This window comes from Silurus meridionalis, chromosome 23 (genome assembly GCF_014805685.1).
Source record: "Silurus meridionalis isolate SWU-2019-XX chromosome 23, ASM1480568v1, whole genome shotgun sequence".
NCBI lineage: Eukaryota > Metazoa > Chordata > Actinopteri > Siluriformes > Siluridae > Silurus > Silurus meridionalis.
Genome location: NC_060906.1, coordinates 7379001 through 7451089, shown reverse-complemented (window position 1 = coordinate 7451089; position 72089 = coordinate 7379001). Strand labels below are relative to the sequence as shown.

Genomic DNA, 72089 nt, shown 5'->3' with positions numbered 1-72089 from the left:
CAAATATGTTTTGCGGCTCCAGGCAGTGGTGGGATAGGGGCCAAAATGGCTTTTTTGGATGTAAATTTGCAGACCCCTGGATTAGGGCTTAGTTTTGCACAGGGTCCTATTTAAGTAAAGCTAAGCTTGCTGAATTGTTCCCTGGGGCAGGTGTAATAGATGCTCTTTTTCTTCAGCTCACCTAGCACATATGTTTTGGTCCTGCCTCATTTTGCATCAATACTGGGCTTTGTTTCTCTGAACTATTGCTAATGTTATTGGGGTTTTGTTCAGACCAAGCCTTTTAATAGTTATTTTTGGAACATGAGGTGTCACTTTAACTACAAGACAGAGAAGCATTATTGCTTTCACATAATTTTTTGGCCCACAGGAAAATTTTAAAGCTGGAAATCCTCGACCCCTGCATTAGTAACAGCCTGGCTGGAAACGATCAGATTTACACTGACTGGATAAAATGTTAATTAACATGGAAACCATTTTTTGTCATATTTTGGGAATCCAAGAGTTTTTTCTTTCTCTTCTCTCTGCTTTTCTTTTCCTCTCAGTTCAGCATCTCTTCTGATCGTTTTATCCATGATGTAATCTGTCTTGCAGTTTGGCTGTTTTGTCGTTCTTTTTTTCTGTGAGATGTGCACATCATTGCATTCTGGTTTTTAAGGCATGTTTCAGCCATCAGACAAAAAAATACCATATTTTTCTTTATAATGGTTAATTTTCTCAGTTTATGAATTTGGCCGGTTGGTTTTTATGTTTTATTGTGAATAAAATATGGGGCCATGAGATTTGCACATCAGAATTTCAATCATTTTAACTGAAGGTGACAAAAGCTAATTAATTTACTCATTTCATGATTGTAATTTTCTTTCAACAGCAACATTAATATTTTTAGCGGTACATGAATGAAATGACAGTGAAAAGGTCATATAGTATGACTTTCCTGTTTTGGGTTTTCCAGGTGTGTGAGGATCAGAGGTGTGAGCATGAGGTGTTTTTGCTGGCAGCTCAGTTTGTGGACAGGTACATGGCTCAGTATCCCATGGACGTATCCAATCTGCAGCTGCTCGGTGCCGTCTGCATTTTCCTCGCCTCCAAAATCAGAGACACGTCTCCTCTGAGTGCCACGAAGCTCTGCCTCTACTCCGACAACACCTTCTCCATTATGGAACTCCTGGTAAATTTCGCCATCACAGTGTCTTTGGGTTATAAAGAGCAGGTCTTTTCTGATTACAAATTATGTTTTGAAATTATTAAAAATAAATTTTATATTATTACATACTTATCAATATTATAAAATGATAATAATGGCTTCTGAGGGGAAAAAATCATTTAGATGTATATTGCTATGACATTACCAGTCTTGCATTTTGTGTGTGTGTGTGTGTGTGTGTGTGTGTGTGTGTGTGTGTGTGTGTGTGTGTGTAGGAGTGGGAGATCGAGATTGTGTCTAGGCTGAACTGGGATTTGGCCTCAGTGCTGCCCTCAGACTACCTGGATCCCCTACATCACAGCCTTCCCATAATTCCTCATGACATCTCAGCTCTCCTCAGACACACACACTCATACATTGCTTTAAGTGCTACAGGTAAACACACACATGTACAAATTCACATAGACATTTATATCCAGATTGGTCTTGTAATGTAGAATTTAAAATATATCAATACGGATATTATTGTGTGTGTGTGTGTGACAGTGATAACCTGAGCTACAGTATGAGTGGTGTAAAACCCTTCTTTCCCTACATGTCTTTCCTCATTCAGTAACTCAGGCTGCCAAGGGTAAGATATTTTATTGGATGCAGTAGCATCCGGTGAATTTCACACCACAGCCTTGAGTGGTGTCCTTCCTGAATCAGTCCACCTCTCAATACCATCACCACAGTGATAGAAACATCAATGTTATACAGCAGTGGAACAGAGCGCTGCATCACAGACAGGAATTTTATACAGTGAGAATGAATGGCATTTCTAAAGCAAGAAAATTAATGAACACAATTCAACACATCTCCTTTCACTGTAGCCACAACTGCACCCCCTGCACACATCATCTCTAGCACAAGCAACGATATTAACCAAATTGTGTGTTTGTGCAAATTTGACAGGAAAGAAAACCCAAAAGTATAAATGTCTTTTGAAATAGCTTAATAACTATTTTGAACTGTTTTGGCTGCCCTTTCCTCGTGATGTCCAGCTTTTCTTGAAAAATCCGTTTTAAAAATAGCCTAATAAGTGTATCTGCAACCTAATTAATTTATTCTCTTCTGCCAGCTGTTGCCGAATGAAAAAACAGCTATGAAGTCTACACGAATACATTTGGGTTTGTGCTGTTTGCTACAGACGCGGCTCGTGAGCTCACACTAGTGCGCTCTTTGACAATCCAGTCAAAGGACGTAATAATGCTGACGTTATGGTACGTCTGCTAGATGGCCCCAATGTCGCCATCTTGACATCTGATAGCTTAAAACAGCAGTTTTACTGTCAAGGATTTGAAGCTATAGACCCTCTCACTGTAGACCCTGGCAATAAGTGACATCTGATTAGATAGGAACTCCTACATAACATGCAGTACTGGAAGCAGAGCAACCATGAAAAATGTTAGAAAAAAATTAAGAGAATGAATGACTAGGAATAATGGTATAATTTAATACATATTCATGGAAAAATATATTAAAACACAAGGCAGTGGTTTAGAGTCAGCAGAAAAGGTCTTCCTGAACCTGACGGCCCACCGCTGATGTGTTATGCCATTCATTGTGCTTTCCACATCATATAGTGTATTATAGATAATTTATTCTGTTCATCACCTTGCCTTGGGTTCAGCATTAACACTGCTGGTGTGTGTATGTTGCAGAGTTTACATTTTCTACATACCGTCCCTCCGTTATTGCCTGTAGCTGTATAGCTGCTGCTATTCAGCATCTGAACCTGCTGGATGGCGGCCTGTCATGCGAAACTCTCCTGCAGCTCATGGCTAGCACCCTAGACAGCGACCTGGTGAGATTTTATGTTGCACCCTAATCCAATGGCACTGACCCACACTCTGTATGCGTCCAATACTGACACTGACCTGTTTCACGTCTCACCTGCCGTGTGTTTGAGTCATGCTCTCGGACATCATAATGCAGCATGTCACGTGAAGCGTGTCTGTGTCAACACAGACATGTCTTGTGTTAGAAGGCAGAGCCGTGCTCACGATCATGAATATCAGTAACGGAGCATTGTGATGTCCGATAGGTAAAGGTCACTTTTGGGTCATTTCAGTTCCCATGTCTGATTGTTTTTCTTCCTGTTTCTTTCAGGTGTCCCTGTGTAACTGTTATACCGCCTTAGAGGAGATTCTGACTACAAACTTGCCCCTAGACTTGTGTGTTTCATCTGCTCGTGAGGTCAGCAAATCACCTGTTGATTTCGAGGGAGTCCGAGTGTCACCTCAGACCTTTACTCACCTCTAAACCAAAACCTCTGTATAAAATGTGTTGTTTTAAAAAGTTTTTTGTGTATGTTAAAGTGCATGTTTTTTTGCATGGTGTTCAGATATTACATTTTTACCTAAATAATAAAGAATCGATCTGTTCAGTTCAGTTGATTGTTTTATCTATCTATCTATCTATCTATCTATCTATCTATCTATCTATCTATCTATCTATCTATCTAGTTGATAATTAAAACATATTTATACATGTGTGTGTGTGTGTGTGTGTGTGTGTGTGTGTGTGTGTGTATTTTACACTCACCGGCCACTTTATTAGGTACAACTGTTTGTTAACACAAATTTCTAATCAGCCAATCATATGGCAGAAACTCAATGCATTTAGGCATGTAGACATGGTCAGGACAATCTGCTGCAGTTCAAACCGAGCGTCAGAATGGGGAAGAAAGGTGATTTAAGTGACTTTGAACGTGGCATTGTTGTTGGTGCCAGACGGGCTGGTCTGAGCATTTCAATAACTGCTGATCCACTGGGATTTTCACGCACAACCATCTCTAGGGTTTACAGAGAATGGTCCGAAAAAGAGAAAATATCCAGTGAGCGGCAGTTTTGTGGGCGCAAATGCCTTGTTGATGCCAGAGGTCAGAGGAGAATGGCCAGACTGGTTCGAGCTGATAGAAAGGCAACAGTAACTCAAATAACCACTCGTTACAACCGAGGTATGCAGAAGAGCATCTCTGAACGCACAACACATCGAACCTTGAGCTGGATGGGCTACAGCAACAGAAGACCACACCGGGTGCCACTCCTGACAGCTAAGAGCAGGAAACTGAGGCTACAATTCGCACAGGCTCAACAAAATTGGACAATAGAAGATTGGAAAAACGTTCCCTGGTCTGATGAGTCTTAATTTTTGCTGCGACAATCGGATGGTAGGGTCAGAATTTGGCATCAACAACATAAAAGCATGGATTCATCCTGCCTTGTATCAAGGGTTCAGGCTGGTGGTGGTGGTGTAATGGTGGGGGGGATATTTTCTTGGCACACTTGGTACTAATTGTCACTTAGTACCAATTGAGCATCGTGTCAATGCCACAGCCTACCTTAGTATTGTTGCTGACCATGTCCATCCCTTTATGACCACAGTGTACCCATCTTCTGATGGCTACTTCCAGCAGGATAACGTGCCATGTCATAAAGCGCGAATCATCTCAGACTGGTTTCTTGAACATGACCATGAGTTCACTGTACTCAAATGGCCTCCACAGTAACCAGATCTAAATCCAATAGAGCACATTTGGGATGTGGTGGAACGGCAGATTCGCATCATGGATCTGCAGCCGACAAATCTGCAGCAACTGCGTGATGCTATCATGTCAAAATGGGCCAAAATCTCTGAGGAATGTTTCCAGTACATTTACAGAATGTTTTTGAATCTATGCCACGAAGGATTAAAGCAGTTCTGAAGACAAAAGGGGGTCCAACCCGGTACTAGTAAGGTGTACCTAATAAAGTGGCCGGTGTGTGTGTGTGTGTGTGTGTGTATATATATATATATATATATATATATATATATATATATATATATATATATATATATATATATATATATATAATATATACAGTACAGACCAATATATACAGTACACACCTTCTCATTCAAAGAGTTTTCTTTATTTTCATGACTATGAAAATTGTAGATTTACACTGAAGGCATTAAAACTATGAATTAACACGTGGAATTATATATGGAATTATATACATTCAAAAAATTGTGAAACAACTGAATTATGTCATATTCTAGGTTCTTCAAAGTAGCCATCTTTTGCTTTGATTACAAAAGTGAGTACACCCCACACATTTCAGCAACTATTTTATTAATATTTTCTCAATGTACAATATTATAGAAATAAAACTTGGATATATTTTAGAGTAGTCAATGTGCAGCTTGTGTAGCAGTACAGATTTATTATCCTATAAAAATAACTCCACATATAGCAATTATTGTCGAAATAACCTGCAACAAAAGTGAGTACTGTGTCCAAAGTGTCAACATTTAGTGTGAGCACTATTTTTATGTAGCACTGCCTTAACCCTCCAGGGCTTGGAATTTACCAGATCTGCACAGGTTGTTGCTGGTATCCTCTTCCACTCATCCATAAGGACATCACAGAGTGGCTGGATGTTAGACACATGGCGTTCCTCCACCTTCTGCTTGAGGATCCCCACAGGTGCACAATAGGATTCAGGTCTGGAGACATACTTGGCCACTCCATCACATTCACCTTCAGCAAGGCAGTTTCATCTTGCCGGTGTGTTTAGGGTCGTTATAATGTTAGAAAACTGCTGTTTGTCCCAGTTTCTGAAGGGAGGGCGTGATGTTTTGCTTCAGAATGTCACAGTACAAGTTGGAAACCATGTTTCCCTTAACAAACCGCAGCTCCCCAGAACCAGCAGCACTTATGCAGCCCCAGACCATGCACCAAGACACAATTTAATTTGTACTCGCAAGGACAACACCACACATGCGGGATACCATTTGAGCCAAACAAGTTTATCTTAGTCTCATCAGACCACAGGACAGGGTTACAGTAATTCTTGGACAGGTTGTCTTCAGCAAACTGTTTGCAGGCTTTCTTGTGAGCCAGCTTTAGAAAAGGCTTTCTACTGGGACGGTGCCATGCAAACCGACTTGTTGTAGTGTGCGTATGGTCTGGCCACTGACAAGTGGACCTTCCGCTTCTGCAACCTCTAAAGCACTGCTGCAGCACTTATGCATCTGTTTTTTGAAAGCAGCCTCTACATCGGACTCAACTTCGAGTGGAACCCGTCTTGAAAAACCTCAGTGTGATCCTGACCACTGTACTGTAACTCAGTTTCAGGGTGTTACTGATTTTTTTTTATAGTCTAGGCCATCTTTGTGGAGAGCAAAAATTCTAATACTCAAATCCTCAGAGAGTCTTTACCATGAGGTACTATGTTCAACATCCAGTGGTCAGTATGAGAGAATTGTACTCACAGCATGTACTGCACCTACATCATCTGGAGTAGTTCAGAATCAATATTTGTTTAATAACATTACAAAAACATTAAAATGTAAATAAAATACAACCTACTCACCAGAGATGCATACTCATAATTTGCACCGCTCCTCAGAGGCTGTAAGCCAGTGGTACTGCTCATATTCAGTGGTCTGGAAGTGGAGAACAAACCCTTTCCTGGGCTAAGACAAGCTAGCTAGCTTCAGGGTTGGCCAACCTCTCCTCATGATGTCTAACTTTTCTTGAAAATGGATTTATAAGTAGGTTCGAGACAAAATCAATTTCTCTTCTGCTTGCTATTTGTCTTTTTCAAATCAAGATTTTCTATGGGGGTTTTCACAGCCTCTATTTTTTTTTGGTCTAAATTGAATCATCATATTCTTTCGGCTTCTTCTATTAGGGGTCACTACAGCAGCTCATCCGTCCTCTACATCTGCCTCTTTTAAACCAACTACCTGCATGTCTTCACTCACCACATCCATAAACCACCTACTTGGTCTTCCTATTTTCCTCCTTCATGGTGGCTCCATCCTCAGCATTCTCCTACTGATATACCCCATGTCCCTCCTCTGCACATGTCCAAACCATCTCAATCACACCTCCCTCACCTTGTCACTGTCTCTAAACTATACAACATAGCAGGTCTCACCACAGTCCTATAAACTTTCCCTGTCATACGCTTTCTCAAAATCCACAACCCACAATGTAACTTCTTCTGACCTTTTCTATACTTCTCTATCAACATTGTCAAAGCAAATAATGCATCGGAAGTAGTGCTCTTCCTCGGCACAAAACCATACTGCTGCTTACAGATGGTCACCTCTTCCCTCAGCCTGGCTTCCACTATTCTTTCTCATAACTTCATGGTGTGACTGATCAACTTTATTCCACTGTAGTTACTGCAGGTCTGCACATCTCCCTTATTCTTAAAAACTGGTACCAGCACACTCCTTCTCCATTCCTTGTTAAACACTCTTGTTAAAAACTTTACTGCCATCTCTCCTAAATATCTCCATGCCAACTGGTCCTACCATGTTTTTACTCTTCATCCTCTTCATTGCTGCTCTCACTTCCTCCTTACTAATTCTATCCAATTCCTGCTTCACCATCTCCACACCATCCAACCTTCTCTTTCTCTTATTTTCCTTATTCAGCAGCTGTTTAAAATACTCCCTCCATCTTCTCAACACACTCTACTCACTAGTCTACACATTTCCATCTACATCGTTTATTGATCTAACTTGCAGCACATCCTTCCCAGCTCGGTTCCTCTGCCTGCCTCTGTATAAATCCTTTTCTCCTTACTTAATGTCCAACCTCTCATACAGCTTCTCATATGCCTTTTAGTTCACTTTTGCCACATTTCTCTTTACCTGCTGCCACATCTCCTTGTACTCCTGCCTACGTTTTTCATCTCTCTGCTGATCCCAAGTATTCACCACTGCCATTTCCATCCTTTTAGCAAAATCTACCATCTGCCCTTCCACATTTCTCTCCTTAATGCCATAACTACTAACGTTTCCCATCACCTACATGCCTATTAAAGTTTTCCCCAATTAGCAATCATTCATTCCTATGTACACTCTCCACCAACTTCATCGAACTCACTCCAGAATTTTTCCTTCTCCATCTCACAACCCACTTGTTGAGCATAAGCACTGATGACATTTATCATCAGCCCTTCCACTTCCATTTTAACACTCATAACCAGAAACTCTCTTCACCTCCACTACAATAAACTCTTCCTTCAAAATCACATCTACACCATACAGAAGCACTGACCTACATTTACAACCTAAATTCTAAAATTTATTAATTTATTGCCAACAGTCTATTCTCTTCATTTCGTAGCATTTCTCTTGGCTTGGCTTGTACAGTACAGTTCCACTACATAGTCTGTGGTGCTGGCCTTTTTTACCATTGTCTCCTTAAGAAATAGCTCTGTTTCTTTAACCAATCAGATTTCATATTCGCCTCACAGGGCCAGATTATGAGTATGCCTCTCTGGTGAGTAGGTTGTATTTTATTTACATTAGTAAGGTTTTTGTCATGTTATTAGACAAATATTAAGTCTGAACTGCTCCAGATGATGTAGGTGGCACAGTTGCGGTTGTAGTCTAGGGGTTTGGAGCCTTAACTGGGTTTCTTGCTTTAGTAAAATAAATATATGTGAAATGCCTCTGTCTCTGTAATGCCATGCGTTGTTATATTGCATTTTTGTATTGTATTGATGGTTTCTATAATTGCGGCGTGATAGTGGTGGTATTTTAGTCTCCACTGGAGGGGGGGAAGTCTCCACTGAAGGCCAAGGTACCAAATGCACAGCCCGCCTCTGCTGTATATACAAGTGAACCTGTCCACAAATACAGCAGTTAACTCTCACCTCTAACTAAAGTGTGCCTATACAGAGGAACACTACAGGAAGGAATGTGGAGGCCCAGAATGGAGGAACTAGTGCAATATGCGTAATAATAACAATGCTATGTTCAGTCAGTTGTGTGACCTCTGTGGAAACAGTTGAAAGCAAAGGGCAGAACAAATCAGATCAGATGGTTCAGAGGAAACGGACACTGTAGACCAGGGGTGTCAAACTCAATTGCACAGAGGGCCAAAACTCAAAGCACACTTTAGGTCACGGGCCGAACAAGATAAACATTTATTGAACACACTAAAACTAAATGTTTTTTAAACATAAATATGGATAAAAAAAGACAGGAATATTATTCCAGAATAAATCAACTTAAACTTTAAATAATATATGTATAAATATATTATCCTATCAAAATTATACAAGTTAGAAATATGAATATGCGGCAAAAGAACCCTAAAAATATAAATAAAAATTGTGCTTTTAGGTTAACGTTAAAATAACAAATCAAAACGATCAGATATTTATGTCAGATTCTTCTTTAACTCTTCTGCTTTCTGTATCTTCTGCTCTGCATTCAGAACAGAAAATAGCTTATCCTGATGTTTTGTCTCATTGTGCCGTTTTAGATTCAATTCCTAAATTATAGCCACATTAACTCCACAAATAAGACACACGGGTTTACCGGCAATGTCAGTAAACATATACTCAGCCTCCTATCGGTTTTGAAACGCTCTGTTTTCAGAATCAAGTTTTCTCTTCGCCATTGTGAGGGGCTTCGCAAAAACTTTACAGTAGGGTTATATACATCAATTGAAGCTTGACTTGATTGACACAGGAATGTTCCCAGGTAGCCTAGAGTTTGACAAGGCAGCTGAAGCGCTGCATTATGGGATCTGTAGTTTGTGTTAACAGCGCTTTATATCGCCAGGCCATTAATAACAAAAAATAATAGATCTATATAAAATAATCTTGCCGGCATCAGGCCAGATGTGGCCTTGAGTTTGACACATATGCTGTAGACGATCCCTTGTTAACGTCTCAAGGTCAAAAGGGTGTAATGTTTTGTCTGATTGTATATGGAAGGAAGAGACATAAATGAGACCCAGTCGTGGGTTAATTTTAACTGAGGGTATTCACCAAGATTCAGTCCGTCGTCTGTATATGTGAACGATGGCAAGCTGTTTAAATTCAATTTATTTTTATTTGTATAACGCTTTTAACAATGAACAATGTCTCAAAGCAGCTTTACACAGATAATGTGGTGATAAAAAAACTATTATGTTCTTTATAAGTTTGTCCCTGATGCGCAAGCTGGTGGTGACTCTGGCAAGGAAAAACTTCCTGAGATGGCATAAGGAAGAAACCTTGAGAGAAACCAGACTTAAGAGGGAACCCATCCTCATCTGGGTTGCACCGAATGTCCATTTATTGCAGATAAATGATGTTGCGGGGTACAGTGATGGTGATCAGAAGCAAACTGTAGTCCTGAGTCAATGTAGCAGACTGTTGACATTAACTACAGTTAATGGAATTTCATGGAACCACCCAAGGTGTTGATGAGAAACCATCCCCAGCTACACAGAGTGGCCTAGAATCGAAGTGAACACTATCCAAAGGCAGGCCTGGACAAAGTGGGAAGATCCACGGAGGGAAGAGGGACAGGAACAGTGCAGGAACATACAAATATCCCAGTTCACCAAACACTCTATTTCCATGCTCCCTCCAGATCTGCTCCTTTACCTTAAAAAAATCTACTGATAAAAGACTTGACTAAATAAACACATTTTTAGCCTTGACTTGAACACTGAGACTGTGTCTGAGTCCCGAACACTGATTGGAAGGTTGTTCCATAACTGTGGGGCTTTATAAGAGAAAGATCTGCCCCCTGCTGTAGTCTTTATTATTTGAAGTACCAACAAATAGCCTGCACCTGAAACGGAAACACCACCCAGAGATGCTATGTAATCAGAAAGTTTGCTTTTAGCTGCATGCGGTCCTAGAAAAAGTACTTCCGTCTTATCCGAGTTGAGCAGAAGAAAGTTATCAAGCATCCACTGTCTAATGTCCTTTAAACAATACTCAACATTGTTAAGCTGATATCTCTCATCTGGCTTTGCTGAAATATACAGCTGTGTATCATCAGCATAGCAATGGAAACGAATACCATGTTTATGTATAATTTCACCCAGAGGCAGCATATATAAAGAGAAAACCAGTGGGCCTAAGATAGATCCTTGCGGAACACCAAACTTTACCTCAGTGTGTGGAGAATTTACCATTTCAAAAAAAAAAAACTGATAGCGATCAGTCAAATAAAACCTGAGCCGGGAGAGAGCTGTTCCCTTTATTCCAACAACGTTCTCAAGTCCAGCAAGCAGTATAGTATGACCAGTATGTGAAAAGCTGCACTAAGGTCGAGCAAAACAAGTAAAGAGACAAAACCCTGATCAGATGCCAATACTTGAAATGATGGCAAGCTGATAATGGCTATATGGAGTTAATTATTGGAAGAGAAAGATATTGTAGTGTGTATATATATATATATATATATATATATATATATATATATATATATATATATATATATATATACATTACAGACCAAAAGTTTGGACACAACTTCTCATTCAAAGAGTTTTCTTTATTATCATGACGATGAAAATTGTAGATTCACACTGAAGGCATCAAAACTATGAATTAACATGTGGAATTATATATGTAATTATATACATAACAAAAAAGTGTGAAACAACTGAAAAATGTCATATTCTAGGTTCTTTAAAGTAGCCACCTTTTGCTTTGATTACTGCTTTGCACACTCTTAGCATTCTCTTGATGAGCTTCAAGAGGTAGTCACCTGAAATGGTCTTCCAACAGTCTTGAAGGAGTTCCCCGAGAGATGCTTGGCACTTGTTGGCCCTTTTGCCTTCACTCTGCGGTCCAGCTCACCCCTAAACCATCTCGATTGGGTTCAGGTCCGGTGACTGTGGAGGCCAGGTCATCTGGCGCAGCACCCCATCACTCCCCTTCTTGGTCAAATAGCCCTTGATGCTTTCAGTGTGACTCTACAATTTTCATAGTCATGAAAATAAAGAAAACTCTTTCAATGAGAAACTTTTGGTCTGTACTGTATATGTGTATATATATATATATATATATATATATATATATATATATATATATATATATATATAGTACATGTATATGTTTATTTATGGCTAAACTTAACCAATAGATCCCTTAAGTACATACCTTTTTCTGTGGTTTATCATTCATGATCTTGCAGTCTCTGTAAAGCACACAATAAAAAAAAAACATAAAAACAAAACAACATAAAAACACAGATATCTTCTTCTTCTTCTTCTTCTTCTTCTTATTTCGGCTGCTCCCATTAGGGGTCGCCACAGCGGATCATCCGTCTCCATACCACCCTGTCCTCTACATCTGCCTCTTTTACACCAACTACCTGCATGTCTTCCCTCACCACATCCATGAACCTCCTCCTTGGCCTTCCTCTTTTCCTCCTACCTGGTGGCTCCATCCTCAGCATTCTTCTACCAATATAATTCATGTCCCTCCTCTGCACATGTCCAAACCATCTCAATCTCGCCTCCCTCACCTTGTCACCAAAACATCCTACATGCGCTGTCCCTCTAATAAACTAATTTCTAATCTTATCCATCCTCGTCACTCCCAACGAAAACCTTAACATCTTCAGCTCTGCTACCTCCAGCTCCACCTGTCTTTTACTCAATGCCACTGTCTCTAATCCATACAACATCGCAGGTCTCACCACAGTCCTATAAATTTTCCCTTTCATTTTTGCAGATACCCTACTATCACAAATCACTCCTGTCACTGTTCTCCACCCACTCCACCCTGCCTGCACTCTTTTCTTCACTTCTCTAACACACTCTCCATTACTTTGCACTGTTGACCCCAGGTACCTGAACTCCTCCACCTTCTCCAGCTCTTCTTCCTGCAACCGCACCACTCCACTGCCCTCCCTCTCATTCACACACATGTATTCTGTCTTACTCCTACTGAGTTTCAGTCCCCTTCTCTCTAGCGCATACCTCCACCTCTCCAGGCTCTTCTCAACCTGCTCCCTACTCCCTACTCACCACAAATCACAATATCATCCGCAAACATCATAGTCCAGGGAGACTCCTGTCTGACCTAGTCCGTCAACCTGTCCATCACCACTGCAAACAGGAAAGGGCTCAGGGCCGATCCTTGATGCAGTCCAACCTTCACCCTGAACCAGTCTGTCGTACCTACTGCACACTTCACTGCCGTCACACTGTCCTCATACATGTCCTGCACCACCCTCACATACTTCTCCGACACACCTGACTTCCACATACAATACCACAACTCCTCTCTTGGCACCCTGTCGTACGCCTTCTCTAAATCCACAAATACACAGTGCAATTCCTTCTGTCCTTCTCTATACTTCTCCATCAACATTCTCAAAGCAAATAAGGCATCTGTGGTGCTCTTCCTCGGCATGAAACCATACTGTTGCTCACAGATGGTCACCTCCTCAGGCATCTTCCCACCTTCCAAAATCCTGTTAAACAATCTGGTCAAAAACTCCACTGCCATCTCTCCTAAACATCTCCACGCTTCTACCGGTATGTCATCTGGTCCAACCGACTTTCCACTCTTCATCCTCTTAATCGCTGCTCTCATTACTAATCCTATCCACTTCCTGCTTCACCAACTCCACATCATCCAACCTTCTCTCTCTCTGATTTTCCTCATTCATCAGCTGCTCAAAATACTCCCTTCACCTTCTCAACACACTCTCCTCACTAGTCAACACATTTCCCTCTCCATCCTTTACTGCTCTAACTTGCAGTACATCCTTCCCAGCTCGGTCCCTCTGTCTGGCCAATCGGTATAAATCCTTTTCTCCTTCCCTCTGTCTGGCCAATCGGTATAAATCTTTTTCTCCCTCCTTAGTGTCCAACCTCTCATACAGCTCCTCATACGCCTTTTCCTTGGCTTTCGCCACATCCCTCTTAACCTGCTGCCGCATCTCCTTGTACTCCTCCCTATTTTTCTCATCACTCTGTCTATCCCACTTCTGTTTTGCCAACCTCTTTCTCCTTATGCTCTCCTGCACTTCCTCATTCCACCACCACGTTTTCTTGTCTGCCTTCTATTACCAGATGTCCCACCAAGTACTTTTCTAGCTGCCTCCCTCATCACTCCTGCAGTAGTTGCCCAATCATCCAACACCTCCTTAACACCACTGAGCCTCTGTCTGACCTCTTCCCTGAACCTCACACTACACTCTTCCTCCTTCAGTTTCCACCATCTTATTTTTCTTTTAGTCCTCACTCTCCTCCTCTTCTTCTTCGCCTCCAAAACCATCCTACAGACCACCATTCGATGCTGTCTAGCTACACTGTCCCCTGCCAACACCTTACAGTCTCCAATCTCCTTCAGGTTGCATCTCCTGCATAGCACATAGTCCACCTGTGTGCACTTTCTTCCACTCTTATACGTCACCCTATGATCCTCCTTCTTCTTAAAATAAGTGTTCACCACTGCCATTTCCATCCTTTTAGCAAAATCTACCACCATCTGCCCTTCCACATTCCTCTCCTTAAAACCATACCTACCCATCACCTCCTCATCACCTCTGTTCCCTTCACCTACATGCCCATTAAAGTCTGCCCCAATCATCAATCGTTCTTTCCTAGGTACACCATCCACCACTTCATCTAATTCACTCCAGAATCTTTCCTTCTCCTCCATCTCTTGTGGAGCATAGGCACTGATGACATTTATCATCATCCCTTCAACTTCCACCTTCACGATCATCACCCTATCAGAAACTCTCTTCACCTCCACTACACTCTTACTGTACTCTTCCTTCAGAATCACCCCTACACCATTTCTCTTTACATCCACACCATGATAAAACAGTTTAAATCCACCTCCAATGTTCCTGGCCTTACTCCCTTTCCACTTGGTCTCCTGAACACACAGCATATCTACCTTTCTCCTCTCCATCATATCAGCTACCTCTCTCCCTTTACCCGTCATAGTACCAACATTTAAAGTACCAACCCGAACCTCCACTTTCCTGCACTGCTCCTTTCCCTGCCGTCTCTGTAGACGTCTTCCTCCTCTCCTTCTCCTCCTTCTGCCAACAGTAGCCCAATTTCCACCGGTACCCTGTCGGCTAACGATACCTGTGGCGGTCGTTGTTAACCCGGGCCTCGACCGATCCGGTATGAAAAGCTCATTTGTGATCCGCATATTTGATTTGGCACATGTTTTACGCTGGATGCCCTTCCTAATGCAACCCTCCCCATTTACCCGGGCTTGGGACCGGCACTAAGAGTGCACTGGCTTGTGCATCCATAATGGCTGGGTTATAAAAACACAGATATAATACATTTAATATAATTAAATGATTTTCATTGATAATCTGACAAAAAGCAACTTGATTACGTTTGCAAGTTGAATTGTATTTTCGGACAGTCTGTAGTGCTCGTGGCACACTTGTATGTCATTTGTGTCTCATGGGAACAGTAACAACTTACAACAGGGTCTTACAACACTTACAACAGGGTCACCAAATGACTTAAGGATTTATATGCAAACTTTTTTCGCAGTTCGTAAATTTTTTGTTTGTTTTTCCTATGATGCTTTTTTTTGCAATTTGTTCTGCACTTTGTTTAAGCTTTTTTTTTCCTTAAAGATCTTTTTTGGTTACTTTATTAAATTTTTTATTTTTATTTTTATTTTTTTTAAGAAGTTTGCTCTTAGGTTTCAGCGATCTTAATTCAACGGCCTTGTAAAATTTCAGTTTTATTTTTTTCACTGACAGGCCTGTTTAATTGTTTATTTACCTACAGAAGGTTCAATTTAATCCTTGAAGTGTTTTAAATTCTTTAAGTTGTATAACTTAAAAAATATACAGGCATAACAAAAAAAATTATTAATGTTTTGGAAATAAATCTTTATTTGAATAACTCTTTTTTTCCATCCAATATATCATGAACATTATATATAGATATGTATCGAATCATGAGATCGTTACACCCCTAATAAGCAGTTCCAGATTGTACGATTTATCGTAAAGAGGTAAATAAAAGCTTATACTTTGAAGTCCAAAGATTTGAGATGAAATTTAGGAAATTGACCAGGAGTTGAAGATCTGATTAGACTATTCAGTGTGAGACTGAGGTAATTAATGTATGTGGTATAAATTATGGTTTAGAGCTTGGATCAATAATCAAAGTGAGTTAAGTTTATGGTAGCTGGTGAAATTCAGGGTTAGGCTACAGGGTTGGGATTAGGCAATAAGAATAAGAAATGTATATTTTTTACAAATTATTTCTGTCCATTTCACTATAAAACACTACTTAAAATGATTTGTAAAAGTTTAGGGATTGGGTTTAGAGGAACAAGGTTTTTTGTTGACAGGCCAGCATCGTTGGCAGTGAAAGCGAATAAATCTGTCCACGGAGAATTAAAATATTTTCATCACAGATTTATCTTAGATTTATCCATAAACAGTTTACGAGCACATTGGGCTGGACCTCAGTATCAGCTACTCGTAGGTCAAGATGCAGGAAGTAGAGAGTATGTGATATATGTTTTAATCTACAAAATACTAAAACTTTATTATCAATGTCATGTCTGTCATCTCGAACAACAAGATAAAGGTTGTCCCCTTTTAAACGCTGTTCATTGTGTAATAATAAGTACATTTAAAAAATATATTTTTTAAATGATGTTAAAAGCCATGAGATGCCGACCCCCTGGTTATGGTAAAGTCTCAAAGTTAGGATAACAGGTTAAGTTTGGGGTAAAGGGTTAGGGTTAGAGGTTAAGATTAGGGTAAAGAGTTAAGTGTCAGGGGTTAAGATTAGGGGTTGGGGTAAAGGGTAAGGTCTTAACACTAGAGTTAGAGATTGAGATTAGGGTTAGAGTTTGAAATTAGTGTTAGGGGTTAAGGTTAGTGGTTAGGATTAGGTATTGGTATTTGGATAATTTGTTGAACCAGTACTAAAGGTTAGGGGTCCGGATTGAAAATGAACAAATGTTAAACTTTGCAGGTAAAGAATCAAACTGAAAAAGAGATTAAAAAGGTACCTTCTAAGTGAATAGATAGACCTTTGTCCAGCAAATTCCTTCTTTATAGATAAGAAGATTTTCTAAACGAAGTTATTTCCAGATGTAAGAAAAATTGACATTTATGTGAAATAAATAGAGCATGAATAAGTCAGTGCATGAGTAATTATAAAAACATTAAATCAATAAATGTTTAAAATGGTAAAATGTCTTTTCTGGAGAAAACCTTTAAGTGCTTTTATTGTTGTGAATCTGCCATCTTCGACCCAAAACTAAGTGCAGAAGGAAGAAAGGTAAATGAGTAAATAAAGAATCACACTTGCAATGCAAACTACATATTGCTGAATTAATAAAGAAATAATACAAGAATGTAACAATAAATAGGATTTAAATCTCTTTTCTTCAGGGTATACAGATTTATGTGTGGAGAATACTGTACCCACCAGGACTGTATGGTGTTTTCCCAACAACAAACCGTGGATTAACCCTGATATAAAGACTCTCCTTAAAGAGAAGAAGAGGGTTTTTAAATCGGGAAACAAGGAAGAGCTGAAAACTGTCCAGAGAGAACTTAGAAAGAAAAGATCAGGGCAGGAAAAGCATGCTACAGGAGGAAGATGGAGGATCAGCTGCAGCAGAACAACGTCAGCGGTGTGTAGAAGGGGCTCAAAACCATCACAGGTCATAAGGAGCCCAGCTCTCAGGCTGAGGGTGACCAGCAGTGGGTGAATGATCTTAATCTATACTTTAACAGATTTGATCAGCTACCCTCCCCTGCCACCATCCAGTCCCCCCTGCTGCAATCCCCCTTCTTTGCTTCCACAGCAAGCAGCTCCAGCCCCACCTCTCTCTGCACAGCTATCAGCTCACAGTCATTTCACAACACACCTAACTTCCCTCCTGCCAATAGAAGCTCCATACCATATTACTAATTTGTGAATGTTTGCAGCCCAATAATAGTATAAAAAATTTGGTAGAGCTAGCCCAGCATTCTCCTTACGTCTCTCGAGAACTGCTTTCCGTACGCGAGGTATAGTTTTGTTCCATATAAATGTACTGATATGCCTGTCAAGCTCTTTAAAGAATGATTTGGGTATGAAGATCGGGACTGTTTGGAATAAGTACAAGATTTTAGGTAGCGTTACCATCTTTATTGAATTAATGCGTCCAGCTAGGGACAGGGGCAGATTAGACCAGCGATTAAGGTTCTCCTTGATCTGTCCTAAAGCTGGTTTGAAGTTATTTTGGAATAGGTCCTTATATCTACTTGTGACACTTACTCCCAGGTATGTCATGGGGCCCTCTGTAGTCCTGAATGGGTATGAGTCGAAGGATTGATTCCGAGCCAGAACATTAATTTGGAACAAAACACTTTTGGTGAGGTTAATCTTGTACCCAGAGGATTTACCAAATTGAGAAATGGTGTCCAGGCATTCTGGGATTGAAGTCTCCGGATCTGATATAAACATCAGCAAATCATCGGCATACAATGACACTTTATGAACCAGCACATCTATGATAGTGCCTGTATGGATTTCCTTGATCACAGCTCCTGAAAAGGAGACACTAGTGTATGCTTTATTGGACACACAGAGTAGCAACACCTTTGTAGATCAAGAGGTATGTGAAGAGGTGGGAGCAAGTTTAGAGCCTGTCAAGCTAAAACTAACAACAATGATGGGAAAAGATTCCATTATTCAGAGTGAAAGAGTTAGTGGGCTAAGAGTTAGGGGGTTTTCCTCCCAAAGCCTTGTCAACTTGCCACCTGTCTACACAAGAGATTTCATCCCTCTTGAGCGTTCCCACATTCCAACCGCTGAAACGGCCAGGAGGTGGAACCATCTGAACAGAATAGCACCAGAAATTCCAAAGTTGATGGATTGTAAGGTCGGAATATTAATAGGCTATGACTGCTCCAGGGCACTGGCTCCACGACAAGTCATTATAGGAGGTGACGAGGAGCCATATGCCATTAAGACAGACCTGGGATGGAGCATCGCTGGCAGCTCACCACGGGTTGCGAAGCCATCAGAGGTTATAGGCCTGTGCCATCGTGTATCCGTCAAAGAAATTCCACTATTGACACCAGCCTCTGTCATCAGAGCCCTAGAATTAGACTTCAAAGACACAAGCCCTGGGGAAAAGAGCATATCACAAGATGACATACAGTTTATGCAGTTGCTGAATGAAAAATATGCTACAATGCAGATGGGCACCTGGAAATGCCCCTACCTTTAAGGCACGGCCCCAGCTTCCAGAGAATAAGCGGTTGGCTCTACTAAGACTGAAGCGTCTGAAAGGAAGACTTGATAAAGATCCCAAATTCAAGGATGACTACATTAAATTTATGGAAGGTGTATTTAAGGATGGTGATGGAGAGAGCTGAGCACTCACCCAGAGCAGGAAATACGTGGTATATTCCTCACCAAGGTGTCTATCACCCTAGAAAGCCAAACAAAATTAGGGTTGTGTTCGACTGCTCTGCCAAATATAATGGAACGCCCTAAATGATCATTTGCTATCTGGGCCTGATCTTACCAATGGCCTAACAGGAGTGCTTTGCAGATTCCGCAAATACCCAGTTGCAGTCATCTGTGATGTTGAGAAGATGTTCCACAGGTTCCATGTAAGCCAGGGGATAGAGATTACTTACGGTTCCTATGGTGGGAACATGGGGATACAATTCTGAGCCAAAGGAATATCGTATGAAAGTCCATCTTTTGGAGCGGCATCCTCTCCTGCCTGTGCAAATTATGGAATGAAGTATCTCGCAAGCCAAAATGAAAAGGAGTATCCTGCAGCAGCCAACTTCATTAAGAAGAATTTCTATGTTGATGATGGCCTTGCTAGCGTAGAAGATGTGGACACAGCTATGGAAAACATCCTGCGTGGTGCCTGTTTCAAAGACGTCTCGCCCAAAAGACTTTGGGGACTACCGACCAGTAGCACTGACCTCCCATCTGATGAAGACATTGGAGGCTGGTGCTCACTCATCTCCGACCTCTGGTGAGCCCATCAATGGATCCACTTCAGTTTGCCTACCAACCTGGCATTGAAGTGGAAGACGCAGTCATCTTCCTCCTAAATCGGGCTACTTCACACCTGGAAAAGGCTGGGAGCACTGTGAGAGTCATGTTTTTGACTTCTAGTGCTTTTAACACCATCCAACCTGTGCTCCTGAGGGATAAGACGGTGTACATGGGAGTGGACCATCATCTGTCAGCCTGGATACTGGACTACCTCACAGACCGACCACAGTATGTGAGGACTCGTGACTGTGAGTCTGACATGATTGTCTGCAACACTGGAGCCCCGCAGGGAACGGTTCTTGCCCCGTTTCTCTTCACCATCTACACTGCAGACTTCATGTTTAGCTCAGCAACCTGTCACCTACAGAAGTTCTCTGATGACTTTGCCATTGTCGGTCTGATCACGAATGATGATGACAGAAAGTACAGAGGACTTATACAGAACTTTGTGGACTAGTGCCAACAGAGCTGCCTCCAGATAAACACAAGGAAAACCAAAGAACTGGTGGTGGATTTCCGGAGGCACAAACACACTTCATCACTTCCATTGGTAAACATTCAGGGAAAGGACATTGTAAGAGTGGACTCTTACAAATACCTTGGTGTTCACCTAAACAACAAACTGGACTGGACAGACAACACTTGAGGCAATCTATAAGAAAGGGCAGAGCAGACTCTTTCTGCTGAGGAGACTAAGGTCTTTTGGAGTGCAGGGAGAGCTACTGAAGACCTTTTTTGACTCTGTTGTGGCATCAGCCATATTCTATGGAGTGGTCTGCTGGGGTAGCAGCATCTCTACTGCAGATAGGAAGAGACTTGACAAGCTGATCAGGAAGGCCAGCTCAGTCCTGGGGATATCTGGTGTAATAGTTACTGTTTTTACTGTTTTACTATTTAATAATACTACCTGTGTGCAATATTACCTCCAATATGTGCAATATCACCTGAAATACGTGCAATATTACCTACAATACGTGCAATACCACCTGTGTGCAATACAACCTGCAATACGTACTTTCCCTCATCTGTATTTATACATTGTGTTGTGTATATACTTGTAATATTATAGTGTCTTATTCGTCTATTCTTTTATTTTATTTTATTTTATTTTATTTTATTTTTTCAAAGTGTTTTTATTGTTTTAAATGTACATAACACAAACCGACATACATTCTCTTATGTCATACAAGGCATCCCCATCCACAAACCTCATACTTTATACATTATCTCACATATCCCCTATAGCATATTGGCATCCAAGGTTCGCACAAATATTGAGAATGCACACAGAACACCCAAAAACAAAAAACAAAAAAAAAAAAAAAAAAAAAAAAAAAAAAAAAAAAAAGGAGAGAGAGGGGAAAAGAGGAGATGACAACATACCTTTTTTTTTTTTTTTTTTTTTAATCTAAAGAATTAGCATCAAATGCAGTTTCGTAATAATCCAAGAAAGGTTGCCATACATTCTGAAACCTTTCTGCTGAGTTTTGGACTATAGTTCTTAACTTTTCAAGCTGGAGGAAGGACAAAGTTTCGCACACCCAACGTGAGTGTTTTGGGGGTGAGGAAGATTTCCAATTTGTAAGAATTAGTCGACGAGCTAACAGTGTAGAAAATGCTATTAATTGAGATTGGCCTCTTGATACCCCAAATTTACCGTGTACCACCCTCTAGGCTTCCTAGCCCCTTTTCTACTGCAGGAAAGAAAGTACTACAGGAGATGTGCCAAAAAGGCATTGAATGGGATGAACCGCTGCCTGGAGAATTAAGACCCCAATGGGAAAGCTGGTTAAACGATCTAAAGAATCTGGGAAAACTTCAGATACCAAGATGTTTCATTCCCCAAAATCTGGAAAGAGTGCAGAGAATTGAACTCCATCACTTTTCTGATGCGAGTAGCCACGGTACGGTCAGTGCACATATATACGATTGCTCAATGAAGACAAGGTGCACTGCTCTTTAGTCATAGGTAAGGCAAGGGTTGCACCCACAAAGGTTGTTACCATACCTAGACTCGAGTTAACAGCTGCAGTGGTCTCCTCAGCAGTCAGTAGTATGTTAAGAGAAGAACTTGAGCTCAAAATTGACCAAGAATATTTTTGGACTGATTCCAAAGTAGTCTTAGGCTACATCAATAACGATGCCGAAGGTTCCACGTTTTCGTTGCCAATCGTGTCCAAAGAATCAGAGAAGCATCAGACCCTGCACAGTGGAACTATATTGATACAGACCAAAATCCAGCGGATCAAGCATCTAGAGGCCTCAGTGTTTCAGATTTGATTAATTCAGACTGGCTTACTGGACCAAAGTTCTTGTGGAAAAGAGATTGTCATACCAAAGTCAACTCCAGAGCTCTTGGTGGGAGATCCTGAAATCAAAACAACACAGGTTCTGCAAACCAAAATAATACAAGAGGACAATTTTTTGGAGAGATTTAATCGTTTCTCAAAATGGCATACAGCATTAAATGTGGTTGCTCGGATCCAGCTACTAGCAAAAAGAGACAAAATACCAAGGCCCATAAATGTTGAAGACTTGAGGAAAGCCAGCATTGTACTCATAAAATTAGCACAGAGGATGCCTTCAAAAGGAAATGGAAACACTGGGTCATGACAAACTGCCAAATAACCATCCATTGTTCCAGCTTGACCCAATGCTACAAGATGGTGTCCTTAGGGTTGGAGGGAGACTAAAGAAAGCTAACTTACCTCTGGACGTGAAGCATCCAGTGATCCTCCCTAAGGCAGGTGTGGTCACACATTTAATCCTGGGTTACTGCCACGATAAAACTCAGCATCAAGGCAGAGGGCAGACCCTTAATGAACTGAGAGCCAATGGTTACTGGGTCATTGGTGGCAGCAAAGTTGTAGCCAACTACATAAAACAATGTGTTACCTGCAGGAGAGCTCGCAGGCCAACAGAAACACAAAGGATGGCGGATCTACCTATTAATCGTACTGAACCATCACCACCCTTTTCATACTGTGGAATCGATTGTTTTGGGCCATTTCACACCAAACAAGGTCGCAAAGAGCAAAAGAGGTATGGTCTCATATTCACCTGTCTTTCCTCCAGAGCAGTTCACGTTGAAATGTTGGATGACTTGACAACTGATGCCTTTATAAATGCCCTTGGTGTTTTATAGCTATTCGTGGAGCTGTGAGAGAAATCAGGTCTGATCAAGGCTCAAATTTTGTTGGGGCAAAAAATGAACTGTCAAGAGCACTAAAGGAAGTGGATAAAGACAGACTGACTGCTTACCTAGCCCAAAAACAATGTGACTTCACAATGAATGCGCCCGATGCCAGTCATATGGGTGGTATATGGGAAAGGCAGATCAGGACCGTTAGGAGTGTTCTAAGCTGGGTCTTATCGCAAAGTGCTGGCAGATTAGATGATGCTTCTTTAAGAACATTCTTCTACGAAGCCATGTCAATTATCAACAGCCGTCCACTGACCATCAACACACTTAATGATCCAAAAAGCCTAGAGCCCCTTACCCCAAACCATTTACTTACTATGAAAGCTTCTGTTCCGCTGCCTCCACCAGGAAAATTTGTAGCAGAAGATATGTATGCCAAGAAAAGGTGGCGCAGGGTACAATATCTTACAGAGCAATTCTGGTGTAGATGGAGGAGAGAATATCTTGCGAACATCACCCTCAGACAACGCTGGCATACTCCAAAACGGAATGTGAGGATTGGAGATATTGTTATTGTCAAAGAGGAAGAGATTCCACGCAATGAATGGAGGCTTGGAAAAGTGATTGATGTTTGTAAAGAAGAAGATGGATTGGTGCGAAAGGTCACAATACAAATAGGAGATAGAAAGTTAGGTAAAGAGGGTAAAAGACACAATAACCTTTCTATTCTGGAACGTCCTATCCATAAGTTAGTTGTACTCATAGAAAACAACTAAAGTGTGTTTCATTAGAAATAATTTAAACACTCACAAATAATAGAATATTTGAAACATTAAATGTATGTAAGGGTTGATAACTATTTCTGGTATGTGGTTCTGGAATTACTAGATTTATTTAAACATGTGCATAAAGTTTTCATAAATCAAAGTAATTGGTGGGAGTGTAAATGTCTGCAAGACAGTTTAACTGTTTTTTGTTGTTATTTCAAGTTCATTTTATTTCATGGAAGTTTAAACAGAAGGTTAAAAATGAAACGTAATGTTCAGAGAATGTGTATGTGCATGTTTCTTTAAACGATGTGATGTACACGTGATGCCAGTGTGGTGCGCGGGAATAGGGAATTATGGGTCAGAGCGTAGCAAAGACATGGACACGTGAACATGCTGATATGAACGGCTTGCACAAATAATTACCATTTATCTGCATGTGGTTCAAAGGCGCACACGGTAAATGTTAATATTGTGTCGAATATTATAATGTTCATGTGCTGTTATGTAGAATGTGTTAGGTGTTTTATACATAAGTTGTATGTAAGTGTAATGTGTATTGTAATGTCGTGATTGGGACTAATTATGAATGGATTGTGTTTGTGGATGTTTATTGTGAGATGTGTATTTGAATGTTATATGTTTATATTTTTTATAGTTTTCACGGTGTTTGAAGAGAGAGCGAGTGAGAGAGAGAGTGTGTGAATAAACTCAAACAACATCAGTACGATGCGTGGGCATTATTAATTGAACCAGTGCAGCTACAGGCCACCCCTCGTGATACCCCGTATATTGTTATTACTTCGCAATGCCGCGGCAAGTGGCTCAATGACCAGATCAAAGAGAAGAGGGGACAACGGACAACCCTGTCGTGTCCCTCTCTGAACAGTGAAATATTGCGAATTAAAGTTATTAGTCCTCATTTTAGCTTGGGGTGCTGCATACAACGTCTGAATCCAAGAAACAAAGACTGGGCCGAATTTGCTCAGAGTTTTGAAAAGGTGTCCATACTCAATTCGATCGAAAGCTTTATGCGCGTCTAATGAGATCACTATTTCTGGCGAGTGAATCGAATGTTTAGAATATATTATGTTAAAGAGGCGACATAAATTATGAAAAGACTGCCTGCCCTTTACAAAGCCTGTCTGGTCAGGATGCACAATTTTTGGTACTATAGGTTCCAATCTTAAGGAGAGAATCTTTGTAAGTATTTTATAATCACATGTGAGTAGGCTGATCGGGCGATAAGACTCGCATTTAGTGGGGTCTTTTTGTGAAGCACAGATATTGTGGCTTGGGTCATAGATGTAGGCAGCTTTCCTTGTTTGAGTGATTCATTAAAGACAAGGCACAGTAAAGGTATCAACTTAGAGGCAAAAGCCTTATAAAACTCAATTGGATACCCATCAGGGCCTGGTGCCTTTCTATTTTTCATTAACCTAATTGCTTGACTAATCTCAGTTTCAAATATCGGCTGTTCAAGGATGGCCTTATCCTCCTCAGCTATAGTCGGGAGAGTTACATCTTCAAGAAATACATGCTCACTAGGATTTTCTGAAGAATATAAGGATGAATAAAATAATCTGAATTGTTCATTAATGTCTTTTGGGTCAAGCTTAACTTCTCCATTAGCAGTTTGTATTTTTGTAATAAAATTGGTTGCGGAATATTGACGCAGCTGGTGAGAGAGTAACCTACTTGCCCGCTCTCCATGTTCGTAAAAGTTTTGTCTAGATTTCAGAAATTTCTCTCCTGCTTCCGTAGAGGCAAGAAGATCAAATTCAGTTTGTAATGCTATTCTTTTTTTGCGGAGGTCAGCTGTAGGGGCCGAGGAGTGTTGCTGGTCAGCATTGTGGATTAGATTGATCAACTCATTGTAGCGTCTAGACCTGTTTTTATTTAGACGAGCAGTGTATTCTATTATTTGACCTCTAATATATGCTTTAAGAGTTTCCCAAAGTATTAAAATATCGGTGTCTGGCAGCTGGTTAGTTTCAATAAAGAAATCAATCTGTGTTGAAATAAAGTCTACAAATGTTTCATCAGACAACAAAGATGTATTAAATCGCCAATTACACTGAATTGGCCTTCCAGCCTGGAGCCAGAGTTCCATAGTGACCGGAGAGTGGTCAGAAATAACAATGCTTTCATAACTGCAAGACTTAATTGATGAAAGCATTTTTTGATCCAGCAAAAAGAAATCTATTCTTGAGTATGTTTGATGAACAGCGGAGAAAAAGGAAAACTCCTTTAACGTAGGATTCTTAAATCTCCATGGATCTACTACACCACTAGAACCGCAAAAAGCATTTATAATAGTTGCAGATTTAGAGGGGGAAGGAGGGGCTGTAAATGCTTTGGAATGGTCTAGAGAAGGTTTAAGAACCGTATTAAAGTCTCCTCCCAGAATCAGATGATGTGTGCCCGGCTCTGGTATACGGCCAAACAGTTCTTTAAAAAAGTCTGGGTTATCCCAATTTGGAGCGTACACACTAACTAGGACCATCGGCACGTTATAAAGTCTGCCCTGGACAATAACAAAACGCCCGCATTTATCACTAATAACACTGGTTTGTATAAATTGTACATTTTTGCCAATCAAGATGGCTGTACCGCGAAATTTAGAATTTAATTCAGAGTGGTAGACCTGTGATACGCATCCTCTCTTTAATTTAGGAATGTCCGTTGTGCGAAGGTGTGTTTCCTGTAGGAATATTATCTCTGCTTTCAATTTGTTTAAATGTGAAAACACCTTACTTCGCTTTACAGGATGATTGAGTCCCCTCACGTTCCAGCTCACAAATTTAGTCGCAGGCCTATTCATTCCATCTGCAGAACCCATGGCTGATAAAGTCCAACTCAGTGCTATTATGAAAACTCATCTCCAACTCTAAGAAAAAGAAAGAAGGTAAAGGGGAAAGGAATAAAGGCACAAAGACAGAAAAAAAACAAACTGTGCAAAGTAAAAAGAAAACTTTTAAATCACCCATTAACAACACAAACCCCTGCTGGTCCCTCCCCAAATGAGAGACTGCACCCCCCCCAACCTCCCAAGCCACTATGAAGTTTCATAGAAAGAAGAAAATAAAACTTACCGAGTGGAGCTGAGGCCCCACACAAACCTTATAATAACCATTTGGCCGAACATCTATAACATTAACAAGATTAATTAGAACCATTACTCAATAGCTCTGTGTACATGGAAAAAAGAAAGAAGAAAAAAATAAACAAATAAATAAAAATAAATGAATAAATGACTGCATTTGTGAGCGTTAAGTAAATAAAAAAAAAAAAAAGGGTTATCAGTACTTTGTTAGAAAACGATTCTGAGTGAACATGAAAAACCAAGCAGACAAATGAATTATTGTATATAAAGAAAAATAGAAAATAAGTACTTAAATGAATAGATAAATAATAACAGGCCTACTTTAAAACAGTCAAATTATCCATACTTGTTCCTACATTAGAAGACAGTTCTGAATGAGACAAAAAAAAAAAAAAACACGCCTTAATCCGCATATGCAACTAGCCGTCAGTACACCCACTGTCCAATGTCACTGAACTGATCCAATGTCCCATGGCATTACATTGCAGCAATATTGATCCCCAACAATAATTGGTTCACTCCAATACTCCCACCAAATATATCGAGGTGTGTAGCCGAACAGACACCCATATTAATCACTCATAAGTCCCCTGACGAAGGTAACCGCCTTCTCTGGGTCAGTAATGCTTTTCTGCTGGCCGTCCCGAGTCGTAATCCTCAGTTTTGCAGGATACAACAGCCCGTATTTTATTCCCTCGCATTGCCGTAATAACTGTCTCACCTGTCCGAAAGCCGCTCTCCGTCGCGCCACATTCTGCGTGTAATCAGGGAACACTCTGATAGTGTCGCCATTTTCAGATACGAGTTTTGGAGATGTAACAGCCTTTCGTAGAATGCTTTCCTTCTGTCTATTCTTTTATATATTTGCATTTATTTTTTTTTTTTCATGCTGCTGTAACAAAGAAATTTCCCCACTGTGGGACGAATAAAGGTTTATCTTATCTTATCTTATCTTATAAACATTATCCCCATTAATATACTTTTACAGAAAGGAGAGACTAAAATGAAACAGGAGTCACCATTGGACACTCACCATGTCCAAGGTTGTATTTAAAATCAAATTTTTGTATTGTTTCATCACTCATTTATATTGCGCTTAGCACCTGCAAGCAGGAAGAAGCTGAAAAATGTTGTGTCCAGGGATCGAAGTGTCAGTAGTGATTTTTCCTGCACCAATTATTTTTTCTGCTGTTTTAACTGTGTGTTGCAGTATTACAGTAGTGAGATGATAAGTTATGGACAGTGCAAAAATGAAATGCAGTAGTGTATTTTGAGTTTTTTTCTTTTGATGAATGGACAAAATTTAAGTTGATGGAGGGCTGTGGGCCTCCACAAATAAATGTTGCATTATGCAAATTATTATATTAAAATTAAATTTGCCATGTTTCTTTTAATTTATGATTTAATGTTAAAAAAATAATAATTCATGACTGTAAGATGTGTAACTATTGCAGTTTTAAGTTCTAGTTCAATAATACAATAAAAAACAAATCCATATTATAGAACAAAAATTGGTTAAAGGCCTAATGCATCTTTTTTCCAATGTTTTTCAACTAGCCTTTGTATATATATATATATATATATATATATATATATATATATATATATATATATATATATATATATATATATATATATATATATATATATATATATATATATATATATAATTCCATATATAATTCCACGTGTTAATTCATAGTTTTGATGCCTTCAGTGTGAATCTACAATTTTCATCGTCATGATAATAAAGAAAACTCTTTGAATGAGAAGGTGTGTCCAAACTTTTGGTCTGTACTGTATATATATATATATATATATACACACACACACACACACACAGAGTGGGGCAAAAGGGTATTTAGTCAGCCACCAATTGTCTGTAATTTTCTGTAATTTTTATCATAGGTACACTTCAACTATGAGAGACAAAATGAGGAAAGAAAATCCTGAAAATCACATTGTCTGATTTTTAAAGCATTTATTTGCAAATTATGGTGGAAACTAAGTAACTAAGTATTTGGTCAATAGCAAAAGTTCATCTCAATACTTTGTTGTATACCCTTTGTTGGCAATGACAGAGATCAAAGTTTTCTGTAAGTCTCCACAAGGTTTTTACACACTGTTGCTGGTAGTTTGGCCCATTCCTCCATGCAGAGCTCTTCTAGAGCAGTGATGTTTTGTAGCTGTCGCTGGGCAACACGGATTTTCAACTCACTCCAATGATTTTCTATGGGGTTGAGATCTGGAGACTGGCTGGGCCACTCCAGGACCCGATACATGGCCCCATTTATTCTTTCCGTTACCCGGATCAGTCATCCTGGTCCCTTGGCAGAAAAACAGCCCCAAAGCATGATGTTTCCACCCCATGCTTTACATTAGGTATGATGTTCTTTGGATGTAACTCAGCATTCTTTCTCCTCCAAACACGACAAGTTGAGTTTTTACCAAAAAGTTCTATTTTGATTTCATCTGACCATATGACATTCTCCCAATCCTCTTCTGGATCATTCTAATGCTCTCTAGCAAACTTCAGACGGGTCCGGACATGTACTGCCTTAAGCAGGGGGACACGTCTGGCTCTTTGAGTCCCTGGCGGCGTAGTGTGTTACTGATGGTAGCCTTTGTTACTTTGGTCCCAGCTCTCTGCAGGTCATTCACTATGTCCCCCCGTGTGGTTCTGGGATTTTTGCTCACCGTTCTTGTGATCATTCTGACCCCACGGGGTGAGCTCTTGCGTGGAGCCCCAGATCGAGGGAGATTTTTAGTGGTCTTGTATGTCTTTCATTTTCAAATAATTGGACAGAGGAACCTCTTACAGAAAAAGTTACAGTTGTGTGAGAGCCAGAAATCTTTTTTGTAGGTGACCAAATACTTATTTTACACCATAATTTGCAATATACAGTAGAATTTATTATGAAGTTGTGATTTTATATATACATATATATAAAATATAAAACATATATATATATATATATATATATATATATATATATATATAAGTTACAAACGTACTAATTTAAAATCAACAATTACTTAAAATGATATATATATATATATATATATATATATATATATATATATATATATATAATATAAAATGATATATATATATATATATATATATATATATATATATATATATATATATATATATATATATATATATATATATATATATTTGAATTGTCCTCTATGATGATAAAAGTTATCTATTACAGTAGAATATATTATGAAGTTGTGGCAACACGGATTTGTAACGTATCCAGACCGGAAGTTACGGGGGTGTTTTAGGAAATACGTCATAGTTGTGCGTCCCAGGACTTTACCAACTGCGTACTCGGGCCGCTGGTGGAAACAAATTTTATACTATTTTAAGAGTATTTTCTTACATTGTTGGTGTTTTGAGAAGAATTTTCAGCCATGGCGATGCAAGCAGCTAAAAGAGCGAATGTGAGTAGAGTTTATTTCGTGTACAGTTGTACTTTTTATGAATTGTTTGTCGACTTCCGCGACTGGAGCGAGGCAGTTAGCATGGTAGCTGGATGACTAGCATGCTGGACGCTCGTGTTATTATCGGAGGCTTTCAACTTAAATCTGCATGAACAGATCTACCGATACGTGTTAATGATTAAATATATAATATAAACGTATATATAACATAAATATAAACAAACAAAATCCCGAGGCAAAGACCTTTACGTTCCAGTCTCCAGATTGTTCTAATGTGCATACAATGTCCGATCTTCTCAGATCCGCTTACCTCCGGAGGTGAACAGGATTCTGTACATAAGGAACCTTCCCTACAAGATCACAGCAGAAGAAATGTACGATATCTTCGGGAAGTATGGACCGATCCGGCAGATCAGGGTGTAAGTATTGTAACAGTGTAAGAGTTTGTATACACGATTTTCAGAAAGCAGACCTGTTTCTTACTGCCCATGACTCTCTTTTGGGGCTGATTTCAGGAGCTTGAGGAGATCTAATGCTCCTGATCCCCTCACGAGTTATTGTTGACATAGTATTGTTGGTTAGACTCATGCTTTCTTATTTTATACAGACTATGGATTTAATTAAAACTGCATTAAATATCAGTTGCAGTTGTGAATGTTGGTGGGGTCAAATAAATAACGTAACATATAAGTATTTATTAACAACAAGCAGTTGTACTGTGTACAGTTTAGTGCTTTATATAGAGTGCTTTAGTTGTATGTTGTTTATAATATTGATAATCAAATAAAATTTTATTTGTCACATACATACAGTTTACAACGTGCAGTGAAATGCTTTTTACAACGGTCTGGCATGAGGGAATAGGATGGGGAGAAAAATAATACAAAGAAAAAGACTGATAAAGTATAAAAACTATATAAAATAAAATATAAGAATATATTAGATATAAAGATAGATATATATGTGAGAGAAAAGGATGTATATAAAAAATGCTTATAAACAATTTAAGGTGGTTTAGATTGTCCATAAAGTGTCCATGTGCGGTGTGGTGTAAAGTGACCGTGTGTGGTGTGGTGTGGTGTAAAGTGACCGTGTTTGGTGTGGTGTGGTGTAAAGTGACCGTGTTTGGTGTGGTGTGGTGTAAAGTGACCGTGTTTGGTGTGGTGTGGTGTAAAGTGGCCGTGTGCGGTGTGGTGTGGTGTAAAGTGGCCGTGTGCGGTGTGGTGTGGTGTAAAGTGGCCGTGTGCGGTGTGGTGTGGTGTGGTGTAAAGTGGCCGTGTGTGGTGTGGTGTAAAATATAAAGTGCGCTGTGCTGTGCGAGTCCAGAGTTGAAAGTGTTGTGGTGCGAAAGGTGAGATATGTACAGAAAATATCAAGGGTTGCATGTTGTCAAAAAAATTCCCCCTTAAACGATGGTTAACCGATAATGGATTTTACAGAAAAGGCTAGTTTGGATTGTATCTGCCGATTACTAAATAAAATCAATATAAAACAACCCGGGAAACCTCTGTGTGGATTAATCAGCAAAACTGATGAATTTATCGACCTCTACTCCTAACTACCACATTCACACTCTTATATTTATTTTTCATAAATTAGATATTGTTTGTAATAAGTCAGGATGGTTAAATAGAGTTGTCGTGTTATTCCACATCGCGCATTTCCTCCACCTAAATTACTTAAACTTTTATTCAGTGCAATTATAAATACAAGTGCTTTAAATGTAGAATGGGTAACTGGGTTATTGAGCTACATCTCCAACTCCAAAAAATCCCCAAATCCCTTATAAAAATACAAGGAAATATAGAAAAATACAAGGTATATGCCGTTGATTAATCAACCGATAGTGTTTAAAATGGACACTGGTTAAAAAAAAAACTCCCTGTAGATTACGACTGAACTACAAAAATAAAAAACAAAAGTAACACTTCAAACAAACAATTGCATCTAAAATTTAATAAAAAATACACTTAAAATAAACTGCATCAGTGATTCACCTCTAGAGGCCGCTCTCGTACTGTAAACAGATGAATCGGTCGACCTCTACATACAATGTTTGACTCATTTAAATGTCTGGCTTGATGGTTATCAAGACGCATGTCCAGCCTTGTGTTCACATGTATGGTGAACTTGAACCTGCGTGTGCTTGAATAGTCTTAACCCACTAGTAAGGACAGTATCAGTAAGATCTTTAACCCACTTTGTGAATCTAAAATCTCCCAGTTATGTTACAAACTGCTTTTTGGTTTAAAAATATACTGAAGGTATAAAAGTGTAATTATAAAATATGGTGATGGCAATATCTTTGTATAAACAATACTGATTGTTTCAATTCACGATACGGAATTGTGTGCTTTCAGTGGGAACACTCCAGAGACCAGGGGAACTGCGTATGTAGTCTACGAGGACATCTTTGACGCTAAGAACGCCTGCGACCACCTTTCTGGATTCAACGTTTGCAACAGATACCTGGTCGTTTTGTACTACAATGCTAACAGAGTACGTTTGAATTTAATGACTTTGTGTAAACTGGGTTTTGTGGTCTCCTATTTAGTGCTGTTCTCCTGCCGTGGTGCAGTCACGGTCATAATGCAAACTTTTGTTAAGCTGCTTTTTCTTATTTTTTCAGGCTTTCCAGAAAATGGACACAAAGAAGAAAGAAGAGCAGCTGAAACTACTCAAGGAGAAATATGGAATAAATACAGATCCCCCGAAGTAACACGCTGGTTTTCTCTCTGCTCCCCAACTGACCTTTTTTTTTTTTACACAATAGTAAAAATAAACCCCAATTTTTTTTTTTTGTACAGTTAATTTACCTTCACTTTTATGTATTAAACATTGAGCTGTTAAGACTTTATTCTCTGCTATAAAGCTTTATTTGTTCAAGTGAAATCTGAACCAGATGCTTATTTGTTTTTTTTTTTTTTGTTGGAATTGGGTTTATTTTAAATTAATGAATAAATCATGTTAGCTTTTTTTCCTGGTGGAACATTTGCATTATGAGCCATACCCAAGAACACCATCGAAACTTTTAGTGGTTCGATTGATATCCATAGTACATTACTCTTCTTCCAGGTTAAATATAATTGATGCAAGTTCACTAACAGTACTTCTACCATTTTAGTGCACTATTTATGAATTATATGGTTTTCGTATCAGGCTATAAAAACTGTTTGGTCCCTGTCAGGTCATTAGGAAGTTGTGGAAATACACCCTCAGAGGAACACCACCTCATGAAAATAGAATAAGAGGCTAACTAGCAGCCAGGTGCCCACCTCTATAAAATCCCAACGTTTAGTAGTCTGGTGTCTATAAACAAAATGCCAAGAGAAAAGACATCAGGAATGATCTTAGAGTAGTAGTTGTTGCTCAGCAATCTGGGAAGGATTATAAGGCCATTTCCAAACAATTTCACGTTTTACAGTAAGATGTTATTTACAAGTGGAAAATATTTGACAGTTGCAATTTTATCCAGGAGTGGACGTCCCACCAAGGTCAGACGTTACAAAAAAACAGAGTGCACTACCGGCATGTTAAATGTAAATGTTTATGAATTTGACATGGTGCACTGGTGCTATAAATATATGAAATGCTAGAAAAGATTTGTGAAGGTAGATGGTGGTGGGTCCTTGGTTTTGGTCTTAATGGTCTGCAGCCTCCTGGTAGAGGTGACTGGTTCACAAAGTCTTTGTCCCTGTAAGAGGGGTTCAGCCGCAATCCAGGCGCTGAAGCTGTACAGGTTCTGTAGATGTGGAAGTCTGCAGCCAATCACCTGGATGGCATGCTGCAGTCTCCCTATGTCTTTAGGACTGGTAGCAGTGTACAAGATGGTGACAGAGGAGGTAAATATGGACTCTTAGAAAGTGTCTCTCCTCAGAAACAAACACAACAGCACAGCTTATTCATTAGCCATGCTGCAGATAATAAAATACAATGTTTTCCCCTTCAAATCTAAAACGTATTAGTTCAATGTCCTGCTCTATACCTTTATACAGAGCAGGACTTAATTAATAGACCTTTTGTTCATAGTGCAATTTATACAAAAGTTAGTCCGGTTGTGAAGGGGCCTTTACAGCAAAGTGACTAAAAGCCACGCCCCCAAATAGCTGCTTGGTATGTGGCAAGCCACGCCCATATGAGCTGCTGCGTGTTGCTCAGCCACGCCCTTAAATGCAGCTACGCTTATAAAAAATACGCCCCTAATTACTACTAAGCGCATGAAAACTATACCCCCAACAACACTAAACGTGTAAAAGCCACGCCCCCAGTGAAATAAGTCCACAACAAACTTGGTGCGTAGAAACCACGCCCTTTAATAACTACTAAGCACGTAAAACCGTGTATTAGGCCTCCTAAAAGTTTCTAAGTGCATAAAAGCAACGCCCTTAATAAAATAAACGCGTGAAAACCACGCTCCTGATATTGCTTAGGGCCACGCCCCGAACACCACTTGAAAGCAAAAACAAAATAACCTGGTAAAAGGCACGTCCTCAACAAGCTTACCGCTTAGAAACCACGCCCCTTTGATAACTACTAAGCACGTACAGCTGCGCTCCCTGATCACGGCTAAGCGCGTAGAAACCACGCCTCTAATATCATATAGTAAGGCTAATGCCTTTTCAAAGCCACGGCGCCAATATTACAAAGCGCGCAAAGCCACGCCTCCAAAACGCTGTTAATCGCGTAAATAATAAATAAATAGATGCGTGAAGGACACGCCTACAATAATAAGAAACTTTAAAGACCACGCCTTACAAACGCTGCCAAGCACGTGAAAGCCACACCCTAAGTAAAAACACGCCCCTAATACTCCTTAACGTACCCCTAATGAAATACTCACTACCCCTAATCGTTACACATAACAGGTCAAAGCCACGCCCCCTATTAACTGCTCACGTTCACAAGATGGCGGTCAGCGGAGGTGGGGGCTGCTTCTGTACCTGACCGACGTTTCTAACTCTCTCTTTAGCAAGTGGTTAATACTTATAACCAACAAGCTTGATTTATATATCATCTGAAAGACAGATGTCTGTAAATTGACAGCCACTACTGCACTAAAGGAGATCTGAGGTAAGATATTTTTAATTGAATGTCTTGGGTTTTTTTTCTGTCAGTTAAAACAGTATTAATGAATATTTGCTGGTTAAAAACGTTCACACTTGAAAGGTTTGGAGTGATCTGTGTGTGATCTGTGTGATCTTAGATATAAACCCAGGAGCTGGTGGTATTAATGCTGATTAATTTAGTTTGGATTTAATTGGTTTTGATTTGTACTTGTTCAGAATCCAGTAATTATTTACTTAATAAACCTCGTTTAGCAAAAGCCCTTACTTCCATCAGTGCAGGCTGGAGGTCAGGAACAAAAAACAAAACAAAAGCAAGTGCACTGGTCCAGACCTGGCAACATCCAGGACTTCTCTAAAAAGCAAAAAAAAAAAAAAAAAAGGAATAGAAGGAAGATGGAGATGTGATTAAAATCTTAAACTATTATGTTCTTGATTGCAGGCCTACATGAAAAATGTGCACATTTTGCATTTTCTCTGTAGGTACCTTGTTCTCAGTCAAACGTTCACAATGTGTTCAATTCCTGGGCTCCCATCACCTGGCTCGAATGTGACCGTACTCATTACCAGAGTGAACTTAAACCCGTTCTGTGTTCTGGTTGAGTTTTGGGCTAATTTAGTCCAGGATCAGAAAAATGCCTATCAGCAAATGAAAAAAGAGATTCAATACCCCAAAGAAGTGTTTTGTGCAGGAGAAGGCAAGCCCGGCGACCTGTGTCTTGTGCAGGTTTATGAGACATGGTACAGAGCCCGTATAGTGTCGAAAAACAACGCTCACTACAGCGTGTTTCTCATTGATGAAGGCAAAACCTTTTGGGCGCATGTTAGCCTTTTGGCTTGGGGCCAAAACAGCTTTTTCAACCTGCCTCCTGAAGTTGAATTTTGCATTCTTTCCAACGTCCTGCCGTTATCTCCAGAAAAAAGATGGTCGAAATTGGCATTGGCGTTCATCAAATCCTACTGTGGGAGAACAGTTACTGCCTCTGTTTTGGATTTTGCCATACCCCAGCGTGCTTTCCTTCTTGATATTCCCTGCATGTCCAGGCAAATGCAAGAGCTGGGATTTGCAAAGAAATTGTCGAATGAAGAGTTTAGAGACTTTGTTTCCAGATCCTTACAGTCTGATGCTGGGCCCGTTCAGCTGTCTGGGACCGCATTTGTGGAATCCGAACCGTTGGAACAAATCAAGAGACGTATGTGTTACATGTATCCCGAGCTGCAAGCTAAAACTACAGAGACTGTGCTAATCACAGAGGTAATCAGTCCCCAACGTGTCTTCTGTCAGCTAAAGGTTTTTTCCCACGAACTCAAGAAACTGACCGAGCAGATAACTCAGCATTATGAAAGAGCAGTCGGATCTCATTTTGCGGGACCTGAGAACTTGGGGTCCCCTTGTGCGTCAAAAGGAGCCGATGGAAGGTGGTATCGCTCCGTCTTGCAGCAGGTCATGACCACCAACAATGTAGTCGAGGTGCTGCATGTGGATTACGGGAAGAAACAGTTGGTTCAAGCTGATCTCGTTCGACCACTGGCCCCAGAATTCCTCCGAATGCCTGTTGTGACTTATGTTTGCTCTCTTCATGGAGTTATCGATCAAGGTTTTGATTGGACAGCTTCGCAGATCGATTATTTGAAATCCCTTCTTCTCAACAGAACGGTCATTGCCAAATTTGAGTATCTGAGCCCCTCTGAGGGGGTCCACTACATCACACTCTATGGAGATGAAAACAGTAACATAAACAAGTTATTTGGTTTGAGAGAGAAGTGCTTAATTGATTTACGGTGCCTTGGTGCCATGGCACCTTTGATTGGAACATGTGAGAGATGCCATCTTTCTGTTAACGACGATGCCGACGAAACACAAGAATTAAAAGGGATATTTACTGAAAGTCTGTCACCTAATACTTACCTCGTGGCTGTTGTGCAGCATGTTGATAGCCCATCAATGTTTTGGATCCAGAGCCAGAAATATGCTGCTGACTTTGACCTGTTAATGAATGAACTGATGGAGCTTTACAGTAACCAGACCAGAGCTAGTGGATTGATTAGAAAGCCTGTAGCTGGTCTTCTTTGTGCGGCCAAAGCTAAAGACAACGTGTTCTATAGGGCCGCTATTTGTGAAGTCATTGACAATAAGGCAGAGGTTTTTTTCCTCGACTATGGAAACAAAGAACTGGTTGATTGTAGCAACCTCTGCAAGTTGCCCCTCAGGTATCAAAACCTACCAGCTTTGGCAATTAAGTGTGCACTTAATGGCATTCAACCCAGAGGTAAGGAATGGGATCTAAATGCCACATTGTTTTTTTCTAAAGCTGTTGTCGACAGGGTCCTTGATGTACATGTACTTGCAAAGTCTGAAGACACCCATCTTGTCCAGGTTTTTGATGGAGAAAAAGATTTTTCTAAGCTGCTTTGTAGTGCAGGTTTTGCAGACATGGAACCTATATAGACCTGTGGTCACCCCATACTCTAAAGTGATACAGACTTCTAATGTTTCCAAGACATGTGCTGTGTCTCAGGGGTCTAGTTTTAAGGAGTACCTGTTTCCAATTGGAAGCTCGTTTGATGTTATCGTGTCCCACATCGAGAGCCCAAATGACTTTTGGTGTCAGAAAGCTAATAATGCGAATTGTCTGAGACTTCTAATGGAAAATCTGCAGGTGTTCTACACAAACTCTAGATTTCAGCCTCCTGTGGAAGCTACCTGTATTGTTCGTCACCCCGAAAAAAAATTGTGGTTTCGCGCTTTGGTCATCGAAACACACCAGGCCTCAGAGGTAACAGTACTATTTGTTGATTATGGGGAAACGAAGCGAATTCCCATTTGTGAACTTCGCCGCATCGATCCAGAATTCCTTAAACTAAAAGGACAAGCTTTCCGATGCTGCTTGTATAACTTGGGGTATCCATTCACTCATTCCAGTCTGGGATGCAGTCAAGATGCTATGCGGCAGTTTCAAGAGTTTGTGGACCAGGCATCCTCGATGAACGTAATGCTGAAATGCACTGTATATGCTGTGATGTGTAACTCTCAGAAAGTGGTTTTTAACGTTGTGGATTTGGAGAGTCCATTTCAAAGCATCTGCGGACTTCTTCAACAGCGTGGTCTGGCTGACCACGCATATAAAACAGCAGCTTTGCCTGCTTTAAGGCTGGATACATACTACTACTCCTCACACAGCATCAAAATGGGGTCTGAGGAAGATGTATGCATTACTTATGTGAACAATGTCAACCAATTCTTTTGTCATCTGCGAAGAAATTCTGTGCAGATTCAAGAACTTGCCGATCAAGTCGACAGCTTATGCAACCGACTCCAGAGTGTAAAATGTCCAGAAACCTTTGGGAACGTTTGCTTTGCGAAACATACTGACGGGCTGTGGTATAGAGGAGAGTTTAAATCTGAGCCTTCATTTCTAGTCCACTTTGTGGATTACGGCTACACGCAGCAAGTGGAGGAATCGGACCTCCTACCAGTTCCTGTTGAAGCCACTGAGATTATGACAATACCTGTGCAAGCAGTCGAGTGTGGGCTTTCTGATGTGCCCGAAAAGGTTTCAAGTGAAGTGAATAACTGGTTTAAAAGTTTTGTGACTGATCGCTTGTTCCAAGCCTTGATAGTAACCCGAGAGCCATCTGGTAAACTAATTGTTGAGCTATATGATGGGAAAATTCCCGTAAACGCAATAATAAGAGAGAAATTTCACATTGTAGTGGAGAGAAATGAGCAAATTACTGTAAAAGCACGGAATCGGTCATATGGTGTTTCTGAACAACAAAGGGAGAAACGCAGTGGACTTCTGCAAAATACTGGAGAACTCAGAAACGTTCCGACTTTGAGGGAAACTCAGGAAAAAGTTTTAACGATGATGTGCAAAAAGACCTTACCCCAGTAACAGCCAAGCAAAAATTATTTCAAAGGGGATCTAATAGTGAATGGAAAAATGCCAAGCCAAGTGTCCTCAAACAAGCAGAGCTCCCTGTAAAAGCACTCACACCGGGTCTGGCAGCCGAAGTATTCGTCTCGCATTGTAATAGTCCTTGTAGCTTCTTTGTCCAGTTGGTAACGGATGAACGGGACATTTGCTCTCTAGCGGAAAAGTTGAACGATGGCCAGGCCAAGCATGTACCCGTTAATCCCAGTGACCTCTCTGAAGGTGACTTGGTTTGTGCGATGTACCCCGATGATAACTGTTGGTACCGTGCAGTTGTACGAAATGCGGTGCTCAGTAACACGGCCGATGTAGAATTTATCGACTACGGAAACACAGCAGAAGTTTCAGTTATAAACATGAGCTTTCTGGATCAGATGTTTTTACAGCCACGGTATAGCATCCATTGCTCATTGTCTGGAGTGGTAAATGATGACGGTGATGTAGCCTCCAATTTCAGAACTGAAATAGAAAAGAATGCTGAAGCATTTTTATGCAAATTTATCCAGCATTCAGGGTCTGTATGGGAGGTGAAACTCGAGGTCAATGGTCAAGAGCTGTTCGGATCTGCTTGCTCCAAAGATCTAAACGAAGTTACACCCAAGAGCCCAGATTCTGGCTACAATCTGTGCGATTATAAAAATCCTGATTTATCGATTGGACAAACAGTTGCTGTATACGCCTCAGTCATTATTGGGCCACAGCTTTTCTGGTGTCAGTATGCAGAAGGGGAAAAGCTGCAGGAGATTTCTGATATCATTCAAAATATTGGTTGTACTTCGGAAAGCAGCACTCTTGATGCAGAAACCATACCGGTCAGAAGTGCATGTATTGCCCTTTTTGATGAGGACCAACTGTGGTATCGTGCAAAGGTGACCTCCATTGAAAAGGACATGCTCTCTGTTCTGTTTGTTGACTATGGAAATGAATCAAATGTGAAAGTGAGTGACATTAGACCACTGCCATTCGAGGTGTCTGATGTTCCTCCTCAGGCATTCGCCTGTCAGCTTGACGGTTTCGATGTTTCTGAGGGCTCCTGGAACGACAAGGCAGCTGATCAGTTCTTTGAGTTAATCAACGACCAACACTTGCGAGTCACAATTTTTAAATTGGCCACTTTGTGCGATATGGTGTCTCCTCTTTGGGTTCAGTTGGAACGTGAGGAACTTAACATCAATGATGCAATGAAAACATGTTGGACTCGAAATAGCAAGAAGGAATCGTATGAGCTTGAAAATGCAACGATTGCTGCGAGTGTCTGCGAAACAGAACACATAGTTAGATCCAAAGACCCAATTTGTGCATCTATAGACTATCTACAGAATGGCAGTTGCATTTCTCCACCCGAAGAGCAGGAAGAAGGCAATGACACTCTGGCTGAGCATGTAGAGCAAACAGAATCTACACCGCTTCTGAATGAAACAAGTGTTGAATTGGCTGTGATATTGTCTCAAGATGGAGATCGCATCTTGACTTTAGCAGGCACTGAAAAGCCTGAGACTTATGGAAAAAGCATCAGTTTGAAGGATACAAATGTAAATGCAGACTTTGAAGACATTCATTCCAATGGACCTGCAGATGTTCTCGAAGAAACCCAGCTAGAGTCCACAGACTTCACAAATAAAGGAGCATTCACAGGTTCTCAGGAGTGTGAAGATGAGAACCGAGTGGAAACTGTGGAAACTGAATCTCCAGAAGATCAGTCTTGTGAAGATGTCTGTGGAAAAGCGAACGAATTGGTTTCAAAACCTGAAGAGGATCATGAGATTGTTGAATCGGGTAAGTTTCACATATACAAAATCAAGAGTTTGTTTGCACATAAGTTAATCTACATGTTTTATGCATTAATATTCATACTGTTCAGATCCAGAGAGCAGAGCTGGTGAATCAGGATGTGTAAACTGGTACCATGTGCTCAAGATTTATGATGATTCTTCCTTGGTAAGCACATGTTTTACAATTTCACAATGATAAGTGTTTATGTATGAGGGGATTTAAATATGCACATATATATATATATTACACACATGCACAGTGAAACCCGGTTATCTCGACAACCCTATTAAGTCGACATTTTTGAAGTGGAACTGAAAAATTCTCGCTTTTTCTAAGCATTTTTTATCGGTTATGTCGACTTTTCCATGTCGCTGAACCCTAATATCTCGAGCACAAGGGGGGAAAAATTTGCCATTTAACGTCGGTTATCTTGGTGCAGCCGCAGAAGAACTCGCGAAAGTGGCGGAAAAATCAAGCCTTACAGCTGCTACAGGTGTTGTATTATATACTGGTGAATCTCTGCTGTTAGTTAGTGCTAGTGTTCGTAGTGTTAGTAGGGGCGCGGCGGGGCTTTGGGAAGAAAAGCACAGCCGTTAAAAGAGTGCAGGTGGGAAGGCACGTACCGGGATACGCATGCGCGATAACAACGACCGCCGTGAACCAACATATACCAACAATAACGCACAGTGAGAGTGTGGAAGTTTAAATAGGATCTGGTGATGATGATAAATGAGCACCATATGTGCGCGATTGAATCCGGGAGCTTCAGAGAAAGCGGCCGAGAAAGCACCTGCCACGCCCCCTCCGGCTGTTCACGTTTGAGACTTTTCTGTCCCTCGTTTTTGGGTTCGGTTTTGGATCTTCCGTGTTTTTTTCCGGCTTCGCGCCGTGCCGCCGGTCGCGGTATTTTTGAATTTCCTTATTTTTCCATTCACAAACACTCTCTCTCTCTCTCTCTCTCTCTCTCTCTCTCTCTCTCTCGGCTTATCTCCCCCTCGGCATCGCGGACGTACGTTTTTTCGGACACTTAGTTACTGTTTATTTTTCTTTTTTTTCCACGTGGACTAAATGTGAGACGGCACTGTGCAGCCGCTGTTTTTTTTTTTTTTTTTTGAGCGATCTGTGTGTTTATAATGTTGGAGAATATAATAAAGGTTTGTATGGAGAATGGACGGTGGTTTGTATTGTATACTGGTAAATCTCTGCTGTTAGTAGGTGCACTTATGCCTTTTGTTGTTAACAAACGATGTACATTTTATAGCATGCCTTCATCAAACAAATCGCGGCAACGCTGTTGTGTAAAAAACCCTCCAAAAACATGTGCATGCACATTCTCATTTATTAACGCACATCATGTACATAAAGACATTTCAAGCACATTAATATATTGCCGCCATTTTGATTTTCGTTTATCTCGATCATTGGTTACCTCGATGCTTTTGGCGACCCCTAGGACATCGACATAACCGGGTTCCACTGTGTATATATATATATATATATATATATATATATATATATATATATATATATATATATATATATATATATATATATATATATATATATATATATATATACATATATATATATATATATATATATATATATGTATATGTGTATATATATATATATATATATATATATATATATATATATATATATATATATATATATATATATATATATATATATATAAAATGTATTATTATTAGCATTATATTCTACATAAATGTATTTATTTAAATTAGAGGTCAGCCATGGATTTTACCGATAGCTGGGTTGAATTGTACCCGATTAATCAACTAATAGATTTTGAAATAAATGCATAAACATAAAAATCTATGTAAAATAGTACTGAACCTAATTACAAAAAAAGTACTGAATCATTCAAATGTCCTAAAAAAAAAGCATATTAAATATATTAATACATTTTGAGGAATCAGTACATGCATTCAACCTGAAACAAAAAGCAATACTCCAAATAAAAAGTTACATTCAGAATGAATAAAAGACACTTCAAATGAGCATCACGTGGTGTCAGTGATTCACCTGTAGTGGCCGCTCTTGCACTGTATAACGCAACTTGAAAAAAATATTGTATTGATGTTTGCCTATAGTTCTAGCAATCGACTATCGGTGCCGATTAATCTGCAAAACTGATGAATCTGTCAACCGCTAATCTAAAATACTGATCATATTAATGTAAGACTGTAATCTTTTTACCTTGGAGAGGAGGTAAGTGAAAAGTTTGAGGAAAGAAGGGCTACATTTATTCAACTGGCTCAAAGCTTAATGTGTAATGTATTAAAGTAGGGTAGTATAAAAAGCTTTGCATGCATGGCACTGATCACTAACATCATTTCATAATAGGCTGAAAAGGAAACAGCGCAAGAAGATTTAAACTGTTCTCAAGTCATTGACTTTGAAGATATGGATGAAGAACCGAATGCTGGGATGGATCTGGTTGTTAGTAAAGAACAGATAAATTTGGTAAAGTTTGAAGAATTTGGGAGCGGAAAGTCTTGATTAATATATGGGTTTAAACTGAAAACGTATTCATTGCTTTATGACTTCTTTTACCAACAGGCTCAAGACAAAGAGCAGGACCCCTGTTTTGCAGATGTGTTCGCAAAATCTGACTGTAAGTAACATGCATACTTGGATCATTCCCAAGGAAGATCAGACATTTTTAATGTGGTGATGTAACTCCTATCTGGCTTCATTTTGTAGGTGAGAATCAAGACTCGGATTTAGACCTTAACGCTCCTCAGGAAATGGTAGTGTTTTTTATTATTTTTTTCGTTTTAATAAAAGTCCAAATTTGTGCTTCTAATCATGCAGTGGTTTTTTTCTGCAGAATCAGATGTTTGTTGCAGATGTTTCACTTGAGCACGGTAAGAAAAATGCTGCATGTAAATGTATTTAAGTGAAGGTTGTGACTTTCAGCTGTCTCTCCTGGGGCCCCTGAGCACGGCTCTTAACCCCATAACTGTTCAGTTGTATGAATGGGGTAAATAAGTCGCTGTGGATAAGGACATCTGCCAAATGGCATATTTGTAAATGTAAATGGCAAACAGCAAAGAACTGGTGGAAACCAGTGAGATGCCGGCACACACACAAGAGAGGAGTTGTGGTATTGTATAAGGAAGTCAGGTGTGTCAGAGAAGTATGTGAGGGTGGTGCAGGACATGTATAAGGGCAGTGTGACAGCAGTGAAGTGTGCAGTAGGAACGACTGGTTTAAGGTGGAGGTTGGAATGCATCAAGGAACGGCTCTGAGCCCTTTCCTGTTTGCAGTGGTGATGGACAGATTGATGGACTAGGTCAGACAGGAGTCTCCATGGACTATGATGTTTGAGGATGATATGGTGATTTGTGGTGAGAGTAGTGAGCAGGTTGAGAAGAGCCTGGAGAGGTGGAGGTATGCGCTGGAGAGAAAAGGAATGAAAGTCAGTAGGAGTAAGACAGAGTACATGTGTGTGAATGAGAGGGAGAGCAGTGGAATGACGCGGTTGCAGGGAGAAAAGGTGGAGAAGGTGGAGGAGTTTCAGGTACCTGGGTTCAACAGTGCAAAGTAGACATGGTTGCCAAAAAAATAAAATAAATAGGAACAACCATATTGCAGAATCACAATTTCTGACTTCGAACCCTTAATCAGCCTCTGTATATCTAACATGGCATGCAAAATGAGAAGAATGGCACTAATGTGTACCTTGTATTTAAAAATACATAGATTTCCTGCTCAAGGTTAATTAAAGCAGTGGTCCCCAACCTCCGGGCCGCACAGAAATAATACATCATCTTTCGGCTGCTCCCATTAGGGGTCGCCACAGCGGATCATCCGTCTCCATACCCCCTGTCCTCTACATCTGCCTCTTTCACACCAACTACCTGCATGTTTTCCTTCACCACATCCATAAACCTCCTCCTTGGCCTTCTTCTTCTCCTCCTTCCTGGTGGCTCTATCCTCAGCATTCTTCTACTAATATACCCCATGTCCCTCCTTTGCACATGACCAAACCATCTCAATCTCACCTCCCTCACCTTGTCTCCAAAACGTTCTACATGTGCTGCCCCTCTAATAAACTCATTTCTAATTCTGTCCATCGTCGTCACTCCCAACAAAAACCTCAACATCTTCAGCTCTGCTACCTCCAGCTCCACCTCCTGTCTTTTACTTAATGCCACTGTCTCTAAACCAGACAACATCTCGGGTCTCACCACAGTCCTATAAACACAGAAAGAATACATAACTTACATTATTTCTGTTGTATTTATCATCTGATTCTGAACAATGTTTTATTTTGAAAAATTATCGGATTATCTACACCACATCTATCTGTTTTTATGCTGATCGTTTCATTTTATTTCGTTGTATTTATTTGCCACACCTTAAAGGCCGGACATTAAACCGGTTCATGGCGCAAAAAGGTTTGGGGACCACTGGATTAAGGAACATTCTGACTAAATAATCCTCACAAAAGTCATTGAAAGGATTTTGTATTATCCAAATGGTTTTAGCAACAATTTTGAGAATTGACCTCTTCAACACCATGACCTGATGTGAATTGCAAAGTTTATACCCATGCCACTAACTGGTCAAAAGTTACAATGAAATTTTACAAATCCTTTTATCTAACTTTTTTTTTGCTGGAACACTGGAAAATAGTGTCTCTGCAAATACTCATCAGGTTTTGTTATATGTAAATGCATTGTGTCTCTCCACAATGCATTTACATATAACAAAACCTGATGAGTATTTGCAGAGCCTTCCTCGAATGTACAAAAGATTTATGAACGTGCCTCTTTAGGGTCAGAATGCTGAAAAAAATTGTAAACAACATTTTTTTTTCTCAAGCATTCGATCTCATTAAATAAAGTTATTTTTCTGGAGTATGATGAAGTGAATGCAGACTAGAATTTGGTCAAAATTTGTTCAATAAACAACAAATTCTTTAGTTATCTTTAGACCAAGCTGGAAAGAAATTATGGGGCCAATAAATCTGAAACAGTAATTTTGTTTTTTTGTTTTAAAATGGTTTCGTTTCCATTTTGACGGACGGACGGACAAATGGATTGAATGATTGATGGATGGGTTGGTTGAATGATGTACTGATTAATTAATTGGTTGTTTTTTAAATCTGCAGAACCAGCCTTGGAGACTTCTTCAAAACTAGAACTAGCACAGAATATATGCAGGGCACTGGTCCAGGTAAAGTATTGTGTTTTAGTTTGTACATTAAAGGATGAATTTAGCTGTTTTTACAGTTGTGTCGTGTGTCCTGTCAGATACAAGGTGAAGAAACGAGTCCTCCAGCAGAGGAACAGAAAGGTCCGTTTTCCCCTTTGAATAATGTATAAAAAATATAATAATTTCTATCTAGAATTCAGGATCTGAAATTAAATGTACTAATTTAATCATACACAACAGTAGATCATGTGACTGAGACGTATGAGTTGATGGAGGTCATACCCGCGATGCCACTAGAGAAGGTACAGTGTTGTGCTTTTATTCCTGTGTATTTCACTTCATGTAATGTGTACCAGTGCATGTGTTCATTGATTTAGACTTTTCTGTTGTCTTTGTGCTCATAGGCTGAAGAAACAGAGCAGGAAGCTGGACAGTGTTTTTTCTCTCATGGTAGTGCGTTTGATTTTTAGCATTTGTGAAATTTAGTTCTTAAAAATGTTATTAGTAGTGTGTATGTTTTTTATATATATATATATATATATATATATATATATATATATATATATATATATATATATATATATATATATACAGTGCCCTCCACGATTATTGGCACCCCTGTTTAAGATGTGGTCGTGGACTTCTAAAAATTCTCCTTTTTTAAAACAACATAGAACCCAAATGCAAAAAAAGAGAAAAATCCAACCTTTCATTTAAGTACATTACTTTAGTGGTAAAAAAATCACACATTTAGAAAAAAAAAACAACCTTGAAATCATGTGTGCCACAATTATTGGCACCCCTAACAATTCCTCTGAAAAATTTAATTGTTTTTTTTTTTAATATATTTTCTGTAGTTGCTAAGGTTGGTCAGGGTATCTAGGGACTTTTAATTAGTAATTCATGATTTCCTGTTTCCTGGGGTATAAATATGACGTGACACAGAGGCCTAATTCTCTTACCCATTTGTCAACATGGCAAAGACAAGAGAACACACCATTCAAGTAAGGCAGATGTGTGTCGACCTTCATAAGTCAGGCAATGGCTACAAGAAAATAGCCACCGCCTTAACTTGCCGGTATCTACAGTCAGAGGAATCATTAAGAAGTTTAAAACAACTGGAACAGTGACAAACAAGGCTGGAAGAGGTCCCAAGTTTATCTTGCCACAACGCACAGTGAGGAGGATGGTAAGAGAAGTAAAAAATTTCCCAAGCTCACCGTCACAGAATTGCATCAAAGAGTGGCATCTTGGGGTCACAGAGTCTCCAAAACAACCATCAGACGCCTCTACATGCCAACAAGCTGTTTGGGAGGCATGCAAGGAAAAAGCCTTTTCTCACTAACACTCACAAACGTAAACGCCTGGAGTTTGCTAAGCGGTACTGGGACTTCAACTGGGATCGTGTGCTTTGGTCAGATGAGACTAAGATTGAGCTTTTTGGCAACAAACACTCTAAGTGGGTCTGGCGTAAAACAAAAGATGAGTATGCCGAAAAGCACCTCATGCCCACCGTGAAGTATGGTGGAGGATCTGTGATGCTGTGGGCCTGTTTCTCTTCCAAAGGCCCTGGGAACCTTGTTAGGGTGCATGGCATTATGAACGCTTTGAAGTACCAGGATATTTTAAATAAAAACCTGATGGCCTCTGCCAGAAAGCTGAAGATGGGTCGTCATTGGGTCTTTCAGCAGGATAATGATCCAAAACATGTGGCAAAATCTACACAAAAGTGGTTCAGCAGTCACAAACTCAAGGTCCTCCCATGGCCATCTCAGTCCCCAGACCTCAACCCAATCGAAAACCTGTGGGGCGAGCTAAAGAGAAGAGTGCATAAGAGAGGACCCAGGACACTGGATGATCTAGAAAGATTGTGCAAAGAAGAATGGTCAAAATCCTCTCTGTGTTCTCCAATCTTGTGAAATGTTATAGGAGGAGATTAAGTGCTGTCTTGTTGGCAAAAGGAGGTTGTACAAAGTATTAACATCAGGGTGCCAATAATCGTGGCACACATGATTTCAAGTTTTTTTTTTTCTAAATGTGTGATTTTTACCACCAAAGTAATGTACTTAAATAAAAGGTTGGATTTTTCTCTTTTTTTGCATTTTGCGGTTCTATGTTGTTTTAAGAAAAAGGAGAATTTTTAGAGGTCCACGACCACATCTTAAACAGGGGTGCCAATAATCGTGGAGGGCACTCTATATATATATATATATATATATATATATATATATATATATATATATATATATATATATATATATATATATATATATATAATTTTTAATTATTAATCTTTTTTTTTTTTTTTTTCCTTTTAATGGTCATAATGAAGAGCTAAATGAAGAGCCTCCTGATGTGGTGCATCCTGACATCACTGAAGAACAAGTGAGTTTTATGAGATTGAGGGATGAAAGACTTGAGGGTATAAATAAAATCCTCTGCGTTGTTTGTGTTTAGTGTAAAGCAGGATAGCAGAGCGCCGAGTGTTCCACCTGACAAAAGGAGCCAAAATGGCTGCAATAATATCAGCTAGTAACTATCATATTTTAATCAAAAATTAATCATTTTGTCAAAATATTTGTCTTGTCGCATATTTCTTTGACTTTTTGCATTCTTAACAATTGTCAATGAACTTTTGCTTATAAATATGAAAATTCATATTTTTATAATATATATTTTTTTTAAAACATGATTTTTCATGTCAGTATTCACTATTTTGAAAGTATGGATTTTCATATTCATAAGCATAATTTTAGTAAAAACTTTTGACACTTTTGACACTTCTTTATTTAAATGTAATTTGATTTGAAAAGTTTTTTTATGAAATCATATTTTTGTCAACACAGTTTGTCTTGTCACCTTTTTCTTGCACATTTAGCACCGTTTAAACCTTTTTTCATAAACGTATGTCCTTACCCATGTCATGTACATAATTTCTGTATTTAAGTAAAAGTACTTAAACCCCCGCTTAGATTTTGTAGCCAAAAGTATTGGGACACCTACAACTTGTTAAATTTTATTTTTTATTTATTATATGCATGGAACGTAAAACTAATGTTTTCTGAGAACATCAAACATTTTTAATGACTGTTTTCTATAGTTAGACACACAGTGAGAGAATTCTTACTTTCCACACACTCTGACCAGAACCACTTGGTTTCACTTGTGCTCCAGCCACAGCTTGTCATTTAACGCTCTCCATTTTCACTTCAACGCAGTGAGGAACTAGATGCTTCTTTCAAATGTAGTGGAGTAAAGTAACATATTGCACATTCAAATGGAGAGATGTCTTTAAGAATACCGTAACCTCAGTGGTGATGGTAATGAAGTAAATGTACTGTATCTCTATTTAACTCAAGTACACCACTGTTTGTCCAACTCACTGCTTAACCCTTAACCCCATTAACCGGTGATCACCACCGCGTTCCACTGCTGCACAAAAACACACCCGCAAATGTTCAAATTATCTGAATGTGTGTTTACAACGGAATACTCAGATCAGGACATTTTTTATACTGCTTGCTTTGTTACTTTATTGCAGCCTCAGGATGAACATCGCGGCTCCTCTTTAGGTGACTTGATGCCAGAATTCGAAAGTAAGTATTTGGTCGTTGCCCGTGGAAGATTATATCACATACTTGTCGACGTGACTCCATTCTGTTTCAATGAACAGAAGCTCTGCAAGAAGATGGGATTCAAGGTCCAGATCTGGATTTTGATGCTCCTCATGCTCCTCAGGAAAAGGTGCGCTTTGGGGGGAGGGGAATCCTTTTATTTTATACATGGATTAAAACATTAACCACTAATTTTGGATTGTGCTGTTTTTCTGCAGGGTGAAATGTTCATCGTAAAAGTTCCAGTTGAGCAAAGCGGTAAGATGAACACTGCAGTGACTTGGTTCATATAATACAACACATGACATTTAATTCATTCACTTAATTATATTCAGGTCCTGTTTTGGGATTATCTTTTGTTCAATTTAATTTTCATGCCAGTATTTAATATTTAACATCTGTACCAGTGCTCAGGTCCACAAAAGCTTGCTCAGCTGCTTGTTTAAACAGTCAGCTCCATAAATACCTGGACATTGTCAACAAATGCTAAAGGTTTAAAACCCATGGTAGGTTTTCCTCTTTGCCAGGCCTTTAGTTGCTCCCTGTTGGTTGTTTTTTAGGAAATGAAAAGCAGGTTTATGGTCAGGTAACTGGAATCAACTTAAACTCAAACCTTATATCTCATTCATTTGTTGTTAATTAGGACACAAGTCCACACCAAACATTGAATTGCTTACCAGTCGAGCATCTCGTATTACAAATCTATTGTGGTGGTGGAGGCAAAATGGCAAAATTCCTTCACAACAATGTGACCGACAGAAAGTCAAACAGAACACAATCACCTCAAATCACTGTTGCTAACGGTGCTTCGACATTCTACATAATCCCAAAATGTACATCGTTTTTCACACATGGCTTCTTCGTTAGATTTTTGTAAAATAATTCAAGACACAGTTGTATTCACGTCAATCTAAGAGCCGATAAGGACCAGGTGATTTTTATGTTCCGATTTCTTTTTCACGTGACTGAAAATGTTGCGTGAAACAACTTTTGTGTGGTGATCATTAATGATTTTCCTGCAGAACCAGCCATGGAAAATAATCCAGCAGTCGAATTGGCGCAAGATTTGAAAATGCAGGTAAAATAATGCAACCGGGAACGAAAAATATAAACACACTGTCTTTGATCTGAGATAAGCCTTAGATTTACTGTGAAGTTTCCCATTAGGTTCAGCCTGTGGAGGAGCCTGAGGAGACGAATCCTCCTGTAGACCAACAGAGAGGTTTGTTTAGTGCCGTGCAGTATTTAATCTGGGAAAGGATCTTAAACGTTTTGTACTAATTTAATTTTGTACACTAACAGTGGATCATGTGACTGAGACGTGTGAGCAGGGAGATGTGCTGATCGAGGTCATACCCGCGATACCACTAGACAAGGTAGAGTTTTGTATTTGTTTGTATGTACCACACACACACACACACACACACACACACACACACGGGTCCGAGACGTACAGCTGCAACATGTTAACAGGATCAGAGGGGCAGAACCTGAGGCTGGAACTGATCTGGACACCATCAGTGTAACGCAGTGGTGCGCCGTCAGGGCCAGCAAGACCGTCCCTGCTGGGATAAACACCATCGAATCACTGACTTACATTTTAGTATTTTCTTTCAATGAATATGTACAAATTCCTAATAATTCCCAGTATTATTCATTACAGAGTATAAAGTACATGCTGCTTGCAGGCTGTTGTTCTAACCAATCAGCTTTCGCGTTGGCGGCAGCGAGGCCATCTAGCAGGCGTACATTAACGTCAGCATTTTCACGTCCTTTACATCAGAGCTCGCAAACCTCTTCTTTTAGCAAACTGCACAAGCTGTTGTCAGATTTGTGTGATTTAATAGCTGATTATTTTTATCCCACGGTGAGGAGAAGAATGACATTTGGTCACAGATACACTTACAAGGGCATTTATTTGTAAGATGGACTTTTCAAGAAAAGCTGAACATCATGAGAAAAGGCCATTTTTACTTTTGCATTTTCTTTCCCCTAGAATAAAGGCGCTCATTCATGACGCATGAGGTTCCTGTCTGTGATTCAGAGCTCTGTTATACTGCTTTCTTCATAATATTGGTGGTTTCTAAAGCCGTGGTGTCAATTTACTGGTATTAAGAAGTGGATTAGTTCAGGTGGGACACCACCGAAGGCATAAGATGTGAAATGCACAGCCATCACTGGTGTAACATCACAGAAGAAGGTACTTAAAATAAATCTAAACTGAGTATATACACTCAAGTCTTAGACTTGGTGTGGGTGATCTAATTCGCAAAGGGAAAGCGGAAACACAGGTGTCCATACAAGGCATTGTGAAAAGGTCTTGGCTGAGATCGGATTTCATGCATCATGTCCGCTTGAAGGATGTGCGTTCACAGGTTTATTGCGTCACTCTTCCATCGCGTTTTGCTTACAGGCAAAAATCCTGTACCGTGTCCCTGTACAGACCATTTCAGCCTTTCAATTCAGTGGTAAATGTAAATGTTGTTTACAAGTCTAAATTCTATTCAGCAGTTTGTCGCAATTCATTTATTCTACTTTAAATCTGTTTGCTTTTATTTTATTTTTTTAATTCTTTCAATATTTATTTATTGAATTAATTCTTATCCTTTTTTTTTTATTGGATTCTGTGCCACAGACCAAAGGGTTAAAAGCATTTTCTTGTCTGGCACACTGAGTTAAATATTGTGAAATCTAAAACCATTGATCAAAAAATTAGAAAACAAAATCTCAGCAAATTAAATGTACGTTCGGTTTTTGGCCTAAGAACGGAGGTTGCCGAATCATAAATTACCAGTAGGTGGTGGTATAACATCTGTTAGAGCTTAATTGCATAGCAATCACTTTAAAAGGGTGGTGTTGGTAGTAGCAACAGTATTAGTGGAAGTGGTGGTATTGCTAGTGGTGTTAGTGGAATTGGTAGTAATTGTGGTGGTGGTGGTAGAAGTAGCAGTAGAAGAAGTGGTATTAGTAAAAGTGATTGGAGATAAAAGTAGTAGTAGTAAAAGTGATTAGGTATCAGCTAGGGCAGTGATGCAGTCTGGTAGGTGGATCTTGGTTGCTGTTCAAGATGAACTGAGATGATTTTGTATTCACACGACAAATATTAAGAGGTCATATACTGCAAGTTTTGATTCCTTTTAAAATATTTGACTGCATTTTCCTCTGCTTGCATCTGTACTTAAAGCGGACTGCTTATGGTCAGATCAACCAGGACTCACACGATAATGTGAAAAAGGTCTATTCTATTTATTTCTCTTTTATTTCACCACAGGCTCTGGATGTGGCCCTTGATGCTGACCCTGGTATGCTCGCTTGCTTCATGACCACAATCCAATACAAACTAGTTGATGGCAACACTTTTTGTGGAAGATATGTTTTTGTTGTTGAAATCATCTGAATTTCTGGCTCACGATTTTACAGATAACTTTGTGAATGAGACGGAACAGAGGTCATGTGAAACATCAGACATGGTGAGGATTGTTTGCATTCACAAGTGTTAATGCATTTACAGTTCATGTTTGGGGATATGTTAATGGTATACTCACCTTCCAGTTTATTGGGAACACCTGTACAAGCAAGATTAGTTATTTAACCAGCCAATCACATGGCAGCAGCACAATGCAAACAATCATACAGATACAGGTGAAAAGCTTCATCCTGACGCTCACATCAAACATCAGAATAAAAAAGTGCCTGGTTGGGGGATGGGAACTTCCCGAAATGAAATTCTACATCCTGATACAGTTTAAGCTGACAGATGCATAGTAACTCAAATAACTGCTCTTTCCAACTGTGAAGAGAAGAAAAGCATCTCGGAGCACACACGTTTTAATCTTTGAGAGGGGAGAGATACAAGAGCAGAAGACCTCAAGATTCTCTTCTGTCAGACAAGAACAAAAGAATCGGAGTCTACAGTGGGTACAAACTCAAAAAATAAATAAACTGGGCAGCTGAAGACTGAATAAAGCCACGGTGCTTATTTTTATTTTTTCAAACTCAACTTCTGGAAGTCCTAAGAGGTCATGCATTCTGATCTTGTTTTCTCGTGAGCGCAACATAACACAAGTTGTGTTTCTCCTTTTTACAACTTAATTTTCTCATAATCTCGACATAGATGGTTTTCTCTCAACGTAAAAACCCATTTTCTAACGGCGTTATTGTACGGCAAGAAAATCTCGTGTCTTGTGAATGACCGCCTCCTTCTCACGTCAGACACTGGTGTGTTGGTTGTCAGTCACAGACACAGAGCTGTTTCAGCTCAGAGTGTCCCCGATCAAAGTAAAAGCGAATGCGTTCATCCGTAATGCTGTGTCTCAAACTTGCTATTATGCCAAAATCACAGAAAGTACTGATCATGAGGAAACGATGTCAAGATCATCATGAGAAAACAAAGTAAAATATTCAAATCCATGGCCTCTCTGGACTTTTGGATCAACTAGAAGCTGAAAAACACAAACTACCACCAAGGAGTCTATTAGAGAGATCACACTTTTTTGTTTTTTACTGCTGTTTGACGTGAATATTAACTGAAGGTTTTTACCAGTATATGTCAGATTTTTTTCACGGTGCTGTTCCTAATAAAGCGGATGTTAACTTTTTCATTTTGTCCTTTGAAATGTAGATTCAAGTCAATATGTCGGACACTGGACTTCCTGCTGCTGATACAGAACCTTCTGGTGAGCTGTGACTTCTTAACAATTACAGAGCCATCAAGTTCTGAAAGTACACAGATGAATGTCATGTGCTCTTCAGCCTCACAGAAACCTTCTGATGCAGAGGAGCAGTGTGTGTTAGCAGTCACACATCTGTCCCTCAGAGTCGAGGACACGGCTAACGATGACGTCGTCTTTGTGAAAGAGTGGCAGGTTATGCCACCCGAGGTGAACGAGTCCAGGGGTTCAGAGTAGCTACAGATCTCCAACACGAGGACCTCGTGGTTGTTGTATTCATCACTTGAATGGTTCTTCATGGAAATTATTCTTTCAGTCTCCTGAAATCTTGTTTATTTTTCTCCATAACTGTTCTGTGTGCCTTGTTTAAGTTATAATCAGAGCAGTTTGTTCAGAAGCGACATTTACAGTTAAACAAACGGTTGTTTCATTTCAATGGTTTGCCTGTTTCACAAGGTTCTGACATTAAAACAATGCACACAAAAAAGTTCATGTTTTTTATTGCCTCTTCTTTTTCAAAGACAAGAGTAAAATGATGGAAAAAAATTACACCTTATGTAAAATTTAATCCAAAAGATAAAAAAAAATGTAACAAACTAGCTTATATTAACTTATTATAGTCTTCTCATGTCAGTGTCTAATAATGTTTCATTTCCTGTAGTGAATTAGTGGCTCAGGATCAGTTTAATTCCTATTTATTTTAAACAAATGGTTAGATGGAGGACTGAAGCAGAGTGATGTTGGTGCCTGGAATCAGGTGGTCATCTTTGCCGTCGATTAAATGATCCCACTGATTGAAGTCTCTCGCCAGAGCTGTGGAGCAAAACATCTGGTTATGATGACTGTAGTGATTCAACAAAATTGTACAAATATTTTCGGTTTCGGGCTGCATGCAGACTGGTGTGCTCTGCCCTCTACTCGTGAACTGGTGCTCGCCAACGCATCCGCTGCCACATACATATATAGTTTATACAGTAAGGTGTTGTAAATTGCTTTGTTTTACTAAATTGAGTAATAATTTAATAAATGACAGTATACTACCCCATACTGATCACTATTCTTAAAGACTCCTGGGTAGGCCAGGCCATGTCTCGTTTATTTTATTATTTAGAAAACTCCAGTTTTTAAAACTAATCTTTTTCTTATACACCCTTATGGTGTATGAGAACCAAAAAAGAAATGCAGAACACCAGAGATCTGTTTGTTCTATAAATTACTAGTTAGATTTTATTGTTGACTATTTGACATGATCTAGGATTGTTTGGCTTCTTGGAAGCTCTTCCCTCTAGCAACTGGGCCGTAGTCTTAAACCTTCTCAGGAGCAGACTAGATCATGGCTATATGATACAGGGGAGGTGATACAGGGAGTCACCATACACTGTATGGAAAAATTATTGGGACACCCACATTTTTTCAGCCATATGTGCTACTTCACCAAACTGTTACAAACGTGAAGGTACACAATTGTATGGGACGCCTTTGGGATGCGGTAAAATGAAATTTTCTCTTCATGTGTAGCCTCTGACCTCAACCCTATTGGGATAAGTTAAAAACACTGACTGCACTTCAGGCCTTCTCACCTCACCTACATCAGTACCTGAGTTGCTAAAGCCTTAAGGCTGAATGAACACAAATCTCTACAAGAAAACTCCAGAATCTAGTGGAACATCTTCCTAGAAGACTGGAGGATATTATAATAGGAAATAGGAACTAAATGGAATGGGATGTTCAAAAAGCACACCAATCTTATTGTCAGGTGTCCATACAGTGTAGATATCCTTTTCAAGCATCTCATGAACGCACAATTATCGTAAAAAAATAAAAAACAATCCAGCTATGTGTCTAAAAAACCTAATTAAACAGAACATAATTACCATGATATGATGACTAGTAATGGGTCTTTGAGTAAGGGGCAAATTTAATGCCACCTCATTCAAAGACATTCTGTACAATTGTGTGGCTCTAACTTTGTGGTAACAGTTTGGAGAACCACCACAAGCTGTGTCCCAATAATTGTGTACATATAGTGTATTTAAAAATAGTGGGTTCCCTTTCATTCTAATAGTTTGCTTTATTTTTATTAATGATCACAAAACCCATGAAAGCATATTTAACTCACACAAGTGTCGTTGAAGGAATGCTAACGAGGCTCTGTTGCACAAATCCATTGCCACGTGAGGATTGATTTCTCCCTTCAGCTTCAGGAGCTTCCCAATCCAGTTCCCTGTGAGAAAGGTGAAGTCGGGGAAGCTCTGATGCACAGCCCCTCTACGGAGAGAAAACACGAAACAACCATTTGAGGAACTGATCAGATCTCGCTCTAAATTTGGATGTATAAACGATTGGGTCTCATTACTGACTTGATGGTGATCATTTTTCGTGGAATGAGGGCAGAATCCAATTTCTTCATGCGCATAATATTCCCAGCCCACTGGAACTTCTCGGAGTTAATGAAGAAAATTGGTTGTTTCACGCCTGGAAAGATGACCTCATCGAGTGGAAACATCCATGTGTCCAACGCGACACCACAACTGTACAGGGGACATGTTCAGATGGTTAAAACAAACAAACAAAAAAAAGTTTTTGCTAATTATTTATGAGAAGTCTTTGAGAGAAGCCAGAACCATTGGATTGCATCAAGCAAAGACAACAACCATGAAGATTACTAAAACAGCTCAAATTGGGTTCAATTATTAATACTTGAAAAGATGAAGACATATGGTGGGTATAAAACCTTGAATGATAACGATTAGCGATCACTTCCACTTTTGCTGAAAACAATCATGAAAACACACTAGAACAACATTAAGGCTTTGTATAATAGTGAAAGTAGGAGCATTCAGACATGTACAATGTGTAAGCACAAAATATTAGCAACAGCTGTGTAGCATTAAGAAACTACTGGACTGAGGCAAAATGTAAAAAAAATGCAATTTGCTATGCTGCAAAAAATTGGACTCTGGAGCAATGGAAACAGATCATGTGTTCTGATGAGTCCACATATGCCATGTTTTGGAATGGTGGGGAAATCATGTTTTTCTTGAAGGATGCAGACTTCTTCCTGTACCACTGCTTGAAGAAGGTGTCTTCCAGAAACTGGCAGTAGGACTGGGAGTTCAGCTTGACTCCATCCTCAACCCGAAAAGGCCCCACAAGCTCATCTTTGATGATACCAGCCCAAACCAGTACTCCACCTCCACCTTGCTGGCGTCTGAGTCGGACTGGAGCTCTCTGCCCTTTACCAATCCAGCCACGGGCCCATCCATCTGGCCCATCAAGACTCACTCTCATTTCATCAGTCCATAAAACCTTAGAAAAATCAGTCTTGAGATATTTCTTGGCCCAGTCTTGACGTTTCAGCTTGTGTGTCTTGTTCAGTGGTGGTCGACTTTCTGCCTTTCTTACCTTGGCCATGTCTCTGAGTATTGCACACCTTGTGCTTTTGGGCACTCAGTGATGTTGCAGCTCTGAAATATGGCCAAACTGGTGGCAAGTGGCATCTTGGCAGCTGCACGCTTGACTTTTCTCAGTTCACGGGCAGTTATTTTGCGCCTTGGTTTTTCCACACGCTTCTTGCGACCCTGTCGACTATTTTGAATGAAACGCTTGATTGTTCGATGATCACGCTTCAGAAGCTTGGCTATTTTAAGACTGCTGCATCCCTCTGCAATATATCTCACTATTTTTGACTTTTCTGAGCCTGTCAAGTCCTTCTTTTGACCCATTTTGCCAAAGGAAAGGAAGTTGCCTAATAATTATGCACACCTGATATAGGGTGTTGATGTCATTAGACCACACCCCTTCTCATTACAGAGATGCACATCACCTAATATGCTTAATTGGTAGTAGGCTTTCCAGCCTATACAGCTTGGAGTAAGACAACATGCATAACGAGGATGATGTGGTCAAAATACTCATTTGCCTAATAATTCTGCACTCCCTGTATATGGGGGTGAGGTTGAATAATGTACAGAAGTAATGTTAATAATATAAATAATGTTATGTACCTGTAGCTGATTGAGGAAAGTTTGGACAGTCTGACATAATACTGTAGTTAATTTCATGTTCAAAACAGAGCCTTAAACCATGGAGCCTCTATTAAATGTCAAAAATATTATCAACAATTTGGTAGGTTCCTAAAAAGAAAGAACACACTGAGCTCAGGAAGACCAAAAGACCCAGAAGATCACAAAAAATAATGATGGAAGAAAACGTGATTTTTTTTCTCCTTGTGAAATCAGAGGAAGAACACAATCCAGGAGGAAGAAAAATCAAAGCCAAAGCCAACAATGAGAGAACGGGGAGAAGGAATCACATGATGTGTTTTTTAGGAGATGCCATCCCGGCCTATATTTGTGTTTAGATGTACATTGTATATTTATAGCACTACAAGTGTCATCATTTGTGTGTTTTAATGGTCAGACCAAAAGACCCAGAGGAGCACACAAAACAGTGATGAAAGAGGATAAAAATGTTTTCTTTTCTCATGAAAATTAAAGGAAGAACACACTCCAGGAGGTAGAAATATCAAAGGCAAAGGCAAAAATGAAAAGACTTGACCAGAATATATAAAAAGGGTTTCCACGTCATATGGTGTTAGCAGTAAATTCCGGCTAAGCACTTGAGTTTTGCTTAAAAAAAAAAAAAAAACAGTTTCTTGAAAAATCACAGGAGAGGGAGCATGGAGAATGAAAGTAATTACCCCTGATCTGTATCTTATTTCCCCTGATTTTTACAGAAATTAGATTATCATCTGACCTTAATCTTAATGATCAGCATTTCACTTTGCTTAAAAAAAATTAAAGGCAAAATGTCCCAAGAACAAGCAGGAAGTGATGACCCGAGGGACTCAAGACCTTTGTAGAGCAAAATAGGTGTTTCAGACTTCATCAAATAAGATGTTCAAAAAGCTGATATAAATCTTATGCTTGGAATGTCCACAAACTTTTGTCCATATTGTGTAGATTTGACTTGCTTTCTTTTTCCTCTTTATAATTTTATAATGATGTGGATTGATCTGATGGAAGCATTATGACGTTCTTCTCTTCCGAATACTTACTTGAACTTGACTTCCTTGCACAAACACTCGATCACTGTGGCCCCACCAAAGGAATGACCCATGACTGCTATCCTGCACAAGTCCATGCAGTTCTGTAAAGACGCATACAAACTGTGCTGTATTGTACAAATAAACGTATCAAAGGAAGCTGTAATGTTTTCACTTTCTCTGTAATCACCTTTAGTTTCGACCAGTCGAAATCAGACTGTAAGGTGTTTTGCACAGACTTTCCTGAATTGATGTCGATAAGCAGATCCAAAGCTTGGATGCACTCATCTGCCCTTTGTTTCACCTGAAGAAATAAACCAATATGTTATACAATGTCCACATCTGAGCGAGTGTAATAGATTAGACTCTAATTGTGAAATTAAATGTGTTTTTAATAGGGTTTTAAGTGCTTGTACCATTCTTTCTTGACATATTCAAGGACAGGGACTTGACCATTTTTCCCAAACTCACAATTCTGAAGTCTTAAATTATCATGACAATATTCAATGAACAATTTATAACTGACATTAGTGTCTCTCTTTTGCTGACTTTAACATTTTTGTTCAGGGAAGTTTCTTTTTTAATAGTAGCAATAATAAAGTCTCTCACTTGATTGTTTCTTAGAAGGAATTCACTCTCGTCTGTTTTTAGTGCTCTGTAGTACATCCACTCTTCCACCAAGTTATCAGACACAGGCTGGAATGTTTTCCGTGATGCGCAATGGCTTTTTTGTGTCTCACACCTCTCTTTGTAGTAGAAGGTTGCCGAAGCGGATTCGTCCCTGACAAATAGTGAAATTGGAAAGTGTGAAAATGTGTTTATTTGGATTTAGTACTTTTTAGTACATACTTTGTTTTTATACTGATGTCCTGTAAGAAGACAAAGAGCACTGCTACATCAGCTGGACAAAAGTATTGGGACACCAGACTTTTCCAGAGGCACAAAATTGTACAGGATGTCTTTTTTGGACGCTGTAGCAGTTCACTTTCACTTTATTTGAACTAGGAGACCAAAAGCCTGCTCCAGCTAGCTCCATGAAAATATGGTTCACATGGGTTGGGGTGGAAGATCTCCAGCCTTAGAGCTCTGACCTTTGGGACACCTTTGAGATGAATTGGAATGCTGGCTGCACTCCAGGCCTCCTCACCCTACATTTGCAAGCACACTCCAAAACTTAGTGGAACATCCTCCCAAAAGAGTGGAGGTTATTATAATAGCAAATTGAGACTAAATGTGGAATGGGATGTTTAAAAAAAAAAAAAAACTTTTGTCCACATAGTTTAGAAGTGCTTGAACCTAAACTTCTTGATGTACTAAATCATTCTGGAAGAAATTTCTTTTCTGTCAGAAATAAAAGTGTGCGAAAAATTAAGTGTAACATGCTAGAATCTTGAAGCCCAAACCCACAGAGACCAAACCACATGCACCTGCCACAATGTGAAGCCTTGAACACAAAAACACACACACACACACACACACACACACACACACACACACACACACACACACACACACACAGGACCTGTCATGCTGTCAATGGCTTTGTGTTTAAATCCTAGTAAAAAAAATAACTACCTGTGTTCGACTGCAGCAACAATGAAACCCTGTGAGGCCAACTCTACACATATAGCTGAATACAGAGTCCTGTGAAGTGTACAACAGAAAAGAGGAAATAAATAAAACAGGAATAACAACATAATTACAGTGTATCACATGGTAAACTATTTGGATGTGCTTTATAAATGTTTACATTTTCTAGGTAAAATGCTAAAAAGATATGTTACAGTCATATACAATCCCATCTGAAAGGTTTGGAACAGCAATTGGACAATCAATCAGAGCTCCTTTTAAGGTCAAATTATCCGTTCCAATACTTTCATTGCACGTCATTTTAAAAACTGCTGGATGACTTGGTTTTTTTAAGACATTATTATTATTTGTTTGAAGGCAGTTCTAATTATTCTGTGAATTAAATGCACCTGAATGCTCCCAGTCCATGGGAGAAAATAATGACTGGGTATTGTCCATCTGCTTTAAATGAGGCGTTCCATGCTGCAGGGATTTTGAAAGAGCCTTTATCCAACAAAGAAGAAAAAGACATCATTTAAGGACTCAGTGGCATATTATAGCCTGATTAGTGAACACAAAAATTGCACAGTAATTATTATTATATATTATATATTAATTATTGTTATATATACACTATTATAATGATGTTTGTATAAGGTATCCACTCAGATGGGCAAACCGCAAGAGAGACTTTCCAGTCTGTTTGGGTGAACGTGATGTGGTGGTCTGTCTCAAGGTTTGTTGTGTTGCGCATTTGGAGATGCTTTTCAGAACACTGTTGTCCCTCTTGCTGCTGACAGGTTTTTTTTTTTTTTATTTATTTATTTATTTATTTTTTACACCATTCTGTGTACACTCTAGTTTAACTAACATGTCTCTTTTATACATTAAGAGGCTAAAGAGGTTCATTGTTGGTGTCTGAACAAGGAGCATACCGAAGAGGTAATTAAAAATCCGTTCACTCAGCGCTCGTCCCATTTTCATGAAGTCAGCAAGACCATTGAAGTATTCTCTGCATGGGATCCAGTTCGGCTCATCTGAATCCTCTACAGCTTGGCATGGATAATAAAGTCTAAAGAAGATTCCCTGTGAATGCAGAAATTCCTTTTTTAATATGAATCCAGTTACATAGACATTATGTGCAAAAGTATGTGGGCACCTGTCTATAATTTTTCCAGAAAATCAAGTATTTCTCACAGAAAAGTATTGCATTAACACATGTTTTGCTATACACATGTTTATTCCCTTTGTGTATATTAGACCAAAACAAAAAAAGGGAGGGAAAAAAGCAAATTTGACATAATGTCACACAAAACTCCAAAAATGGGCTGGACAAAATTATTGGCACCCTTTCAAAATTGTGGATAAATAAGATTGTGATTTCAAGCATGTGATGCTCCTTTAAACTCACCTGGGGCAAGTAACAGGTGTATAAAAATCACACCTGAAAGCAGATAAAAAGTTGAGAAGTTCACTTAGTCTTTGCATTGTGTGTGCCACACTAAGCATGGACAACAGAAAGAGCAGAGATAACTGTGTGAGGACTTAAGAACCAAAATTGTGGAAAAATCTCAAGGTTACAAGTCCACTTCCAGAGATCTAGATTTGCCTTTGTCCACAGTGCGCAACATTATCAAGAAGTTTGCAACCCATGGCACTGTAGCTAATCTCCCTGGGCGTGGACGGAAGATAAATATTTATGAAAAGGTTGCAACACAGGATAGTCCAGATGGTGGATAAGCAGCCCCAAACAAGTTCCAAAGAAATTCATGCTGTCCCAGGGAGCATCAGTGTCAGCACGAACTATCCGTTGACATTTAAATGAAATGAAACGCTGTGGCAGGAGACCCAGGAGGACCCCACTGCTTACACCGAGACATAAAAAAAGCAAGACTAGAGTTTGTACTTGAAATGTACTTGAGTAAGCCAAAACCCTTTTGGAAAAAACGTCTTGTGGACAGATGAGACCAAGATAGAGCTTTTTGGTAAAGCACATCTTTTTACTGTTTACCGAAAATGGAATGAGGCCTACAAACAAAAGAACACAGTACCTACAGTCAAATATGGTGGAGGTTCAAAGATGTTTTGGGGTTGTTTTGCTGCCTCTGGCACTGGGTGCCTTGAGTGTGTGCAAGGTTTCATGAAATCTGAGGATTACCAAAGGGTTTTGTGGCGCAGTGTAGGGCCCAGTGTCAGAAAGCTTGGTTTGCGTCCGAGATCGTGGGTCCAGCAGGACAATGACCCCAAACATACTTCAAAAAGCACCCAGAAATAGATGGCAACAAAGCGCTGGAGAGTTTTGAAGTGGCCAGCAATGAGTCCAGATCTAAATCCCATGAAATCGACTGATTTCAATTATTTTTTCCAAAGGGTGTGCAACCAAATATTAAGTTAAGGGTGTTTTTGTCTTGTCTTGCCTGTTTTGTCATGTATAGGTTTTATTTATGTCTGTACTTTTGAGAGTCAAAAACAGCTGGAACCAAATTCCTTGTGTGTCAACACACGGCCAATAAAACTGATTATAATTCTGATTCTGATTTTGTCAAGCCCATTTTTGGAGTTTTGTGTGACATTATGTCAAATTTGCCTTTTTCCCCTCACTTTTTTTGTTTTGTTCCAATATACACAAAGGGAATAAACATGTGTATAGCAAAACATGTGTTTATGCAATACTTTTCTGTGAGATATACTTGATTTTCTGAAAAAATTTCAGGGGTGCCAACAATTCTGGCCATGACTGTATATGAATGGTTAAGGATTGTAGCTGTTACTTGTAAAATTTGTATTTATGGTATCTGGCAGATGCTTTTCTTCACAGCGACGTAACAAAATCAATTCATTCTAAATTTGGCCTTTCCTTTGCACGTGCAGTGATTTATGATCATTCAGCTATAGGAGCAATAGTGATGTCAGGCATTAACTTTGGGCAAGGAAACCTAGTCACTAGACAGGGTTCCAGCTGTGGTAACAGTTTTAGGAAGGACCATATATGGGTTTGACATATGGTCATATGTCCACATACTTTTGTCCACATACTTTTGGCTATACAGTATAGCTAAGCAGTTGAGAGTTGTTCAGCTATAGATCTTTGATTGTCCTGGAGTTGGAACCAGGGTTTGTTTTTCCACCCTGGCTCTCTTGGATCTTTGAATTCATGACTCAATTCAATTCAATTAATTTTTATTTGTATAGTGTTTTTAACAATGAACATTGTCTCAAAGCAGCTTCACACAGATAATGTGCTGATTAAAAGTGAGTATGTTCTTTATAAGTAAGTTTGTCCTTGATAAGTGAGCCGGTGGCGACTGTGGCGAAGAAAAACTCCCTGAGATGACATAAGCAAGAAACTGACTGTCAACAGTCTGCTACACTGACTCAGGACTACTTTTCTCTTCTGATCATCATCACTGTACCCCGCAACATCGTATATCTGCTATAAATGGACGTTCGGTGCAACCCAGATGAGGATAGGTTCCCTCTTGAGTCTGGTTCCTCTCTTTCTTCCTTGTGCCATCTCGGGGAGTTTTTCCTTGCCACAGTCATCATGCTCATCAGGGACAAACTTACACTTATAAAGAACATATTCACTTTTAATCACCACATTATCTGTGTAAAGCTGCTATGAGACAATGTTCATTGTTAAAAGAGCTATACAAATAAAAATGGATTGAATTGAAATTGATATCATGTTATGTAAACCAGGAGAGCTGAGTATCAATGGTGGCTCCTGGTTTTCCTCTAACCTACTGGAATGGATTTGGGCCAAAGATTGTGTTCCTGTGCTTTATTAGTACAGATCAGATCAGATCTAGTGCCATCAGCCAGATCCAATAGAATCCAGTCCAGTGCTAAAAGACCCAGTCTTGCCACTGGACATGTAGGCGATACATCTACCTTGTATAAATATTTTGGCCAGAAAAGGTGGGAATAAAACCTTCCAGAAGGCTATTAGATTGTGTGGTGTGGCCGTATTGTACTTATTTAGTGTGATTGGGTACTGATGTGTGGTGAGAAGTCTTAGGGTCAGTTGTTGCTCCTGTTCATCCCAAAATTGTTCAGAGAAGGGCTTAATGAAGCATCTAGACCTCAAAATCTGCCCTTCATTAAAGTGGCTCAGAACTTTACACTTGTCCATTTTTCTGCTTTTAAAATACTAACACACTTTGAGTACTGACTGCGTATATACATATCAGCTTTACAGAAATCTGGCTCTAAAACAAAAATGTATATGTATCCTCAACACTCTGACCAAAGGTTATAGGTGGCAAAGAAAAAAAAAACTCCCAGTGGAAAACAAGAGTGTGTATTTATTGATAGAGACTTTAAAGCACTTCTGTAATTTGCTATGACGAAATGTAAATGTGAGAGCAACAGCTCCAACACTTAACCATACAGATTTGCATAGTCTGTAAAAGCCGGTTACAGATGTCACACTATTAGTCCCACATATACAGTACTATATGCATACACAACAGGCAACAGCCACAAACACCATCTATGTGATAGTATAGATACGATGCTGAAAGACTGCTATATGCATTAGATGTGCACGTTGTAAACACTAGGTGGCCATTTATGCAGAGCCTGTCAGGATATAAAGTTTAGTAACAGCTAGTCTTTTCTGGGTTTTGAGATGCATGTTCCTTTTGTTTCTATGCAACAAACTATGTAAAAGGGAAAAACACACAACAGCCGCACAATTAATAAGTGAAAGAAATTTGAGTCCAAATGTGAAATCTTTGGCTCGAATGGTAGAACTTGTGTAAGACGGAGAACAGGAAAGATGTCAGCAGACTGCTTCACCCCCACAGTCAAACATGTAGGTGGAAACTTAATGGTTTGGGGTTGTTTCAGAGCAGGGAATTTTGGAGACTTATTCCAGGTAAAAGAAATACTGAATCAACATAACTAGCATTCCATACTTCAACACCATGCAACCAGGTCTGGACCTTTTTTGCATCACGGACCCGTTTAATGTCAGACCATATTTTCACGGACCGGCATTAAAGGTGTGGCAGATAAATACAACAAAATAAAATGATATGACCATAAACCTTAATACACTGTGTTGTTTTTTGTTAATTTTGCTCGCTTGGAGGTTTGAATTTTGCGGTAATGTGTTAGCGGCCGGAGCAGCCCCTTTAAGAAGGTAGAGGATGTAGGTAAGACATGTAACCAAGGCATCATGTTTCAAGAGTGAGTAATTTTCCCAAATAAAACATTGTTCAGAATCAGTTAATAAATAAAACGGAAATAATGTAAGTTACCAATAGGTACCAATTGACCCACGGACCGGTGCCGGTCCTCGACCCAGGGACTGAGGACCACTGGTTTATAGAGTAAACAGTGGGCTTTAGTGTTATCTATCATGAATAACACAAATGACCTGCCCAGTCAATGCACCTAAATCCCCTTGAACTGCTCTGGGATGAACTGGATCACAAAAGGAAATTTCCAACTGGTGAGGAACATCATTGGTGGGTTTTACAAGAGACATGGCAAAATATTTCAGCTGAATGTTTGGAGAAACTAACTGTCTGGTTGCCAAGAGTGGGTAAAGCTTATTCATAATAAGGAGGATTTTTCAATGAGAATAAAGTATACATTTATATATTTGTTTGGTTAAAGTCAATCTTTATATTGTCAACCTAGTTTGTTGCATACAAACAAAAGGAATATGTATGTGTCTCTCAAAAAATATAAAACACTAGGTCTTTCCACACTTTTGACCGGCTCTGTACAGTATATAGATGCATATATAGCATATAGATGACCTTCACAATCATATGTGGTTCTTCACCAATCTGTTGCCACAACATGACACAACAAAAACAAAACAAACATGACTGATATGCAGGTGCCCACAAACAATTGAGCATACATGTATGTAATGAATTGTGTAAACATTCAGATAATTGTCTCAAGTGTCATTAGAAACCACATGAATCACTGGTTTCAGAAATGACTGATTATTCATCGCTATTCAGAGCTTAAAAAGGAGGAAGTGATGCAAAGGCATTCACACTCACCTGTAAAGTGTGTCCCACCATTAAATCTGTGCATCCCACTTGGTGTGGTCCTTTTCCTTGAGGAATTCCCAAGCTGTTTTGGCCCACTGAATTTCCCATTTGAGCAAGGCTGGGTGATTCCACTTCCTTAAGATGATTTCCTTTTATTACAAAAGAAATCGTTATTACATTATATTAAATATTCTAATAGTGAGCCATCATGAATTATTACTTATGACAGCTAATTCATCAACGCTGACCTAAACAACATTACTGATCATGATTTGATTGGCTGATTGGAAGGCTGTAAGCTTGGTGTCTCGTAAAGCACCGGTGTTACCAGGACCACAGTTCTTGCTGTAGCGTGTTGGAATTGTGAATACATGGGATTAGGGGTGCTTTAACACAACAGTCAGGGTCCCTGGTTCAATCCTGAGCTCAGGTTACTGTCTGTGCAGTTTCACATGACCTATAATCTATAGTCTGCAGTCTCCTAACCATGATACATGTATAGATATTTCTGAACAAGAAATAATGAACACGTGAGAATAGTTGTAACTTCTACCAGGTGTATCACAAGACGATCTCTTCTCATCATTACCGGCTAATGTAATGATTTATGGCATGGGAGTAAACCAAAAAGATCTTTTTACAACTTTTACATTGTACTATACTGTTAGTTTAGCCTGTATTTTACTTTTTTATAATGTATTGTTTTGTTCTCTATCAATGGATTTTAAGGCTTGTTTTCGTTGAACTCTGTATTTGTGGAAAGGGTTCGTGACGCGGGTTTCCTAAACACATGGCAACCCGGAGAGTGACGCGTAGAACTTGGAGTGTAATTTCACAATAGTGCAGATCAGTGAATCTGTCTTACGTGGTGTTCATTGAAATAATATATTAATAAGTGACCCGGGATTAGTCACAAAAAAACGTGTTAGTTCTTCCCAGATTCTGTATAAATTTAAGTTACATAAGATAGAAAAAAGGAAATATAACTGTGTGAAGTCTAATCAGGTTTACTTTCAGTCCTTCTCCAGACTTTCATGGTGGTAAAGATAGAAAAAAGTATTACCTGGAGCAGAAATGAAGCGAGTCTCGGATCTCCTTGATAAATGACTGTTGTAGTCGGACATAGAGTGGGAGAAACCCAGTTTCATCCAACCAGTTCTACACAGTGTTTCCCCTCCATACAGACACACATACACACACTTCCGGTGTCTGATCAGCATGAACAATGAGCACGAACACCTTTCATAATCTATATGTTACCTTTTCATCACGTCACACTATTTGGCATAACTCGGAAGTAGGACGGAATGCGGACAACTCGGGAATGACGCCATTATCGACCTCCTTGAAGGCGATAATGACGTCACGCAGCTTTCCTCCGTAAACAGTGCTCTCTGTTTTAACCCCAAAATGCCCATGTGTTTAGTGTTCGGATACAAAGACGTGTACAAGCTTTAAATGGTTTTAAAAATCTGTCTGTGCTTGCTGTGCGCTGCCATATTGGTTTGACGTCACTTCCTGAACAAGTTGAGCCCCCTATAGTTTCTGTTTCTGGTTGTTTTTATTGTGTCTCGACAATTTCAAAAAGTGTTTAGATAAAAAAAAGAGGGGTTTTCTTAAACATTGCAGGTTAAATGAAAGGAAGTGACAATGACTTAAGTTGTAGAGCATTGATCATTCAAATCCATCCACAAATAAAGGAGAAAGAGAGAAAAAACTGCTTTCTTTAGTACTGAGTTCCACCTACCCCATAATAAAATAAAGGGAGTACTTCCATGCACAGTGTAGATCTGTGTTCACATTCAATAAGGCAGCGTTATCTACAGAAGTCTTGGTTTATACTATCGATTATATATTTTCACCCTGACAGAGCAGCAGGAGTAGTGTGGTCTGTGCAGAGTTGAGAGATAATGGTCACATGACTGTGTGGCACATGATATATTTTTTTTGCTAGACTTGTCAACATGTGATTCAGCAGGAACATCATGTGATAATGTGTTAAAACACACAGGGATTTATAATAGCCAGGGTATTAAAACCTGTAGAAAGTAACACAGGAGCAGAGAAGATAAGAAATGTCACCATGGCCACTAATGCTATCTAATACCTTCATACATACTACAATTGTCTAATCTCGGGAGAGATGCAAACCATACCTAATCAAAAAACGCCCCTAATGTATAGATTTAAACTGATCTCAACCATTTTTTCACACACATACACACAGACTTAGAAGTACAAATTGCATATACCTCAAAATAAGACATTTTTCCTGGTTCATAAACCCTTGAGCTGACACTTGATAAACGTTAGCATGGGCTTCTTAAGGCACATTTTTTCAAGTATATCCATCTGACCATCTCGTAATTACCTTTCTATGCACACCATTCACCTTGACTGTTGATTTCTGTAAAGCTGCTTTGAGACAATGTCTGTTGTGAAAACCGCTATACAAATAAACTTGACTTGACTTGACTTTCTGAAAATAGTGTCAATACCTTTTAAATTAATAGGAGAATCTAGATATACAGAACACCTGCTCATTTATGCACTTATCAAATCATCATAGTCATATGTAGGCAGCACAATGTATATATTCATACAGATACAGGTTGAGATATTTAGTTACTGTTAACACCAAATATAAGGGAAAAAAAAGAATTAGTTTTAACCAAAACATGGACTGGTTCGAGTTTTTCCAGAAACTCCTGGTATTTTACACAAAATTGTCTCTAGGGTTTGTGCAGATAAACAGAAATAATCTTAAGAAAATATGCAGTGAGCTGCATTGTCCTGTCCTGTCCTGTCCTGTCCTGTGGATGTTGATATAAGACATAACTGGAGAATGGACTGACCTGTTTGAGCTGACAGAAAGTGTACAATAACTCAAATAAACACATGATGAGCTGCTGATTGGATGATTAAATAAAAGCATAAATCAGCAAATTATCTTTACAAATAGATTTTCATATTTATTTTGGCATAAACTACATGGAAAAAAGTATTACATCACCTGACCTTTCCAGCCATATGTGGTTCTACCACAAAGTGGGAGGCACACAATTTTGCCTTCACTTGAACTAAGATAACCAAACCTAAGCATAATTCCTGTGCACAAGGTAGTTGTCATCTTGTCAGTGTTTGGGGTCATTTCCATGTTGAGAAACTGTTGTTCTGCCCAGTTTCTGAAAGGAGGCCATCATGTTCTGCTAATAAACTCATCATCTAATAAATCTATATTTTCTAATTTATAATTTATTTCTTATTCTTTAATGTAGTAATATGATTTCAAGGTAAATTGACAAACTATTAAGGATTTTAAAACATTTTCTGCACAAAACCTTTAAACTGTAGCACCATTTAGACACACAGACATCAAGAATCACCCCATTAAACTCAAGAATGGTGATTATTAGCAAACGTTCATTGCAGCATGAATAGATTACCCAGCTGAATGTTCTTACTATTTTCATTTGTTTTATTTTGATATTTGATTTATGACTTTTTACTGGCCTGTTTTATGATGCCCTGATTGGATCAGTTTTTTAAAACTAATTTTAAAAGGTCAAGGTTCAAGAGCAAGACATAAGCAAACACTGATCTCCATTATGGTGACTTCAAATGAAAGTACACCTAAAAACCTAAAATCTCAATTAGAGCTTTTCATAAGTGAAGCTGGTAATGATGTTTTGGACGTTGTTTATCATCCTCTGCTGAAATCTTGAGAGATTAAATGTAAATTGTGTTTTTCTGCTCTTGATTCTCTTACCATCAGTGATTCTGCTTTTTCACAGGTGTTCATCAAAATGTAATCCTCATTTAATTAATCACTTCATTATCTCATTAACTTCATCACTGCTTCAGTGTTACTTCAACACTCTGTGGGGTGGACACATAATGCTCCTTTAAAACTGAGGATTTTGTTGAGGGATTAAAGGGGATTAAAATATGTGAAATTAAAAAACACACTATGAAATGTATTTTAAACAGTAATATATTGTAAGTTTAATTTACAGATGCAAACTGTAAAAAACAAACAAACAAAAAAACCCAGTAGATTACTGTCTGAAACCCTGCTGGGAGTAGTTTACTGTAAAATACTGTAAAATCTAACAGTAAAATTTATTTTGTGTGTTTTGTGGGTTACCATTATGTAGGAGAGTAGAGCCTGTGTTTAAGTCAAGGACAAACAGAGAAAGATTAATGTCATGCTGTATGTTGCATAACATCATTTATATAAAGTGAGTAAGAATCTTTTACTAATTTCAATTGCACATGAATGTGTGCTGCTATTATCTACAAGAGATTTGACTTGACTTGACATTTAATGACTTTTGCATAATTCTAAAAGTTTTTTTTTTACATGGATTTAAATAAAATACATTCTAAGTACAAATATGCTCACATTGTTCAAATATTAGAAATATTAGTTTATAAGCAAATGTCCATTGGCCAATTTAAGTGCAGTCATTTTCTGCAAACAAAATGAGTTAACTCGCGCTGACAGTATTTTACCGTTCATTTACAGGACACTTTTTTCACAATGTAAAGTGTATTGTACAATGTAACTATATTTTTTACAGGAGATTTCTGGCAACCACAGCTTTCTGGCAACCATTTTTTAAATTAAATTACTTAATTACATGTTCGTAAATATTTGTTAAGAAATGTATTAATTAACACTTCAGGTTAAGCTATTTGTAACTTGCTCTATGAGAAAAAATATGAATTAAATGTGCACTATTTAAAATACATTACAATCACCATTGG

The 72089-nt window shown here is 39.2% G+C and overlaps 5 protein-coding genes across 7 annotated transcripts in view; 4 read left to right on the top strand and 1 right to left on the bottom strand.

Annotated features, from left to right (window-relative positions):
* The window catches only part of ccnd3 (cyclin D3), a 7890-nt gene extending 4310 nt beyond the window's left edge, over window positions 1–3580 (top strand). The window contains exons 2-5 of the mRNA XM_046836600.1: window positions 956–1171; window positions 1423–1582; window positions 2851–2993; window positions 3299–3580. Of these exons, the coding sequence (XP_046692556.1) occupies window positions 956–1171; window positions 1423–1582; window positions 2851–2993; window positions 3299–3451 (672 nt within the window). The 3' untranslated portion in view covers window positions 3452–3580. The remainder of the gene's footprint in view (window positions 1–955; window positions 1172–1422; window positions 1583–2850; window positions 2994–3298) is intronic.
* A 26692-nt stretch (window positions 3581–30272) lies between these two features.
* Window positions 30273–33295, top strand: sf3b6 (splicing factor 3b, subunit 6). Its single transcript, XM_046835889.1, has 4 exons — window positions 30273–30438; window positions 30739–30857; window positions 32799–32937; window positions 33068–33295. Exons 1-4 carry the CDS (start codon window positions 30409–30411, stop codon window positions 33155–33157), a joined length of 378 nt encoding a protein of 125 aa, XP_046691845.1. The 5' UTR covers window positions 30273–30408; the 3' UTR covers window positions 33158–33295.
* A 130-nt stretch (window positions 33296–33425) lies between these two features.
* LOC124376682 (tudor domain-containing 6-like) lies at window positions 33426–39538 on the top strand. The gene is given in 3 exon segments (XM_046835890.1): window positions 33426–35508; window positions 35985–37889; window positions 37891–39538. Coding segments are annotated over 2 exon segments (3384 nt in total). The 5' UTR covers window positions 33426–35508; window positions 35985–36012; the 3' UTR covers window positions 39398–39538.
* On the top strand, window positions 39531–55173 carry LOC124376679 (tudor domain-containing 6-like). Its single transcript, XM_046835885.1, has 21 exons — window positions 39531–41212; window positions 41298–41374; window positions 43580–43699; window positions 43796–43850; window positions 43940–43986; window positions 44067–44103; window positions 46356–46420; window positions 46498–46540; window positions 46640–46701; window positions 46804–46849; window positions 48732–48784; window positions 49941–49995; window positions 50073–50143; window positions 50232–50271; window positions 51036–51091; window positions 51181–51235; window positions 51313–51389; window positions 53285–53315; window positions 53434–53483; window positions 54635–54689; window positions 54766–55173. Exons 1-21 carry the CDS (start codon window positions 39676–39678, stop codon window positions 54918–54920), a joined length of 2787 nt encoding a protein of 928 aa, XP_046691841.1. The 5' UTR covers window positions 39531–39675; the 3' UTR covers window positions 54921–55173.
* pla2g7 (phospholipase A2, group VII (platelet-activating factor acetylhydrolase, plasma)) lies at window positions 55168–69218 on the bottom strand. 3 transcript variants are annotated; one of them, XM_046835887.1, is made up of 12 exons: window positions 69067–69218; window positions 68383–68426; window positions 67329–67468; window positions 62235–62385; window positions 61710–61803; window positions 61306–61374; window positions 60340–60511; window positions 59921–60034; window positions 59743–59834; window positions 57044–57214; window positions 56803–56951; window positions 55168–55496 (listed from the first exon to the last, which is right to left on the bottom strand). In XM_046835887.1, exons 1-12 carry the CDS (start codon window positions 69069–69071, stop codon window positions 55396–55398), a joined length of 1302 nt encoding a protein of 433 aa, XP_046691843.1. In that variant the 5' UTR covers window positions 69072–69218; the 3' UTR covers window positions 55168–55395. The 3 variants fall into 3 exon arrangements, with proteins under 3 accessions (XP_046691843.1, XP_046691844.1, XP_046691842.1); XM_046835888.1 differs by lacking the exon at window positions 68383–68426; XM_046835886.1 differs by lacking the exon at window positions 69067–69218 and having other exon boundaries at window positions 68383–69050.
* Between the last annotated feature and the right edge of the window lie 2871 nt (window positions 69219–72089).

What these genes read in the sequence shown, in the direction of transcription:
- sf3b6 (XM_046835889.1), top strand. Translation starts at nt 30,409, where the DNA reads ATGGCGATGCAAGCAGCTAAAAGAGCGAAT. An exon ending in AAGCAGCTAAAAGAGCGAAT is followed by an intron (nt 30,439 to 30,738) that starts GTGAGTAGAGTT and finishes CGATCTTCTCAG; the next exon opens with ATCCGCTTACCTCCGGAGGT. An exon ending in TGTACTACAATGCTAACAGA is followed by an intron (nt 32,938 to 33,067) that starts GTACGTTTGAAT and finishes TTATTTTTTCAG; the next exon opens with GCTTTCCAGAAAATGGACAC.
- LOC124376679 (XM_046835885.1), top strand. Translation starts at nt 39,676, where the DNA reads ATGTACCCCGATGATAACTGTTGGTACCGTGCAGTTGTACGAAATGCG. An exon ending in TCATGAGATTGTTGAATCGG is followed by an intron (nt 41,213 to 41,297) that starts GTAAGTTTCACA and finishes CATACTGTTCAG; the next exon opens with ATCCAGAGAGCAGAGCTGGT. An exon ending in CATGTGAAACATCAGACATG is followed by an intron (nt 53,484 to 54,634) that starts GTGAGGATTGTT and finishes TTTGAAATGTAG; the next exon opens with ATTCAAGTCAATATGTCGGA.
- pla2g7 (XM_046835886.1), bottom strand. Translation starts at nt 68,539, where the DNA reads ATGCTGATCAGACACCGGAAGTGTGTGTATGTGTGTCTGTATGGAGGG. An exon ending in TCCTTCTAAGAAACAATCAA is followed by an intron (nt 60,035 to 60,339) that starts GTGAGAGACTTT and finishes TTATTTCTTCAG; the next exon opens with GTGAAACAAAGGGCAGATGA. An exon ending in ATTCCTTCAACGACACTTGT is followed by an intron (nt 55,497 to 56,802) that starts GTGAGTTAAATA and finishes TTTGCTCCACAG; the next exon opens with CTCTGGCGAGAGACTTCAAT.